The sequence below is a fragment of the Equus quagga genome, chromosome 3 (genome assembly GCF_021613505.1).
Source record: "Equus quagga isolate Etosha38 chromosome 3, UCLA_HA_Equagga_1.0, whole genome shotgun sequence".
Lineage (NCBI taxonomy): Eukaryota > Metazoa > Chordata > Mammalia > Perissodactyla > Equidae > Equus > Equus quagga.
This window is the reverse complement of record NC_060269.1, coordinates 105,527,826-105,599,914: the sequence shown is the minus strand read 5'-3', so window position 1 is coordinate 105,599,914 and position 72,089 is coordinate 105,527,826.

Genomic DNA, 72,089 nt, shown 5'->3' with positions numbered 1-72,089 from the left:
ACCTAAACCTAACTCAATGACTACATAGAGATACTAGGAATCCAAGGTTAAAAATTCAACTCAAACTAAACCTTGAAGCCAAGTCATGGAAAGTCTTTCAGTATATTATCTCTGCTCTGGTTTGATTTATTTTCTTTCTTCTTCATATGTTTTATATCCTTCTACTCTTCTTCCTACAGGGCAGGGCAGGCCAGATACTGGTCACTTTATAGTTACATGGAGATAGTGAATATCTCGGTACAAATTTTAAATTCTGAAGACATAGAATCTGCTAAGCCCACTTATGAGTCGAAATGTTTAAATCCAATCAGCTGTGGCTAGGGTCAAGAAGATATGCTAACATGGTGGTCAGGGCTACAAACCTGTTGGATTGGGGGTTATTTTCCTGTGTTTGGGTTTACTAGTAATAATTTTCCATACGCCTCTCCTCTAAGTTCAGAATCAATTGAGAAATCAAACAGTGAGTCAAAGAGAAGGATATCAGTGGCCAGCCTGGTGGTGCAGTGGTTAAGTGTGCACATTCCACTTCGGCAGCCCAGGGTTCGGTAGTTCAGATCCCAGGTGTGGATATGACACTGCTTGGCAAGCCATGCTGTGGCAGGCATCCCACATATAAAGTAGAGGAAGATGGGCACGGATGTTAGCTCTGGGCCAGTCTTCCTCAGAAAAAAAATAAAGAAAAAGAGAAGGATATCAAAGTATTAGTATTAATACCAACAAATTAATATGAATAAAGACTGGATTGGAAATTTTGACTTAGATATAGGCCATAGTATTCTTATAATCTCATAAATTATTAAATTATTGAACTTTGGACAATCCAAGCAAAGGAGATTTTGCATCTATAGACAAGACATACTCTACTTAGAATCATTATCTCCCGTGCTTCGAGTTCCAATACTCAGAACAAATAGAAAAATGGGCTTCCAGATTTACCTCTAGAAGGGGTCAAAATGTGAAGTACAAATCTTACAGAAGAAATAACAGCTGAACCACCAGTTTTTCAGGTGGAAAGATAGGAGACAGAAAAAGAGCAAGAGGGGAAAGAAAAGAAAGAGAGGGTGAGATTTTCTGAATCTTAATTGGATAAGTAATTCTTCTTTCCTGGGAGTGGAGTAAGAAAATGTAAAGAATTGTAAGGCATATTCTTTCCAGAACAAATGCTGGGCCAGACAAGACTGACTAACTTTACAAGAAAAAAAAAAGTTTTCCCTATAACCAAAGAAGATAAAATCAGGTAAGACCAAGTTTAGACTGGCTAAAGCCCATGAAGTTGATTGTCAAGAGTCTGTGAGTGGTACAACGAACAGATATGCAGAAAGTAACTGGTCAGCTTCAACAGTGTTGGCCAAGGGAGAAGCGCGTCCTCTGGAAACTCATAGGGTACCAGTCAACGCATTTGGCACATTTTTTCACTCGTGACAAGCTCAGAGATCATTTTTCTATTGAAGTAAAAGTTCTATAGCCCTATGAGTGACAAATTAAAAACAATAACATTTTTGGAAGACGATTAAAGTAATACGTGTTTGAAGTTAGGAAGTTGTGGTAACAATAAAACCAGAAATGAAAGAGTAGCTTTAAGAGACAGAAAGAAGAAATTTTAAGACAAACAAAATTAATATAGTTTTAAAACAAAAGCTAAATTAATCTTTCAGATTTGGAACAAAAAAATTTCAAGTTCACGTACAAAATCCTCCATAGAATATCTTCAAAATAACATTCCCCACTATTAATCATTTTTAGTTTGCTTCTTTCCCAAGGAGTTTGTCATGTAATTAAATTATCAAATTTCTCAGGACTTTTAGGTTTCTAGGAGTTGTACTTCATATATTAAAACTGGAAATTTGAACTTTAGGAGAGTGGAGATAATTTAAAAATAGAAGGAAGGAGGAGAAGAGGTTTTTTCTTGGAAATCATTTGGACATGAATGAATGAATAATTATTAGAACAAGAACTAGGATCAATCATGTCACATTCATCTAGTGACTGTCAATCTGCATTAAGAATGTCTCCAATATAGTTTGTTATCTGAATGTTGATTCAGCATTTATGTGTAGTCCTGATCCCACATTAATTCTGTTAAAGCAGAATTGATTTTTGGATTTGCCTTTATATAAAAGAAACATGAGATTAGTTTCACTGAATAATCCTGCTTTTCCACATGTTATCCTGAGCTCAAGGCAAGTCTCTTATTAAAACCATGACAAATCTTAGAGCAGTCAATTTTTCATTTTTAAGATTTTACTTTAATTAAAATTGAAAATGAGCCTTTTTTTCTTTAGATTTGTTTGTTTGTTTGATTGTTTATTACTTAACTACAACATAGAGTTAAGTATAAAATTTCTCAGGCAAAGATGAGATTCATTTCATCTTTTCTTACTTTCAACTTCTAAGGTTTAAATTCAGGACTATACCTGAAGAAATGCAAATTTACCTAGTAGCTAAATAAAGTGTGCATTCAGTCCTACTATCCCCGAAATACCCAAATCACACAGTATATGAAGTTAAAAGAAAATGGTAAACTGAAAAAAAATGTAACATATGTAACAAAGCTTAATGAGTTTAACATATATACAGAATTCATAAAGTAATAAAAAAGAATAAACACACTGATTGAAAATTGGAAAAAGGAACTAAACAGACAATTCACTAGAGAAATAGCAATTGCAGCTAAAGTATTGAGCTCTTTCTATGGAACAAGAGCTGTGCTAATCACTTAACCTGAATTGTCTCATAGAATCCTCAAATAATCTATTGTTACTACAGTGGTCCTCCCTTATCCACAGGGAATACATTCCAAGACCCTCAGGGAATGCCTGAAACTGAGGATAGTACCAAACTCTATATACACTATGTTTTTTTCTGTACACACATATCTATGATAAAGTTTAACTTATAAATTAAATACAATAGGAGATCAACAATAGTACTAAAATAGAACAATTATAACAACATACTGTAATAAAAGTTACATGACTGTGGTCTCTCTATCTCAAAATATCTTATTGTACTGTTTTCACCTTTCTTCTCGTCACCATGTCAGGTCACACAGCGCCCGCGTGATGAGATGAAGCAAGGTGAATGATGGAGGCATTGTGACATAGTGTTATTTTCTGGCTGCGGCTGACCATGGGTAACTGAAAACTCAAAAAGCAAAACTGTGGATAAGGGAGGGCTACTGTACAAATAATAATATATGATACATCATTATTGGCATTATGACCATCACTAATACTCATAATAGTATAATTCACAAAAATGCAAAGTCAATAAATTTTGGCAATTAAAAAAATTTTTTAAATAATTCTATTTTTTTCACACATCCAATTGGTAAAACAAACAAATAATCAAAGCTTATTTAGAGATAAATTCTTCTCATGAGGAAATATTCTTTTCATATTCATTGTTTTTGGAAATATACAAACTTCCTGGAGTCCAATTTGAACAAATAGTAGGAGATGGACCAGAGTGTGCATGTAACGCTCATAAAATAATTTGTCAAAGCAAGGGACTACGTTGGAGGCGAAAATACAGTACCTATGAAAATGTTAAAGCTGGGATATTCACATATTTTTAACACGGAAAATATGAGACAAGATTTCCTTGATTTAGCAGAATCTTTCCTGAGTTTATGAAATATGTCAGTATCTTGAAAATGTTTTACTGATTAAAACGTCATGATCAACAGAAAAGTCAATTAGCCGTAAAATGAAAGTTTGAGGAATATTGCTGCCAATTTTATAAAGAAATAATTAGACCATGAAATATAGAGAGACGAATGATAATAGACCATATTTGAAAAAAAAGCATTTTTTCAGAAAAATATCTGTAATATAGTTAGTATTAGAGAAATCTATGGCTAAGAAAATGATTAAAGTACATGACTATGTACCAAGAATAATCATTTTTCTTATATTTTTGAATGATCAGAAAATAAATATGAAGAATTATTATAAATTTTGCTTTCATATAAATAAGAATGTACGATAGTACCATTTTTGAAAAGATTTTAATGTTTTAGAAGTAATTTTGGGGGTTGGCTCTGTGGCTGAGTGGTTAAGTTCGTGCGCTCCGCTGCGGTGGCCCAGGGTTCGGATCCTGGGCGCAGACATGGCACTGCTCTTCAGGCCACGTTGAGGCAGTGTCCTACATCCCGCAACTAGAAGGACCTGCAACTGAGATATACAACTATGTACGGGGGGTTGGGAAGGTAAAGCAGAAAAACAAAAAAAGAAGATTGGCAATGGTTGTTAGCTCAGCTGCCAATCTTTAAAAAAAAAAAGTAATTTTGGATACAAGTGTTTTATAAGTATGCTGAAATAATAAAACAATCATTGATAACTAAAATAAATATTTTTAAAATAGCATTTTAATTATTTTAAATGCTATCTTTCACTATCAAAATTATCTTGGATTGGATGGTTAATGACATGGCATATCACTTCACCCAATAACAGTGACATGCTCCTGTCAGTCTGGGATGAATTAGACCGCAGGGTTGATGCATGCAGTGTGATATGAGGAATAAACAACGAAGATTTGTAAAATTATGTAAACAACTGTGATAGTTCTTTTACAAGTGTGTTTAAAAACATGTGAATATATAAACTAGATATTGGATAGCACACTTTATAAATAATTTATTCTTTTTGAGTCACCCTATTCTAGGAGAGTAATAAAAGTCCATTGGCCAAGAGAAAACATTAATTATTCAGGCCTATAAATTACAACAGATTATCCCAGAATGAGATTGAGGTCAGTTATATAACAATAATAACTTGCATCTATAGGACATTCTACAATTGACGCATTTTACCTACACCCTCCTCGATTTGACTCTCACAGCTCTGTAGAAGGCAGAGCATGTTTGACTCATCTTCTTTTACAGAAAAAGAAATTGAGGTGAAGTTTAAATGACTTGATCGCAATCAACTTAGAGCTGGATTTTAGCTTAGATCTTTTTTCCAAATTCACTATGACTTTGCAACACATAATTTCTCATTATTCCCTAACAGTTAATAGGAGAAGTTTTCAAAATTTCTAACACCTAAGTTATAGTTTTTGAACTTGTGATTGATGGTTTCATCACGCAGGCAGTAATTTCCCACTAAAACACGGATGAGTAACAACTGCAATTAAGTTTCTTTTTATGGTCTCTTGAGATTCCCTAGATGTCTCCTTTTATTAGTATATTTACAGCTGCTTAAAACACTTACAATAATGGGATCTTTTGAGAAATCTATGTCATTGGGATTGACGTAAGAAAAAATGTTTTCAAGCTTGACAATTATGATTTATGTGATGTCATTACCATTCTATGTAAAACTAAGTTAATAAATAACAAGACTATTGTTATCAAGACCAAGTATTGTTTACGAATGTCCTGTCCTTTATTTATCTTCTTTCCGTCTTTAGGGAAACTCAAGCTACACCTGCAGAGTCAGCTCAGTCGTGGTCTCCAGGACCAATCTGATCATCTGCAGAAAGGATTTAGCAACACCCAACATTCTGGGACTGGATTTTAAAGTATTATGTCTAACATCATATAGCCCTGCTTACAGTTTGCCTTGTGTGTGTGACTTATGTCTGATTTTGTAGTTTTCACTTCATTTGCCTGTTCTGGATCTACTCATTGTTTTTGTGGATTTTTCCCCTTTGCAACCTGTCTAGTTTTTCAGAATCCCCTTAACTGTTTTTTTTGGAGGAAGATTAGCCCTGAGCTAACATCTGCTACCAATCCTCTATTTTGGCTGAGGAAGACCGGCCCTGAGCTAACATCCGTGCCCATCTTCCTCTACTTTATATGTGAGACGCCTGCCACAGCACGGCATGCCAAATGGTGCCATGTCTGCACCTGGGATCTGCACCAGTGAACCCTGGGCTGCAAAGCAGAACGTGCACATTTAACCACTGTGCCACCCGGCTGGACCCCAGAATCCCCTTGACTTTTGAAGTTACCCTTCAAGAGGGTTATGTTTTAGTTCTGGGATATATATATGTAAAGGAATAAAGATGATATGTGCTCGTGTGAAGTATGTGTAATGTAAACCATCCAAATGATAGAGATAATAGTATAAGTCTACATTTCAATAATGAAAGCAGAAGAAATTGTTCATCATCTAACTTATTCTCTGTCTTTGCTGTTAAAATAATATAGTTACCTGCTGGGTATTGTTGTACGTGCTTCACAGAGAGTAGATATTTTAGTATTCACAATAACCTGACAAGGTAAGTGCTATTATTCTGAATTTACGGAAAAGAACTGAAGTGTAAAAGAGAAAGCATCCTAATAAGTTGAAGAGCTGTGATTCAGAGCCAAGAAGTCTGACTCCAGAGCCAACACATCTCTTAATCCCTATTCTATATAAATCCTAACCTGAAAGCACCTCCTTCTCTTCCATATGAAGTGTTTTCTATCAGTGAGTATCAAAATTAGTACTCATTGCCATGGAGTCTATTTGTGCCTACATATATTCTATAGGTCATCCTTCCTTCTCCTCAATCAGGAGATTATTAATTTATTCCTTAGTTTATTAATTTGTATTTTTCCCTGGCTGAAGCCTGCAATTAATCAGATCTATCTTCTTTTTTTTTATACTGGTAAATTTGCATTTATGATATGACCCTTCTTTTAAGAGCATCACAATCTTTTTAACAATATGACCTAAATTAAACATAACAAAACCACTTGATAAACAAATTAGAAACTTATCTGCATACAGCCTTATTCAGGTTTAAGTATAAATTATGATTATTTTCCCTTTATTGCTGTGTTTGGATAACATTGTTTTACAAATTATGGGTACATTCTATCCTATTATATATTAAATAACTTTTCTAATATCTTTTCATTTTTTTCCTGGCTTCTATCAAGACTACCTTGAATGATGATTTCTGAACATTGAAGAAATCTGCACCATGCATGCAGAAGTCATGTTCTATCCATAGCATATCATTGCAATCTATAATTACTCATTATGACACCTTCATTATCCAACGTGATTTCAGTGGAGAATGTTGTGTTGGGACACTTGACATCCCCTGTTGCTTCTGAAGGTCAGTCTACTTGGTTTTTGACAGAAGACCTTATGACATGTATTTGAAAGTTTACTGCACATAATTGTATCTTTCTTTGATAACTAAGAATCAGCAATAGTCATATCTGGTATTTTCCATGATGCTATGCTATGATGCCTTCAGCAGATACTGAGTGGCTCTGGGCTCAGCTTTTAATTTCATTCAAAATCAGGGCATTTGAGCTCCTTTAACATCAGTTTCTCCTCAGAATTTATTGAGATCTCTAGCCTTTTTTGCCTTTCCTCAGCATTGTGGTTTAGTCTCCTGTTCAAGAATCCTAACTGTTCTAATTTGCATCATCTTTTCCTATTTCCTCTCTCTTTTCTTTTCACTCTAATTTTCTATTCCCCTATTTACGAATTCACTTAGAATTTGATAGACAACCTTAGAGCTGGTGCCTGTCACTCAACATTTAATAAAGTAGGAATGACGACCAGGCTGTGAAGAAGTTCCAGGGGTAGGAACTCGACAAAATTACCAGGTCAGTGATTTAACTGTATTCTCTGCTTCTCTTAACTCTTCTCACCTTACTACAGATGACGCATAAGCCAACCGGCCACTGCCTTGATTTGGAAACTTTCTTGTTCATGACTCCAACCACTGGTTTTGCTCTATAGGTAGTGAGACTGCACAGTGTAGTGGTTGGATCTTTCAGCTCTGGAGAAAAGCTTCTTGAGTTTGAAGCTCAATTTTGCCACTCATTGTGTGACTTCAGAAAAATTTTCTTTGTCTCAGTTTCCCAAATCTATAAACTGGGGATGATGTTTAGGATAATGTTAGCTAACTTACAGTGTTCAGGATTAAATAATTTAACCACGGTAAGGAGTCAGAACTATCATTAGCACAGTAAGGATTATGTAAGTATCAGGAATTATTGATAGCTCCATATTTATTCCTCAGTCTCCTTTGCTGCATATTCTCTGTCCTCCATCTAAATATTAGCCATATTACACAGTTATATAGGTACACTGTTCCTCTTCTTTATCTATACGCTCTTACGTAGAGAAGTTCAAGTTCCCTGAGTTCAAATCACATCTATGTGTTTATGACTCTCAGTGCTGTTTTTAATGCTCTGTACCACAGTTTGTAAGAGATTATTATCTTTAATCTGTCCAAGGATCCTTCTCCTTCTCCAGCCTTTCCCCTTCCCCAACAAGAAGCAACTACATAATTGCATTTCCTATGCATTTTGTGTGTTTTACAAAATGCTTATGTACATGTATTTCTAAGTAAGCTGTATTGTGTTATACATCTCATTGTTTCTTACTTTTTTCCTGCTAAATACTATGCTTTAAGAGCTATGCTTATTGCTTTTTGTACAGCTGATTTGTTGCTTCTAGTTGCTCCAATGCTTGTATCTACCACTTGCATCCGCCACATTTTTACCTATTTCCTCTCCCAGTGAAGAACACCCATGTTACCTCCCACTCACTGATGCTCTGAGTAAAGCTGCAGTGAACACGTAGGCATATGTCTCTTTGTGGATCTCTGAAATAATTTATCTGGAATATTTAGCAGAAGAATTGCTGAGACACTGCTCCTCAAATATGACTATTATTTACATTTGCAAGAGCAATGCCTGTTGCAGACAGCATCTGACAATATCCAACTTTTCAACTTCTGGCAGTCTAGTAGTTATAAAGTGATTTTTAGTCTTAATTGACAATTTATGGTTGTTAAAGAATTTGAGAATATCTAGATATGATTCTATGTCTTTTTTAAGGCAGAATAAAAATCCTAAATATAAAACTATCATTAAAGAAAAGGACAATGCTCCGGCATAATGGGAATTTGAACTGTGGCACTAGATATTTAATAATACCTTAGGTGTACAGTGTAACATTGGTTGTGAAAAATTCTGCAAGTCTATTGTTCTCAAGAAGTATCACACACAGTTCCCATTGCCACAAGTCCCAGTTGCCAGTAGGAAAATGTGATTATTTCAGTGAAGATGGATGCATGTGTAGACATTCTCTGCAACTTAACTTATATTTCTTCATCTTCTGCACTTCAATAGTACAGATATAGAAGTATATATTCCATCCAACTCAACAAATTAGATAATATTTCAAACTTCTATAAAACACAATTCATTTCTCAGTAACTCTTTTCCTTCCTGTTGATTGCAAAAAGAGAAGAAAATCTTAAACACTGTTCATTTTCAAATAGAAATATGTCATGAGTTATTGTTTAAAGGAAAATATAATCTGAAAGAAACTAACTGCTTGAGATATTCACTTAAATTCAAATGGCAAAGATACTGCTGATCCTATAAATTCCTTTCTTTTTTTCCTTACTACAAGTTCTGCGCTAATTCTTATTTTTCTCCCCAAAATTGTTTTCCAGCTATTTGAAATAGTTTCCATCCTATGCCAGGAAGCTTAGCAATAAGAAAGATTTATAAAATAAAATTAGCTTTCAATTCAGACTCAAGCATATAAACAAATCAGTTTTTTCCTAAAACGTATTATCTATATAAATTCCTAACACATTCCTTGTTGTCTCAGCTTGCAGGATAATGTAAAATTTTTCTTTTCTCTGACAATTTTAACTCCCCAGGTTATTTCATTAAAGCCTCATGACTTTATATACCATCTATCTGCTAAATAATCTCAAATTTATATCTCCAGTTTCAATTGGTTCCCAAGCCTTCAGACTCATACATCCGACTGCTACTTCCACATATTCACTTTCACATATAACTGGCTTCTCAAATGTAAAACAAAAAAGAAAAGTCTTGATTTCCTCCTTGCAACTCTGAAAATCCTCCAGTCTTCCACATGTCAGAAATTGTCATTATCATCACCAATTTGCTCTGGCAAGAAATTCTAAGAGTCATCCTTGACTCTCCTCTTTCCCTCACCTGCTTCATCCTGTCTTCAGGGAGCTAATTCTGCAGTGCTGAATGAAGCATGGGAGCGAGTCATGCAAAGATTCTAGAAAGAGCAAGTCCACAGGCAATGATTTTTTTTTTTATGTTTTGTCTACGAACATTTGGTATTGTATTTGTCACGCAGTATGAAAATAATAAACAATTGTCAAGTGAACACATTAGTTGATCAATCAAACAAAATATGAAAATATTTTCTTAGCTTATTTCAAACTAAGCCTTTGAAACCATGAAACTTCTAGAAGAAACATAGGCAGTACGCTCTTTGACATTGGTCTGAGCAGCATTTTTTCAAATACCATGCCTTACCAGGCAAGAGAAACAATAGAAAAAATAAACAAATGGGACTCCATCAAACTAAAATCCTCTGCACAGCAAAGGAAACCATCAACCAAATGAAAAGACAACTTAACAATTGGGAGAAGATATTTGCAAACCATATATCTGATATGGAGTGAATATCCAAAATATGCAAAGAACTTGTACAATTCAACAACAAAAAAACTGAGAACCCAATTAAACAATTGATAAAAGATCTGAATAGAGATTTCTCCAAAGAGGATATACGGATGGCCAAGAGGCATATGAAAAGATGTTCAACGTCATTAACTATCAGGGAAATGTAAATCAAAACCACAGTGAGACATCATCTCACCTGGTCAGAATGGCTATAATTAACAAGACAGGAAACAACAAGTGTGGAGAGGATGTGGAGGGAAGGGAACCCTGCTACACTGCTCGTAGGAGTGTAAACGGTGTAGCCACTATGGAAAGCAGTATGGAGTTTCCTCAGAAAATTAAGAATAGAGCTACCATATGATTCAGCTATTCCACTGCTGGGTATTTATCCAAAGAACTTGAAAACACAAATGCATAAAGATATAGGCACCTCTATGTTCATTGCATCATTATTCACAACAGCCAAGACTTGGAAGCAACCTATGTGCCCATCAAGGGTGGAATGGATAAAGAAGATGTGGTATATATACACAATGGAATACTACTCAGCCATAAGAAATGATGAAATCCAGTCATTTATGACAACATGGATGGGCCTTGAGGGTATTTTGCTGAGTGAAGTAAGTTAGAGAGAGAAAGTCAAATTCCGTATGATCTCACTCATGAGTAGAAGATGACAGCAACAACAAACAGACACATAGCAACGGAGATTGGATTGGTGTTACCAGACGTATGGGAGGGAGGGTGGAGGGAGAAAGGGATGATAAGGCTTATGGATGAGGTGACGGATTCTAATAGGTCTTTGGGTGGTGAACATGATGTAATCTACATAGAACTAGAAATATATTACGATGTACACCTGAAAGTTATATAATGTTATAATCCACCATTACTGTAATAAAAGTAAATACATAGAAATAAAAAACAAAATAAAATAAATTTAAAAAATGCTTTGCTCTTGTTGGCTTAAAACATCATCAAGAAAACCTTTTTTTTAAATTAATTTGGTGATTAATTTATTTCTGGTTTAGTACCATAAAAGTGCTCTCTAGTTGCACTATGTAAATATATTCAGGCTTCTTTGTGACAGGAACTGTGTCACTCATTCTACTCTATACCCAGGAGGGAATATCTGCAATTAACATGTAACATGTAACATGTTCAACAGATGCTTATTGAATAAATTAACGGGCCAATGAATTACACTTAGGTTTATTTAAAGCCTTTGTTCACAATTATACTTTTGTTTAAATTATACTTTTATTTGGATAAATAATCATAATAAACAGAAAGAACATGAAATAAGAGAACAGAAAAGAATTTTAGGACTATATAATTCAACCTTCTCACATTAGAGACAAGAAAATAGAGTTTCATGGAATTTGTTTCTTTCCTAAGTCTTCATATTTAGTTATTTTCAGACCAGAAGCAAAGTCAGGCCTGCTAATTTCTAGATAAGAGTTCTTTCTAATATTTTCCCAAATAATTTTTTTTGCCAAAGTTAAAAACAAAGAAGTATTAATATTCAGGAATCTCTTCTGAATATTTGAAAATAAAGATCAACATGTAAACTGCAGTGGGGGTAATTTGTTTGAAGCTACTGAGATGCTAATTGTCTGAAATTATTATTGCCTATATTCGTTATATTGAAAATGAATGCAGAAGATAAAAATGGATATAAAATTGAGCATCTGGGAGGATAGTAATGAATGTTAGACAGCTGAAAATAAATGAGTGCTTCAATGACCAAACTGATGCATTTTCATAGTGTGTACTAAAAAATATCACATTAACAATTAAAGAACATGGTTGTAACCAATATATAACAAAAGAGTTAAATGGTTAAATGTGGGAAACAGAATGTAGGATGTAGCTTTTAGAATTTATCATTGTTTTTCACATCCATAGCTCTAGGACTGGGAACAGTAAGAAGACAAAGAAAGGGACCATAATGCACTCAAAAGAGTAATCTTCCTGTTAGACTTCTGCTTAGAATTTATTGCTTCCAGAACTGCATCTAATTTTTACCTCTCAAAACAATGGTGCCAACATATATAGCATGGACCTTAGTGCTGAGGAAAAACAAAATTATTCTCTGGAATGCAATAATTGGGACAGAGAGAAACCTATGATTGTCAAAATGGGAAAAGCTAATCAGAATTAGATGGGACTGTTGACCAACCATGGTGGTTCTGAATTTAAACCTAGAAAACTAAGATGTAATAAATAGTTACTTGCAAGTGGGGTAATATTTAGAGATACCTTGGCATAATTTCTCTTTTGCATTTTCCTGAATGTGACATTTTTCCTACTCCAAGAAAGATTTGGGGCTGGGGTTGAGATGATGGGGGATTTGGATCATCACAGAGATATAAAATGAAAAAATATTAATAGTCACACTCCAACATTCTATATATGATTTTGCTGTAAGGTAACATGGTTGAAAGATAGGTTTTGTAGAGAGCAAGAGAAAGCAAGATTTGTCTGAGTTCCTTTAAACAACACAAATCAGAGCAGAGGAACTCAAATAACAGCATTTGTGATAGATAGATAGATATGGAAATAGTTAAATAGATAGATGAATAAATGGATGGATGGATGGATGGTTGGATACATAGATGATAGGTGGGTAGATAGATAGATAGATTGATGAATAAGTAGATGGATAGACTTTCAAGTCTTCCTCTAATAGTATTGTTATTGTGTAGTTTAGTAAAAGTTTGTTGAAAGAACATGAGTTGGTACATCTGAGAGACCTGGATTCAAAGGTCAGTTCTGGACACTTAGTTGATTACTATTGGCAAATTGCTTGACCTCTTAGAGACTCACTTTTCTCATCTGAAAAATGGGTTAAATGATAGTATGTAGCTCACAGAGTTATTGTGAAAAGCAAACTGTTCAAGATAGCTACTTACTTGACTAGTAGCCTTAGAGATGTTCTTTAAAATAAGTTTGAGTTAAAAGTGAAATTATTTAAATTTTATTTATAAATTCTTAACTTTACAGTTAACTCAGCCACTGTTCTATTCTATGTACTAAATTAGAAGAGATAGTTTTCAATGTTATATCATTCATCTTCAAAATAATCCTATGAAGAAGGTGTTCTTAACTCCTATTTTACAGATCAGAAAATCAAGTCTCTAAGAGGTTAAATAACTTGTCAAATATTATTCAGTTAAGAATAGAAGGAGAGACAGAGAGAAACAGAAAGACAAAGACAGAAAGAGAAAAAAACAGGCTACCTTTAAAGGTACTGGAATGGAGCCTATATAACTGGACAAACTTTTTAGATATTCTGTACTTTGAGGTAATTAAATTTTAGCATTGGAAAAGAAGTTTAAAACAATCTTTTCCACTATTTTTTTCAATGAAAAAAGTCAAGTCCAGGTGCAATAAGAATTTGAAAGATATACATATTTATTTCCAAATTATTTAACTATATCACTCAGCTTCCTAGCTATGAAATAAAATTGTACTGTAATTGAATTTTATATAATTTCTGCAGATGGAAACATACATCCATATATAAATAAATTACATGGGTTCACCATAGCAAATGAAGTAAATGCAAAATTGAAAAACATGCAGGAAATCCATTTTCTTAGAAATAGATAATTCCTATTTGTTCAAGTTTTACTTAGCACTTACCCTATACAACACATACTTTGCTAGCCATTGGGAATAAAGAAAGAAATGATATATTACCTGACTTTTACCTCTTATTCCAGGAAGATAAAGAGCGTTCATTAAGAATAATAATCTTAAAAAGCAGTTCATCTTAAAAAAAGAAAAGAACAAAGCCTACCTTTCGGGGAAATTTTTTTTTAATTTTAATTTTTTTCGGATGTACATCATATTTCAAATTCTGGGTACATTACATCATGTTCACCACCCGAACACTGATTATAGTGCATCCCCTCACATGTGACCCTAATCACCCCTTTTGCTCTCCCCCCGCCCTCCTTCCCCAATGGTAACCACCAGTCCAATCTCCAATGCTATGTGGTTTTTTTTCGTCATTTTTATCTTCTACTTATGAGTGAGATCATATGGTATTTGACTTTCTCCCTCTGACTTATTTCACTCAGCATAGTACCCTCAAGGTCCATCCATGTTGTCACAAATGGCTGGATTTCGTCATTTCTTATGGCTGAGTAGTAGTCCATCGTGTATAAATACCACATCTTCTTTATCCATTCATCCCTTGATGGGCACCTAGGTTGCTTCCAATTCTTGGCTATTGCGTATAATGCCGCAATGAACATAGGGGTGCAAGTAGCTTTATGCCTTTGTGTTTTCAAGTTCTTTAGATAAATACCCAGCAGTGGAATAGCTGGATCATATGGTAGATCTATCCTTAATTTTCTGAGGATACTCCAAACTGCTTTCCATAGTGGCTGCACCAGTTTGCACTGCCACCAGCAGTGAACAAGGGTTCCCTTCTCTCCACACCCTCTCCAACATTTGTTGCTTCCTGTCTTGTTAATTATAGCCATTCTGATCGGAGTGAGGTGATACCTCATTATAGTTTTGATTTGCATTTCCCTGATAGCTAATGATGTTGAGCATCTTTTCATATGCCTGTTGGTCATCTGTATATGTTCTTTGGAGAAATCTCTGTTCAGATCTTTTGCCCATTTTCTAATTGGATTGTTGGTTTTTTTGTTGTTGAGCTGTATGAGTTCTTTGTATATTTTGGATATTAACCCCTTATCTGATATGTGGTTTGCAAATATCTTCTCCCAATTGTTAGGTTGTCTTTTCATTTAGTTGATGGTTTCCTTTGCTGTGCAGAAGCTTTTTAGTTTGATGTGGTCCCATTTGTTCATTTTTTCTTTTGTTTCCCTTGCCCTGGCAGACATGGGACTTGAAAATATGCTGCTCAGACCAATGTCATAGAGCGTACTGCCTATGTTTTCTTCTAGAAGTCTCATGGTTTTGGTCTTACATTCAAGTCTTTAATCCATTTTGTGTTGATTTTTGTGCATGGTGTAAGGGAATGGTCTACTTTCATTCTTTTGCATGTGGCTGTCCAGTTTTCCCAACACCATTTATTGAAGAGACTCTCCTTTCTCCATTGTATGCTCTTGGCTCCCTTGTCGACTATTAGCTGTCCATAAATGTGAGGGTTTACTTCTGGGCTCTCAATTTTGTTCCATTGATCTGTGTGTCTGTTTTTGTGCCAGTACCATGCTGTTTTGGTTACTATGGCTTTGTAGTATAATTTGAAATAGGGGAGTGTGATACCTCCAGCTTTCTTCTTTTTTCTCAGGAATCCTTTGGCTATTCGGGGTCTTTTGTTGTTCCATATAAATTTTAGGATTCTTTGTTCTATTTCTGTAAAAAATGTTGTTGGAACTTTGATAGGGATTGCGTTGAATCTATAGGTTGCTTTAGGAAGTATGGACATTTTAACAATGTTAATTCTTCCAATCCAAGAGCACGGAATATCTTTCCATTTCTTTGTGTCTTCTTCGATTTCTTTCAACAATGTTTTATAGGTTCGGTGTACAGATCTTTCACCTCTTTGGTTAAGTTTATTCCTAGGTATTTTATTCTTTTTGTTGCAATTGTAAATGGGATTGTATTCTTAATTTCTCTTTCTGCTACTTCATTGTTAGTGTATAGAAATGCAACGGATTTTTGTACATTGATTTTGTATCCCACAACTTGACTGTATTCCTTTATTATTTCTAAAAGTTTTTTAGTGGACTCTTTAGGGTTTTCTAGATATAAAATCATGTCATCTGCAAAGAGTGACAGTTTCATTTTCTTCTTTTCCAATGTGGATCCCTTTTATTTCTTTTTCTTGCCTGATTGCTCTGGCTAGGACTTCCAATACTACGTTAAATAAGAGTGGTGACAGTGGGCATCCTTGTCTGGTTGCTGTTCTTAGAGGGATAGCTTTCAGTTTTTCTCCATTGAGAATGATATTTGCTGTGGGTTTTTCATATATGGCCTTTATTATGTTGAGGTATTTTCCTTCTATACCCAATTTATTTAGAGTTTTTATCATAAATGGATGCTGCATCTTGTCAAATGCTTTCTCTGCATCTATTGAGATGATTATGTGATTTTTATTCTTCATTTTCTTAATGTGGTGTATCACGTTGATAGACTTGCAGATGTTGAACCATACCTGAATCCCCGGAATGAAACCCACTTGATCATGATGTATGATCTTTTTAATGTATTGTTGTATTCGATTTGCTAGTATTTTGTTGAGGATTTTTGCATCAATGTTCATCAGTGATATTAGCCTGTAATTTTCTTTTTTTGTGTTGTCCTTGTCTGGTTTTGGTATCCGGATAATGTTTGCTTCGTAGAAGGAGTTAGGAAGCCTCCCCTCCTCTTCAATTTTTTGGAAGAGTTTGACAAGGATAGGTATTAAGACTTCTTTGAATGTTTGGTAGAATTCACCAGGGAAGCCATCTTGTCCTGGACTTTTATTTTTTGGGAGGTTTTTAATTGCTGTTTCGATCTCCTTACTGGTGATCGGTCTATTCAAATTTTCTACATCTTCTTGGTCCAGTTTTGGAAGGTTGTATGTTTCTAAGAATTTATCCATTTCTTCCAGATTATCCAATTTGTTGGCGTATAGCTTTTCATAGTATTCTCTTATCTTTTGTATTTCTGAGGTGTCCGTTGTAATCTCTCCTCTTTCTTTTCTGATTTTATTTATTTGAGCCTTCTCTCTTTTTTTCTTGGTGAGTCTAGCTAAGGGTTTGTCAATTTTGTTTATCTTTTTGAAGAACCAGCTCTGGGTTTCATTAATTTTTTCTATTGTTTTTTTAGTCTCTATTTCGTTTATTTCTGCTCGGCTTTTTATTATTTCCTTCCTTCTGCTGATTTTGGGCTTTGTTTGTTGTTCTTTTTCCAATACCTTTAGGTGCACTTTTAGATTGTCTGTCTGGGATTTTTCTTCCTTGTTGAGGTATGCCTGAATTCCTATAAACTTCCCTTGTAGAACTGCTTTTGCCATATCCCACAGATTTTGGCATCGTGTTTTCATTTGTCTCCAGGAATTTTTTTTTCTTCTTTGATTTCTTCATTGACCCAATCATTGTTGAGTAGCATTTTGTTCAATCTCCACATTTTTGTGGCTTTTCTGGTTTTCTTTCTGTAGTTGATTTCCAGTTTCATACCTTTGTGGTCAGAAAAGATGCATGGTATTATTTCAATCTTCTTAAATTTATTGAGTCTTACTTTGTGGCCTAATATGTGATCAATCCTGGAGAATGTTCCATAGGCATTTGAAAAGAATGTGTATTTTGTGGTTTTTGGATGGAGTGTTCTGTATATATCTACTAAGTCCATCTGGTCTAATGTGTCCTTTAAGGTGAGTTTTTCCTTATTTATCTTCTGTTTGGATGACCTATCCATTGGTGTAAGTGGAGTGTTAAAGTCCCCTACTATTATTGTGTTACTGTCTATTTCTACTCTTATGTCTGTTAATAATTGCTTTATATATTTAGGTGCTCCTATATTGGGTGCGTAGATATTTACAAGTGTTATATTTTCTTGTTGGATTGTTCCCTTTATCATTATGTAGTGCCCGTCTTTGTCTCTTATTACAGTTTTTGATTTAAAGTCTATTTTGTCTTATATAAGTATTGCTACCCCCACTTTCTTTTCTTTGCCATTTGCGTGGAATATCTTCTTCCATCCTTTCACTTTAAGTTTGTGAATGTCTGTAGGTCTGAAGTGTGTCTCTTTTATGCAGCATATAGGTGGATCTTGTTTTTTTATCCAGTTGGCCACCCTATGTCATTTGATTGGAACATTTAATTAGGGGAATTTTTAAAATCAATCTCCAAAGTTATGAGGTTCTTCTCTCCACATATAAACCAAATCAAATGTTCCTAATCCGTGTTAAAAAACAGAACAAATATTTTGATAATGATTTCCTACATTCAGTAGAATCCTTGAAGGGCAAGGTGTTTTGCTATAAATTAATTTATTGAGACTTTTATTACGGCAGATGTTACATGAAATTATTCCCAGGCTGTTAGCGTTTAGAGGTAACTAGCCATCACAGCCTCAAGTTTTGAGGCTAAGGACAGGCCATGTCAGGAGAACAATAGAACAAGAGATGCTAGTTAGGTGAAGGGCACCAGCTTCTACAGGCTATTGTAAGAGTAATAGAAAAATCATTCAACATAGCTGTGGCTTTTGATTTCTCTTTCCAGGGATTTAGACCAAAAGAAAGAGTTGGGAAACTTTCACATTAAACATGTTCCTTATTGTCATAATTATTTATATTTTATACAGATAAGCATTTTGGTTTTACATTGTAATAAACGTTAGTATGTTCCATCATTTTTAATCATTTACAACTGTCTTTTGTGACAATTATCAATATAGTATCATTTATACATTAATACAGATGATCAATCTTAGAAAACACACTGATGTAAAGTTTCATTTCAATCAGAGATTATAGATTAAAAATTGTAATAAACTGAAACCCCCAATTCATTACAACTCACTCTAGAGTAGAGCTTATTACAAGTTTGCAAGATCATGTCCATGACTCAACAGATGAAATATTTAAATAATTTTACCCTATGAAATTTTTACTATGAGGTATTTCTCAAAAATACTTTGTTTAGCAGATATTTAAAGAGTACATTTTATATGTCAGGCACTTTTGTAGGAATTTTAGCAGTAAGACTGATAAAATATCCCCAAAATAAACCGATAATTATATAATACACCAGGGAGTGAGAAGTCCAACAGAGAAAAGTAAGGCCAAGAAGGGGTGTAGTGTCACTGTCTTATATAATAAAATCAGGAAGGCCCAGATGGTCAGATAACATCTGAGCAGAGGCCTGAAAGAAGTATGGGGAAAATCACGTGGAATCGGAGGCAGAGCATTTCAGGCAAAAGAGCCCTAAGGCTGGAGGCCAAAGTAGCTTGGGAAGAGAAAGTAAGGAAAAATGTTTGGAAGGAGAACAGAGAGGGAGTAGGGGGAGGTGATGACGTTTACATCATTGTAGGCCAAATAAGGATTTGGATTTTGTTCTGAGTGAAGTGGGTTTTTAGTAAAGAAATGATATGCTCAGACACATATTTTAGAAGGACCACCTTAGCTGTGTTGTGGAGCAGTCTATGAAGAGAAGGACTAGATTCCGGGAAGGCAATCAGAGGCTTTTGCAGCACTTCTGTTGAGATGTGGTGCTTTTTTGAACTAAGATGATAACTTCATAACTGAAGCCAGTAAAGTTACTGGTTGATTTCCTGTGGGGCATTGTGAGTACAGACAACAATTTAAGGAATTTATGATAAAGGTGGGGATATAAATGGAACAATAGTTGGAGTGGGATGTTTTTTCTTTTCTTTCTTAAAAAAAGAGATATAAGAGACTATCTCTATGCTCTTGGGAAATGATTCTATAGAGAGAGGGGAAAAACGATGATTCAGGGGTAGTGGTGATGGTGCAAATATCCTTGTGGAGAGAAGATAGGATAGAATCCAGGGCAGGAAGGAAAGACTGATCTCATACAGGAACAAGGACAGTACACTCACTGAAGTAAGAGTGAAGAATATGGATTCAGAGGCAGGTAGCATGATAGTTTTAGTATGTCTTTATGCATGATTTCTTTTTTAATACTTTCTGTTTTCTGGAAGAAATAAGAAGCAACATCATTAGCTGAGAGTAAAGGATAGATGTGTTGGAAATGTGATGAGAAGAAAAGTGTGACATAGTCATATAAAGAGAAGGAAATTTAACAACTAGGGAGATGAGATCAACTTGCTAGGCACCACTAACATTCTATTTATGATTACTGATTATGATTAAAGTGAGATGAGTTGGCATCATTGTGAGTTTTTCTCCAGTCACATTTAGCTTTAGAATTCAGGAGAAAAGCACATAGAGATGGTTTTGGCCAGTCAGAGATTAGTCTCGTAAGTATGAGAGAAGGAGAGAGGAAATAGGAATAAAATTATCTGCAAGGAAGTAATTATACTAATGGGTCATGGAATTTAAGCCAAGTAAACATGAACATGAACACAAGGGAGTGTGGGATATTAAAATGTTGTTAGGTCAATGGATAGAAGGTCCCAGTAGAGTCAAAGAAAATTTGGAGTTGAAGTTCAAGGAGAGAGGTAGAAAAATAGCAAGGGTGTTCAAGAATGAAATGCTTGCACATGAGATTACAAACAGGATGTAGTTATTTTTAATTACAAAGTTATAGTGGAAATTGAAGTTATTAATAATTATGACAAGAATAGCATTCTAGAGAGTTAGAGTAAACTAGATTTTGAAATAGTCAAAGACAGAGACCAAGTGCCTTTGGGAGCCTGTGGTTGTTGCTATAAGGAGCAATAGTAGATAATATGATCTCATGGCCTACGCTTCAAGGCTGGGATTTTTAAAGACAAGAGACAGTAATATTCTAGAAGCAACAATGATGCATATTGGAAACTACCACATCATCTCCAGGCCCAGTGACACGAAGGAAGTGGGATAGCAACCACATTTGAAAGGACCAAAGAGAAATTAGTGTCTCCAAGAGAGAAGCAGATTTCAGTTAGATCAAGAAGTGGAAATGGAAGACAATGTTTAGAAAGGAAGGTGGAGATAAAGGAAATTTTATTTATGTCAGATGATAAGTTCCACAGGACAGAGAAAAAGGTTTTATAGACTTAGGTATGAGTTGGGGATGGGGTTAGATTGGGCGTATCAGTCTGGTGGAGCTGAGAGCCCAACTAGTAAGAGTTGACCACGTAGATGGCCCAAGTCTTCTTGTGAGGAGTGACGGATGAAGAATGTGGGGTATGATGAAATTCATTTGCAGGTGTCTGGGGAAAATCACGATGTTGAAGATGTGTGTGTTCAGGAAAAAGAATAAGTGGGAAGGTTTCCAGCAACCTGGAGCACTCCAAGGCCAGTTTTTCACTCCTGCCCAATAGCAATATTTATATTTCTTTATAGATTCATTGTTGTCTTGCAAGCATTGACCTGTTCTGTCAAACTAGACAACTCCTTGAAGAAAGAACTTAGTCTTACATTTCTTTAATATGTTCTCACTGTGCCAACTGCAAAGTGCTCAGTACATAATAACTTGGTAGACGCAAGCACATGACATGGTAGATTATTTCAGTGGCAATACATTTTCTTTATCCTAAAACAAAAATGCTTTTGGACTCATACATATACTTTACCAAACAGAATATTGATGACCTACATAAACTGGAAAGGAAGCCATCATGTAATATCAGAGGAGCCACATCATTTGCACATGCTATGTTGGTATAAGACCACATAACTTCCCCAAAGTGAAAAAATAAGCCTAAGGTATTGTATGTAAGTAAAATATCATCAATCTCTTCCAGGAATGACCTACCTTTTCGATTATAGAGAAAACAAGGAAAGAAAACTTGTTTTTTGCCCATGGTGGGGACAATCTTCTCATTCCAAACGAAAAGACTTTCAGTCCCTACCTTCCTGTCTTGTAATCACACATCTTCCACAGCCTTTCCCTAAACAGACATGAGAAAGATACAAAAGAACTGTAATATGATTCTTTGAAAGGGGAAGGGCAGGACTTGAGTGTTGTCCTTAAAGGGACTAGGAAAAAGGAGAAAAGAGAAATGCACATCTATATAAAATTAAAGCAAGATTGACAGTAGCCAATTGATTTTCAAGTCCATTAACACTCATGCTTATAAAGAATAGAAGAAATGTCTGTTAACTCAACATTGCCCTAACCCATCTGGCCATGAAAGTTCTTTCTCACTCAACATAGTTTGAAGGGTGATATACAAAAAATAATGGAAGAGAGTACTCTTCCATAGAAAGCAAATATTGAGCACCTTATTATATTTATCAGATGCAACTGCTTCTCTCATAGGAACACATGGCAAGAAAACCCAAAGGTAAATAAAGGGAAGAGGACTCTCCACATGACTGTATGTCAACTGTTGCTCACTTGTCTCTGTCTCTTTTAAACAATGTTCCCCACTGAGGCACCAGCGAGGAGCCTCCCAGCATTACTAATTTGCCAACCTCCCTTCTAATTCACTTCTAATTGACCTCTAATTGCTGACCTCCCTCTATTTGACTTTCTGTCCATAGGACCTCACTGACAATGAAGTCACAGATTTGCACAATGTATAAATGTTTATTTTTCTTGTTTTTTACACAGAGTAAACAAACACATGTGTGAATTATTCTAAATCAATTAAACTTTCCACTTGCCAGTGAAGGTAGAAAAGGTCATACTCAAATAAGGTCCAATTGACATTTTCTTGCTGGATAAAGGGGTTATCAAAGATTAAAATTAATTTCCCTAAACAGTGGGGTGAGTAACTATAAACAATATCAACTGTTTTACTCAAGAAATTACAATGACATTTCAATAAATATCTTTTCTCTCCTATTAGTGGAGGAGGTAGGGGAAGGGAGAATCAGTAGTCACATTTTTGGAGTGCTAAAGCAAAGACATTTTAAACTGCATGAAACTAAACAATCAAAAATGATCAAAGCCTTTTGTAATATCCATTCCCAATATAGGACAACTATAGCTACATCAGGTATTAACCTTGTGAAGATAAATTTTAGATGACATGATTTGATATACACAAGATTATGTAAAAGTAAGTGTTGTTAAAATTAGATTCTCTGAATAGAAAAATAAGCGTTGATCTAATTGGTGAAATTAGTGATTTGAATTAGTTATGAGTCTTAATCAAGGAAATGTAAAAGTGTCTCTTTCAAGTAATTAGTAATCTAAACTTCTAATTCATTATTATCTAATAAAAGTTTTAATCAGTCAATAGAAAAATTCTGTTGATTAGAACAATTGCCTTCGTAAATAGGTGGCTCTAAAATGCTTGAAAATTCTCAACCATTTTTAATCCCAGTCCTACTCTTATAATGTTTAAAATATACCTTTTTTCAGCCAATTCCATTACTCAATATTTTCCTTAAAAACACGTTCTCAATCACTTCAAGTAAGCTAGGCTATCTTTCTTTGTTTCATGACTCTTGGGCCCCCGTTGCTGTTGTTAATGTAAAGCATCCAAAAACATGCCCTTTTATCTTCTATGATCTCTTTCTGTGCTCCCCTCTTCCACTCTTTCTGGACATTCCCTTTCCTTTGCATCTTGTGTTTCTGTATAGTTAAATATAGATTCTGGTCAGCAGATCTTCCTCAGAGCAGGACATTGTCTTAGAAGAAGGCTTGAGCTATTTGATTTTTGAGTGTTCAGAGGACCATTTCTACAGTTTTCTTCCATCCACCATTTCTGCAGTTTTCTTGCACTTATGCAATTGCAGTCTGAGGAACTCTGCATCCCATTTTCAGCTTTTCCTGAATTTTTTTGCCAATTGGAGAATCCTTCAATTTGTGATTGAGTGACTTTGGAAACTTGATTTATTGTTTCTCCAGGTCTCAGGCTCATCAGAACTCTACCCATTCTCTGCTTCCTCACACACAGTTGGCCATGCCACAGGGATGTTTTCAGTGTTAGTAAACATGCCTGCTCATGGTTGGGGGCTCATGGAGACATATTATCATTTAGTCTTGCTGTAGATGTCTTTTTTTTTTTTTTTGGTCTTTATTTTCTGTCCTAGTTGCTAGGTATGGCAGATTATATATTATCAAAAGTGGTCACAACAATATCTACTATCCCACATGTACTTCCAGAACCTTGTCATTTACCATCAGATGTAGAATCTATTATATTCACTTCCTTCCTAATGAACTTTAGTGAGATGTTGTGACTGCCTTAATTAATAACATATGATCTAAATGATGCTATATGACTTCTACGTCAAGATCATAAAAGACAATATGAGGGAATGACCATGTGGATGAGTGGTCAAGTTCACATGCTCCACTTCGGTGGCCCAAGGTTTCTCTGGTTCAAATCCTGGGTGTAGACCTAGCTCCTCAAGCCATGCTGAGGCGGCATCCCACATAGCAGAACCAGAAGGACCTGCAACTAGAATATACGACTATGTACTGGGCGGGGGGGGCTTTGGGGAGAAGAAGGAAAACAAAGAAGAGATTGGCAACAGATGTTAGCTCAGGTGCCAATCTTTAAAAAAATAAAAACAAAATAAAACAAAGGTAATATGAATTCTTCCTTGCTCATGTTTTCTCTCTTTCTCTAAATACTTCTCTCTCTCTCTCTCTCCCTCAGTGTTTGTCCTTGGAAAATGATCAGCATGCTGTGGGAAATCCCACACTTGAGAAGACATCTTTAGGTGTTACAACTGACACCCCAGTTGAAGGCTCAGCTGATAGCCAACCTCAACTGCTAAACACGTAAGTGAAGTGAGCAAACTTTCCGATGATTCCAGCTCCCAGTGTTTCAGCTTCCCCAGCAGACACTGAGTGAAACAGAAATGAAATTTTCCTGCCAATTCCTGCCTAAATTGCAGATTCAAGAGAGGGAAAAAAATAATATTGTTGTTTTAAGTCACTAAGTCCTGGAGAAGCTTGTTACATAGCACTAAATAACTGAAATACGTTTTTTGCTGTTGTAGGAGGTAGACTTGGGAAGATTAAAAATTACCCAGTAACCTCAGAAGTGCTTAAAGTTAATGTAGTCCAATGTATAAATCTTATTTAATAGCTAGTACTTTTTGTGCTCTGTTTAACTTTCAATCTGGTTAATGATTTAATACTAGAAAGGTGATTTCATTTGTTTATGAAGTCTGTGAACAATTTATTAGTTTAAACAGAAGCACAGGGTACAAAATATCAACAACTTATATCTATTCTGAACTGGTAAAATAAAATAAAATAGGATGACATCAGCAACATGGTGGAGTGAGCTGTTCCCTTTATATTTCCCCCTTTGAACTACAACTAAATGGACATTCATTGACCTTTGGAGGAAACCCACACAGCACAACAGGAGGTCTGAGAGACCCACAAAGCTATACATCTGAAAGTGGATTGGTTGGCCCTCTGAGGAGTGGTGGAGACAGGTGAGTACTCCCTGCCCTTTCTTGGAAGCCCTGTGTATGTGCATAAACACTTTCCATCCTGGCACAAGCTCCCACAGTACCACTGCACCCAGAAAGTAGGAATGAGCCCCTGGCTGACTGTAGGAAGAGGTGGCAGCAGCCCTTAGCCCACTCGTGATCACTTTCCCAGTGGTGGGGGAGCCAATGGTCCCTCTGAGGCCCCGAGAAGTGGCCCTGGATTGTCCCTGTGAGGAAGCCCTGACCACAAAGCACAGCAGCTGGCAGGACCACAAGAAGAGGCAGGGGCAGATCTATGCACCAGGGCAAGTGCACTCATGGCCTGTGCAAGTGCCCAAAGTAGTGCTGAGCCCTGAAAGTTGGAAGGCACCCCAGGGCAACTGTAGTGAGAGGCAGCAGCAGCCCTTAACCTGCTCAAGATCAATTTCCCAGTGGTCAGGGAGCCCACAGTGCCCCTGTGGCCCCAAAGAGTGGCCCTGGCTTGGACCCTGCAAAGAAGCCTCGTCCAGCAAGCACTGTCTACACACATGCCCAAATGCTCTCCAAGCCAGTGAAAGCACCCATACTACCTCCACAACTTTCAGCAGATGGGGTGGGATCAGAAACTCTATTCCTGCTTCCTCCTAACAGTAGCAGGTGGAATCTGTGACCTAATACTACCACAAATGTGCTGACAAAATAAGATTAGTTCTTCAAACACCATGAAGCAACAATTCAGAGCAGAGGAAAATAACAATTCTCCAGAGGCTAATCCTGAAGGCATAGAAATTTACAATCTAAACAACAGAGAATTAAATATAGTTGTCATAAAGAAACTTAATGAGCTACAAGAAAACTCAGAAAGGCAGTTAAATGAGCTCTGCAATAAAATTAAAGAGAAGAAGGAATGCTTCACCAAAGAGATTGAAACTATTAAAAAAAGCCAAGTAGAAATTCTGGATATGAAGAACACAGTTAATGAAGTAAAAAATAATCTAGAATCCTTAAAAAATAGAGCTTATGTTATGGAGGAAAGAATTAGTGAGTTAGAGGATAGAAATATAGAAATGTTACAGACAGAGGAGGAAAGGGAGCTAAGATTTTTAAAAAACGAAGGAATTCTTCAAGAAATATCCAACTCAATTAGGAAAAGCAACATAAAGATTATAGGTATTCCAGAGAGAGAAGAGAGGGAGAAAGGAGCAGACAACTTGTTCAAAAAAATAATTGCTGGGAACTTCTCAAACCTGGAAATGGGTCCAGATTTACAGATAAATAAAGCTAATAGAACACCCAACTTCATCAGTGCTAAAAGACCTTCTCCAAGGCATATAATAGTAAAAATGGCAAAAGTTAATGATAAATATTAGGAGCAGCAAGGCAGGAGTAAATAACCTACAAAGGAAACTTCATCAGGCTTTCACTGGATTTCTTGGCAGAAACCCTACAGGTTAGGAGAGAATGGAATGATATATTCAAAACACTGAATGGCAAAAACTTTCAGCCAAGAATACTCTATCCAGTGAAACTTTCCTTCACAATACAATGGAGACAAAAGCTTTCCCAGATAAACAAAAGCTGAGGGAGTATGTCACCACTACACCTCCCCTACAAGAAATGATCAGGGAGGCTTTCATAGCAGAAAAAAAAGGAAAAGGTCTACAAAGTTTTGATCAAGAGATAAATAGACAGACAAAATCAGAAAACTTCAGCTCTATATCAGAACAGGGAAGCAAATACTCAATTATAACTTAAAAGTGAAAAGGAAGGAAAGCATCAAAAGTAACTATAAACACTTCAATTTAGTCACACACTCACAACACTGAACAGAATAATTTGTGACAATAATAACTCAGAAGGGGAAGAGGAAAGGGATAGAACCTGCTTAAACCAATGGAGATAAGAGGATATGAGAAAATGCACTATTTCATCTATGAGATCTTTCATACAAACCTCACAGTAACCACTCAACAAAAACTCAGAGCAGAGCCACAGTTCATAAAAAGAGAGAAAACCTCCTCAGAAAACCACCAAAATAAAATGGCAGTCAGAAATACAAAGGAAGAGAAACAATGGAAACATACAAAAACAAGAGATAAAATAGTAGTATGAAGCCTTAATATATCAATGAACAGTTTAAGTGTAAATGAATTGAATTCTCCAATCAAAAGACACAGAGTAGATGGATGGATTAAAATACAAGATGTAACAATATGCTGCCTCCAGTAAACACATCTCAGCTATAAAGACAAACATAGGCTCAGAGTGAAGGGATGGAAGATGATACTCCAAGCTAATGGCAAACAGAAGAAAGCAAGTGTTGTCATACTTACCTCAGACAAAGAAGATCTTAAGTTAAAAAAGACAATGAGAGACAAAGAGGGACAGTGCATAATGATAAAAGGGACATTCTACCAAGAGGACATAAACTTATAAATATATATACACCTAACATAGGAGCATCAACACACATAGGGCAGACCTGAAAGGAGACCTAAAGGGAGAAATTAAAAGCAACACAATAATGTGGGGGACCTCGATACCCCACTTACATCAAGGGACAGATCATCCAGACAGAAAGTCAACCAGAAAATAGTGGATTTAAGTAAAACACTTGATCAGATGGACTTAATAGATATATATACAGCATTCCATCCAAAAACAGCAGAAAACACCTTCTTCTCTACTGCATGCAGATAATTCTCAAAGATAGACCATATGGTGGGAAATATGGAAAGCCTCCATAAATTTGAGAAGATTGAAATCATATCAAGCATTTTTTCTAACCACAATTCTATGAAGCTAGAAATCAACTACAAGATAAAAACTGGGAAAGTCAGAAATATGTGGAGATTAAACAACATATTACTGAACAACCATTGGATCAATGAAGAAATCAAAGGAGAAATTAAAAAATACCTGGAGACAAGTGAAAATGAAAATACAACATACCAACTCTTATGGGATGCAGCAAAATTGGTCAGAAGAGACAAATTTATAGCAATACAGGTCCACCTCAACAAGCAAGAAAAATCTCAAATAAGTAATCTTAAAATACACCTAAGATAACTAGAAAAAGAACAAACAAAGTCCAAATTCAGCAGAATGAGGAAAATAATAAAAATCAGAGTAGCGGGGCTGGCCTGGTGGTGCAGCGGTTAAGTTCACATGTTCTGCTTCAGTGGCCCAGAGTTCGCAGGTTCAGATCCCGGGTGCGGACATGGCACCACTTGGCAAGCCATGCTGTGGGAGGTATCCCACATATAAAGTAGAGGAAGATGGGCACAGATGTTAGCTCAGGGCCAGTCTTCCTCATCAAAAAAAAGAGGAAGATTGGTGGCAGATGTCAGCTCATGGCTAATCTTCCTCAAAAAAAAAAAAAATCAGAGCAGAAATAAATGAAGTAAAGAGTAAAAAAAGTAGAAAGGATGAATGAAACTAAGAGCTGGTTCTTTAAGAAGATAAACAAAATTGACAAACTCTTAGCCAGACTCACCAAGAAAAAAGGAGAAGAACCTCAAATAAATAAAATTAGAAATGAAAGAGGGGAAATTACAACAGATACTGTAGAAATATAAAGGATTATAAGAGAATACTATGAAAAACTATATGCCCACAAATTGGATAACCTAGAAGAAGTGGATAAATTCTTAGACTCATACAACCTCCCAAAACTGAATCAAGAAGAAATAGAGAATCTGAATAAACCAATCACAAGTAAAGAGTTTGAAATAGTAATCAAAAACTCCCAAAAAACAAAAGTCCAGGACCAGATGGCTTCTCTGGACAATTCTACCAAACTTTCAAAGAAAATTTAATACCTATCCTTCTCAAACTATTACAAAAAATTAAAGAAGATGGAACACTTCTTAACTCATTCTATATGGCCAACATTACCCAGATACCAAACCAAATAAGGACACCACAAAGAAGGAAAATGATGGGCCAATAAAGCTGATGAACATAGATGTAAAAATCCTCAACAAAATATTGGCAAACCCAATACAGTAATACATTAAAAGGATCATATTCCATGATCAAGTGGATTTATTCCAGGGACACAGGGATGGATCAACATCCACAAATCAATCGATGTGATACACCAAATTAACAAAATGAGGAAAAAGCATGGCGTGATCATCTCAAGAGATGCAGAGAAAGCATTTGACAAGATTCAACATCCATTTATGATTAACACAAAAAACCTCTCAATAAAATGAGTATAAAAGGAAAGTACCTCAACGTAATGAAGGCCATAAATGACAAATCCACAGCCGACATCCTACTCAATGGGGAAAAACTAAAAGCCATTCCTCTGAGAACAGAAACAAGACAAGGGGGCCCACTCTCACCACTCCTATTCAACATAATACTGGAAGTTTGGGCCAGAACAATTAGATAAGAAAAATAAATAAAAGGAATCTAAATTGCAAAGGAAGAAGTGAAACTCTTGCTGTTTACAGAAGACATGATTCTACATATAAAAGACCCTAAAGAATCCATCAGAAAACTATTAGAAATAATCAACAACTACAGCAAAGTGGCAGGGTACAAAATCAACTTACAAAAATCAGCTGCATTTCTATACACTAACAATGAGCTAACAGAAAGAGAAGTCAAGAATACAATTCCGGGGGCCAGCTTGGTGGTACAGTGGTTAAGTTCGCTACCCTGTGGTAGCATCCCACATAAAAAAGAGGAAGATTGGCACAGATGATAGCTCAGGGCCAATCTTCCTCACCAAAAAAGAATAAAATCCCATTTACAATCACAACAAAAAGAATAAAATATCTAGGAACAAACTTAACCAAAGAGGTGAAAGACGTATACACTGAAAACTATAAGACATGATTGAAAGAAATTGAAGAAGAAATAAAGGAATGGAAATATATTCCATGCTCATGGGCTGGAAGCATAAACATAGTTAAAATGTCCATACTACCTGCAATCCTAATGATATTCTTCATGGAAATAGAATAAAGAATCCTAAAATTTAGATGGAACAAAAGACCTCGAATAGCCAAAGCAATCCTGAGAAAAAAGAACAAAGCTGGCAGCATCAAAATATATGACTTTAAAATATACTACAAACAGCATGATACTGGCATGAAAACAGACACACAGATCAATGGAACAGAATTCGAAGCCAAGAAATAAAACCACACTTATATGGACAGTTAATCTTTGACAAAAGAGCCAAGAATATAAAATGGAGAAAGGAAAGTCTCTTCAATAAATGGTGTTGGAAAAACTGCATATGGACAGCCATATGGAAAATAGTGAAAGAAGATTATTATCTTGTACCATACACAAAAATTAACTCAAGATGGATTAAAGACTCAAATGTAAGTCAGTCCTGAACCATAAAAATCCTAGGAGAAAATATAGGCAGTACACTATTTGGCAGTGGTCTTAGCAGCATCTTTTCAAATACCATGGCTACTCAGGCAAGGAAAACAAAAGAAAAAATTAACAAATGGGACTACATCAGACTAAAAAGCTTCTGCAAGGCAAATGAAACCATGAACAAAATGAAAAGACTACCCACCAACTGAGAGAAAATATTTGCAAATCATATATCCAACCAGTGATTAATTTCCAAAATACATAAAGAACTTATAAAGCTCAACAACAACAAAAAAAACAACCCAGTCTAAAAGTGGGCAGAGGATGTGAACAGAAATTTTCCCAAAGATGATATATAAATGGCCAACAGGCACGTGAAAAGAAGTCCAACATCACTAATCATTAGTGAGATGCAAATCAAAACTGCAACGAGATATCACATTACACTGATCAGCATGGCTACAATTAGCAAGACATAAAATAACAAATATTGGAGAAGATGTGGAGAAAAGGGAGCCCTCATACACTGCTGGTAGGAACACCAAGTGGTGTAGCCAATATGGAAAACAGTATGGAGATTTCTCAAAAATTAAAAATAGAAATGCCATATGACACAGCTTTTCCACTACCAGGTATTTATCCAAAGAACTTGAAATCAATGATCCAAAGAGATTTATGCACCCTTATGTTCATTGCAGCATTATTCACAATAGCCAAGATGTGGTAGCAACCCAAGTGCCCTTCTATGGATGAATGGATAAAAAAGAGTTGGTATATATATATGGTTGTATATATATATATATATATATACAATGGAATACTACTCAGCCATAAAAAAGACAAAATTGTCCCATTTACAACAACATGGATGGTCCTTGTGGTTATGATGTTAAGCAAACTAAGACAGACAAAGACAAATACTGCATGATTTAACTCATATGTGGAAGATAAACAAATACATGGATAAAGAGAAGAGATTAGTGGTTACCAGAGGGGCAGAGGGCTGGGAGTGGGAGAAAGGGGTAAAGCGACATATATATACAGTGACAGACAAAAATTAGACCACTGATGGTGAGCACGATGAAGTCTTTTCAGAAATTGATAAATAATAATTTATACCTGAAATTATACAATGTTATAAACCATTATGATCTCAACCAAAATTATTGAAAAAAGAAAACTAATTGGAATGTGAATAATAAACATTATAATAATATATATGAAAAAATATGAAGATTACTTTCATTTAAATGGCAAATGTAATTTTATCCATTAAACTATTTAGGAATATTTGAAATATTTTGCTTTATTTAAGATTATTGCAAACAGAAAATATAAAAACATTTTTCTGGAACATTCTGGAAGTTTACCAATTGATCAATTCAATATTTGCTGAGTTCCAAATATCTATGTTTCAGTTACAGAGATTCATCTTTGTACAAATTCTTGTGGATTTATTATGCTAGAACTGCCATTCCTGAGGCTGAAAAAACAATAGAATTAAAATAAAATAGTTAAGATTAAAAATAAACAAATAAAATAAGTAGGTACACAGTAACAAAATTTGCAGAATTAGATCATAGTGAGATGTTCTTAGATATATATGGTTATATCACTAGTAAATATGCAAGTTTTATATTTGCATATTTATAAAATAGAAAATACATTTTATATTTATATTTGACTCAAAGTTTCAATCAAATGATTTAGAAATTCGGATTTGAGACATGGTATAAATTGATATTGAATGGGTTTATTTGCAAAATTCCACATACATATTGGTCCAGATGAGACTGAGAATATAAAAAGAATAAGATAATTTTATACTAGTATGTCCATTGTGGCAATAATATAACTAAAAAGAAAGACATTTTTGTAAAATTCATGTGTTAAGAGTGTGATACATTTGATATGAGACTATTGACATTTATATTATATTTATCTTAAAAATTCAAGTTTTTAAAAACATATTTTGAGAAATTAAAAAATATTTCTTCAATTGGAAATGAATGTAATAAAGGATAGCATGGTTTGGAATTTAATAAAAATGTTACTTAATTTAGTTTCCAAAGTTGACAAGTAAAAAGCACTTTCTATTAGATTTTTCAGAGTGTGTTCTGATTTTTCAGTTTTATTACATAGAACAATTCATTAAAAGAAAATAACTGAGAAATATTAAGAATTGGGTGATATAGTGTTTGTGGTAGGTCAAATGTCTTTTTACTAATACCTCTAATGTTCTTAAAGAAAAGATGTAATTAAATGTAAGAGGAGAGAAAGAGAGAGTGAGAGACTGAAAGATGAAAAAAAATTTTATTTTGAATAGGCCAAAACAAATGTAAACAGTATCACAGTAACATAGCAAAACAAAGAAAGCAATTGCTTTCTGCTGAAAAAAGTTTGAACTTTTAGATATAAAGAAGAAATTTTTATGAGGAAAATATGTAAGGACAATATAAGCATCAAGAAACCAAAAAGTTGGCTGTGTCAGAGAGCCCTGAAGAAAAAGATCTTGTGAGTGACAACGGAGCTTATAAAGTCATTGTTTTGTTTTAGCTGTGGATAAACTGATCCAAGTGACTTTAACGATGTTCCTTCCTGCTTATTGTTTGTACATAATATATATATATTTTTCTTATTAAGAATTAGGAGCAGGGATTGTGAATATTGTTTTCAGGTCCATGTGGGACTCTCATAAATTTGAAGAAATATAAACCCAAGTTTGTATTTATCATATTCTATGTTATGGAAACTTTCAAAAAAAGCAACTTCTACATATCTAATATCAGAAAGTAAAATCCATTGAAAAGTTTAAGTTGAAATTTTAAATATCTTCTAACTTTTGACATTTGTCTTAGCCAAACTTTCTTACAAAAGAAAGCCTGATTCAAAGGCTTCCATGTGGATATTTCTTTGCAATGCAATTGGCAATGCTATACCAAAGAAGCAGGAAGAAGGGCAAAAGTGATGTGAGGCAGAGAAAGAGGACAAAAAAATAGAGAGGAGTACATTAATGAGCTAGTCACAGCTTTTTATCAAGTGCTATTGTTTATTCCATCACTGTCTTCTGAGAAAACAGAGTTTTCTGCTGGAGGGAAGAAGAAGAAATGATCAATTGGCTCCCTCCCACCCCTTTCTTATTACTGGTCAAAATCTACCCCATCAGTCATAGTTGCCCACACTTGTGCGTTATCTTACTATGACAGTGTTTAGGCACAGTAGATGATCTTGCCTTTTCAGTTGGTACCACCTGCAGGGCTCCTTGATCTGTAGGAACTTGGCACTACAAACACAGGAAGAGCATTAGCTGTTCCTAGGATGACACTTGATGTTGATCCAATATCCTTATCTTACCAAGTGAAACAAGTTTGGTACACACACACACACACACACACACACATACACACACACGGGAAATTAAAAAAAAAAAAGTAAGCATCTGTTGATGAAAGTAAAATGCTTTATCTATTTCCTTCACTTAAAGGAGTACATTCCAAATCTAACTATTTTCAACTTTCACATTGTTCTCACTTTCTCTTCTCCCAAATAAGTTCATCATGAATGTTTTTGAAGAATTCCTCTTTGGTAACAAAGTAATCCATAGCCAAAACATATAATTTGGATTATGATGTTATGTGGCAAAAAAACAAAATTGAAATAGATTTGGCATGAGACAGACATCACATTCTGCTTCCTAGTGATTTCAAACTCTACCTCTTGGAAAATAACATGCAAGCACTTTAAGCCACCATAATTAGTAAAACGGGCTTCCAATGTGCTATTGGCAGATGTCACGTCATTTTTTAAAAGTAACAATTCATGCCTTTCTCCACAAATATCAAAATGTTTCAAAGTTCTTTATTTATAAAGCCAAATTCTTAGTTTTTGAATGAAAAAACTTAAGTTCAGCTTCTGATTATAAGGAATACTCTCACAATAGCTCATAATACTATTCATTATATGTAACTAAATGAAATAAGAGCCATCAACCCCTAGAAACTAATTGTATTCAAATATATATAAGGTTTTCGTTTGTTGAATTTTGTTTTTGAGTTTGTAAAGTATTTTCTCATGGAAACAATGTTATTAATGGTCATCAGTCCTCAAACTAGCTAACTAAACTCTAAAGAAGACTTAAATGGAGAAGCGTACTATGTTCATGGACCAAAGAGTCAACATTGGTAAGATGTCAGTTCTTCCCAAACTGACGTGTGAATTCAAAACAAACTCAATAAAAATCACACCAAGCTCATTTTGTAGAGATGGACAAGCTCATTCTAAAATTCGCATGCAAAGGAAAATGACCTCAGTGGCCAAAAATATTTTGAATGGTAGAAAAATCTGAATGAGAGATTACAAGGCTCACAATAACACTACAGTAATCAAACCAATAAAGATAGACAAACAGATCCTGTAGACATATAGAACCAAATAGGAGGTCCAGACACAGAGCCACTCACATATGATCAATTGTTTTTTAACAAAAGCACCAAAGTAATTCAATGGACAATGGATAGTTTTCTTAACACTTTTGTTTTTCCTGGAACAATTAGAAATCCATATCCAAGAAATGTATCGTCTTCATATCATACAAAAAATTACTCAAAATGGATCATAGACATAAAATGTAATAGCTAAAATTATTTTTAAAAGCCTAGAAGAAAATATAGGAAAAAACATTTATGACCTTGTATTAAACAAACATTTTTAAGATATTACAAAAAAACCTGAACCAAAAAACATAAAATAATAGATAATTGTAATTTTGCAAGACTTAAATCTTCTGCTCTACAAAAGACAATGTTAAGGAATGAAAAGTCAATCCAAAAACTGAGAGAGATATTTGCAAAATTTGTATGTGATAAACAGCATGCATAAAGATTTATTTCAATTCTATAACAAAATGACAAGCAACCTAATTAAAAATGTGCTAAAGTATTGAGCAGAAATTTCACCAAAGAAGATATAAGAATGCTCAATAAGCCCATGAAACTTTGCACATCATTATCTATCAGGGATATGTAAATTGAAACCACCACGTAGCACCACTGTGTATTCATCGTAATGGCTAAAATTAGAAAGACTGACAATAACAAATGTTGATGAGGATATTAAGGAAACTAAACTCTCCTATTTTGGGGGTGGGAATGCAGAATGGCACAGCCACTTTGAAACAATGTGTCAGTTTATTATCAAGTTAAACATGTGCTTAACATATGACATAGCAATCCCATTACTAGATGTTTATCTTTGCAAAATGAAAACATTGGTCCATATTAAGATTTGTATGTGAATGTTCTTAGCAACTTCATCCATTATAGCCCCAAACAGAAAACAACTCAAAAGCCCGTCAACTGGTGAAAGGATACATGTATTGAGGATTGCTCAGCAATAAAAAATAACTACCTATAGTCACAATACCGTGGATGAATCTCAAAGTGAAATGCTAAATGAAAGAACCCAAATACAAAAGATTATTTACTATATTAGCTCACTTGTGGAAAATTCTACAAAAGGCAAAACCACAGTGACAGCAACCAATAGTTACAACAACATGGATGAATTTCAAAAGCATCATACTAAGTGAGAGAAGTCAGATATAAAGACTGCATACCCTCTGAGCCCGCTTATGAGAAATTCTAGAAAAGGCAAAACCGTAGTAACAGAAAGCAAATATGTCATTGCTAGGTGGCAAGGGTAGGGAAAGAGTTTGAAAAAAAAGATACGTGTGGGGACACTTTTGGATAATGGAAATGTGCTATATCATGATTTTGGTGATAATTAACATAGCTACACACATTTGCTGTAATATGTCAAATTAGTGATTTTGTTATATGTAAATTTTACCTCAATAAAACTGACTTTACAAAATCAACAATAGTAGCCAACTCTAGAGAGAGAGCATAATTTGGGCCAAGAATCTACAACAAACTGAAATTATTTTTTTTTTTTACTAAATTTAAGCATTTTAATTAATCATATGTTTAACGTCTCTTTCCATCTTCCATATCTAAATTCTATATCTATATCTAAATAAGACTATTGCCCCAAATATAGTTTTTATACTTCAGTTGGTATAGAAGTAATTTTACATGGAATGTAAATTCTTAAAGGTTAATAGTTATGTATTTTTCTTAATTAATTATAACAAGTGACAGTTTCCCATTTATGATAATTACAAAATTGCCCTTTGTTTAAATAGAATCAGAGGAGTCGGGCTCCAGGCTGAAATTACTATGGTTGATTACAAAGTCTCTCCCTGGCAGAACACATGGGGGAGAGTTGTCCTCCCCGCGGCAGACTTGGTGTGCACAGCGCCTTGCAGCCTCTGAAGAGAGTTGTAGTCAAAGACTCAGCCCCTCCTCCCCGGGGAAGCCACGAATTTACTGCCATCTGCACTCTTACTTTAGGTGCCTCCATTTGATGCTCACTTCTTGGGAGCTCTCGGTCAAGGCCTCTGCTGAGACATCCTTATCAGATGTCCATGAATACAATTTTCTCCACTACAAAGTACTTTTCCACTCCTTACTTTTTCCTTCTCTCCCTTTTCCTGGCTCTTGAGTCCGTAAAACGTTGGGAGTCTTTTGTTCCAGTTTCTCTCTGCAGTCAGTTGACTCCTGGAGGAGGGGGCACAAAACGTTGGAGGAGCTGACATATTTTTTCTAGCCTCTTGGTTACTGATTGCAGTAAGTGAATAAAGGCTTGACTTATTTCGGTTAGCTTGTTGCCCTAATTCACCAACTTGATATCTGGCAGCTGAGCTGCCTCACTCCTTATCTCCCTCACTTTCTCCCCACCCCACCCTCTTTCTCTTGCTGTCTCTGTTTCAGCTCTTGACAAAACCTAATTTAATATAATTAAAAAATAAATACTATTAAAGGATATATGCAGATTCATAAACATTATAGACGTATAAACCAAATGGTTAAATTTGGGAACAATGCTTTATTTTCCATCACAAAAATTCCCATTGTACTTCTGGTGGTATCATGTAATAAAACGGGAGTAATAGTCATCTAAACACTTCTTAAAGTGTATTTTTTAATGTTTGGAGTTACCTCCAATCTAAAGCAATTATAGAATAGAAAATGAGAGTTTCTTTTTTAATAAAAAGTACCATTATAAAAAGTAAATGTGCATAGAGTAAACTGCCCCTCCCCAAACCATATTTGTAAGAAAGTGCAAATATATTTCTGTTCCTACTTTTATTAATCCTGCTGTAGTTTTCTAAACCTTTACCCCAAACGACGTCAAAGTTTATTATAGCCCTTTTTAAAGTTCCTCCCAATGATATCACAGAAAAAGCAGTTAGCAGATATGTATTTTATCCATTCCCCTTTTATAGATAACTTAGATATTTTGAAAGAAACCATTACTGTTAATTGTAAGAACATTCTAACCCCATTTAGAAATATGCGAATAAGAAAAGTATTAAAACATAGCTATTAGAATGATTCTCTTTAACTGAAAGGTCACAAAAATTCTTGCTGATACTGAAACAGCTGCTGAATGGTCAGCAAGTTTTTTTAAATTGCCAAATATAAGTAATTCATGCTGTGGCAATTATTTTGTGTTAACAAGATCTTTAGAGAAAACAAGAAAATAGAGTGTAAATTCACATTGATTTCTGTTCTTCCAGCCAGTCAATTGCTTAAAAAAACAAACTGGAATAACAGATTAAGTAGTTAAATATCTAATAAATTTGAGACAAGGAGTTATCTTGTAAGTTATGGTTATTGCATATTTTCACGTAGGACACCTCTAAAGGATTCAGCACTACTTTAATTTCTTTCAGAATCATTATGAAAAAAGTTTCTAATACTTGAAAATGTGGGATGAAAACTCTCTCTCATCAATATAGTTCCATATTTTTTAATGGATTTGTTGTTCCCTAGCTGTTTGACTTCTAGCAGCAATTGTAATATTTGTTTTCTAATTAAATTCTGACTTTTGAAATGATTTAAACAGATTTAATGTTAGAAAGCACTCTAGGGTTTTGCAAATGTTCAAAATCTTCCCATTCATTGGAAGATTTGTCCATTAACACCTAAAGCAAAATTTTACGAATTGTATAATTGGAAAAATTCTGATTACCCCATGAAATAATGCTACCAAATTGTTAGAATTTTTGAAAGCTATATTTATTAAAAGAGCATAGAAAAATATATTGGTTTGCATTGAGAATCTTTAAAATGTTCCTTAAGTTTAGCTGTATGGGCGTATTCCATAGACACATTCCTGGAATGATTTTTAAAAGTATCGATCTTGCCTGACAACTCTGAGGAAGCTGAAAAGATTTAGAACCAAGCTGCTATTATCTAATAGTTAAAGCCATAAGATAACACCAAACAACTGGAAGGATAAGAGTACTAGATAATAGCAAAGGCTCTGTGGATCATGTCTAGATGGTAGCTGGGAAAGTAGACATGATTCTGCCTTCTCTTTTGATTAGAGGGAAGCATTTCGACAGACTTTGAGAGGAGACTTGCTTTCCTGCTGCTTGAGTATAAATACTCAAGTAATTTATACTCAAGTAATACTTGAGTGAATTTATACTCAAGTAACGCTTGAGTAATAAAGGTTTAATTGCAATCAACCAGATTTAAGGCTTAGACTATAGTGGTGAATTTGACTCTTCGTTCACAGTTTGCATGCTTTTAAAAAAAATCATTTATATGTTTTTGTAAAATCTATTTATTAACAGACTGTCAAACAATTTGTATTGTGGGCTGTATATCAACAAATATCTAAGGGAGAAAACTTTGAATCAGCAGAAGTAGCCAAATATAAACAAGAAAATATGAGCACTTGTGTCCAGTAACTTTATCTTCTGTACATGATTCAACGGAGGCCTAGATTCAAAGACCTAGAGTTTTCCTGCTTCTTTGTTTATATTAATCCTTTTATTTATTTATTTATTTTTACCAAGTGAGTTCTTTCTTTACATAACTATTCCTCAGGCGTTTTTTGTATATTTTTTTTTTTTCCATAAGTAACTAGTCAAGAGAATATAATTATCTTACAAGTTACTCTATTTATCCCTCCAAAAAATGTCTAGGCACCAAACAAATGGTATGAGGAAAAAAGAAATTTTTCTGTTAACTCTGTTAATCCCATCACTTAATTTCTATAACAAAAGGGGCTTTAATAGTAACACTCATTATTGAGCATCTTTTAAATTCAATAAACACATCAATGTGCATACTTGCATTGTAGAATAGGGAGTTTTTCATCTATGGACCTGTTCGCTAATTCCAGTTGTTCTAAATTTGTTATTAGGGCATTGTGATTGAATTTCTTATTAAATGAGAGTCTTTATCTTGACTTTCAAGTTTTATTCTAGATCTAAAATCCTGAGTGGTCTGACACCAGTTTCTTCAATGACCTTAAAAATCCCCTGTAAAATGTGATTAAGCTAATTTGCTTATCTAAAGGCAATTCTTTGGATTCACATGGACAACAAATATACCTTTGTTTACATTAACAAACTTATAAAATGTACGTTAAATAATCTTTCTGCAAGTAGATTTTAAGCCTACATCTCAACATTATCCTATAAACTCTCAAACGTTCTTAAATATTATACTATCAAAGACTTGACTGCTTCTTTGTTGAGAAGATTGTACTTAACTTCAAACACTTTTCTTTAGTTTTATTTAAATATTTTATGAGAGAAAAAGAGAGAGAGAGAACACTGCTAGCTGAATCTCAGCTGAGATTCCCAATATGCCCTTGGTTTTCCTGACAGCCTCAAGCAAGGTTCAAATCTATTCAATGAGCTAAACTAGTGTGAAAAATGAATGGCATCAACTCCAGCTATGGGTTAAAAGCTCACAGGAAAAGACAGACATTATCAAAAATGATAGTCATGTTCCTCTGCCAAGTGGATAGTAAAATTTGACAAAAACCAGTTAGTAAAATAATAGTTCATAACAGGGCATGCTTAGTAGACTATAAAACTACCAAAGGATCTTTAGAAATTGAACTTTCAGTTTGACAAAAGAGAGTATTGCCTCAATACCTACTGGCTTACAGGCTATCAAAATAACAAATATAATAGCAGCGTTTAAATCGATATCTAGGATTCGAAACCCAGCAAGAAGTCACCTGGATAACAAATATATAACATTTAAGTCAAAGAAGCCTTTATTTTATGCAAATATACTGCAGAAGGCATTTCACTTGCTAAAAAATATAGCACAGTCTTATATAATAGTAAATTATTTCAGATTTTATTTACAATGACTTTTACTTTAAGCATAGACACTTGACTAACTTGGCAAATAGTTCGTAAACACTTGAGAATAAAGTTTTTACAAAAATAATCTGTCAAGGTGAAAACATTTTTTGCATTGAGTGATATAAACATATCAGCGCGTAACTAAATCATGAGAAGGATCAGAATGTAAGATCTGTGTGCCCAGTGTTGCTTCAAGCCCATGCACGCTCTGCTCCCTCAAAGTAGAACATAATTTTTCTTCCTGACTTAACACACACATAAACACATATGCATACACAGACTTGTCTTGATCCAAGAGCCAGTAACGCTTTGGAGGTTAAAAGTTTTAGGCATAGTCTAGCAAAACTGTGGTAGAGAAAAGGGACAACCTAGTCAATACAGGAAACAGGAATAAGGATAGTGATATCAGCAGACGCAGGAACGCAGAGGCAGAGGGGACTAGGGCTCGCTGACTGTTGGCAGGTTGCTGTTTCTACCATATGATGTGAGTGCGCACCAAAAGGAGCGAGTCCAGCTGAGAATTGGATTACATAAGCCATTTGCAAGTGGAGAAGAGTACCATATATGGACCACACACATATACCTTTACACACACTCGATGATATATACTTTTCTATATCAAAAGAGATACAAACCATTGTGCCAGTGGTGTTCTAGATCTGACTCACATCAGCTTGTGAGAGACAATTTTAAAGTTTTAGGAATTTTGCCATCTGGTTGTTAAATTCAGTCATTTTTAAAAGTTAAATTACGTAAACTGCCAACAAAATAAATTGTAGTGAAAACAAAGTTAATAAAATATCAAAAGTCATAATTCCTTAATTATATTACTACATTTTACTATTATCTATGTCTTTAAGTTAATTGTATGTATTATATTTGTATGATTGGAGACTATAAAAATGTATGTTATTGTGCGTCTCTTCTGAATTCTTTGTAAGGTAGTGTCACATTTGTAGCTTCAAATTGACCAAAGTAGGATTATTCACACAACATAAATGAGTAAACATTAAAAATTAGGGGATTTTTTTAACAGCCAGTAATTAAACATTCCTAGTACATCACTGTGTGATGCCCTAAAATTAAATTTCAAAAGGGGTAATTTTCAACACAAGAATATAGTAGTTTTTTTAAATTCAGTTAACGTTTAATTTTATAGTGAAAGTTGAGTCAAATTTTAATCTTATTTCCTTATTTTTGATAGAACATACATCTCTGATAATATTAGAAATCAATTTCTAAGCCAATATGATAATCTTTACTTTATACCTAATGACAACCTCACTCAATTGATTTGTATCCACCTGATCCATGTATGTGACTGTAGATGCTCAATTTCTGTCCTGTAGTAGAAAAGTCATAATTTAATGACACGTTAGAGTGATAGGAATCCACACTGTATTTGTATATTCCTATAACAGAAACTGCTACCATACGCAGAATAAATGAACCATATTCACAACTATCTGAGAGCTTATGAGTGTAATGTTGAATCGTGAAAAAGAGGAACACCTCAAATTTCCTACCAGCTAAACCTTCCCAGGATATTTGTTCTTAAACTTTGGTATGAAGAAGAATCATCTACTAATTTTACTAAAATAGTAATGGCTAGGGCTTACCTCTAAGACTATACTGCAGTAGGTATATGTGAAGCCGGCACCCTAAGTAATATAGGTGGTCCATGGACCTCATGTTTAGAAACACTTCTCTAGGAGGTAGTAATATTTAATTTCTGTTCAGAAAAATAAATGTGATGGGAATCACATTTCACAAATACTAGTTAGGAATTGTCTCCAGTAAGCATCTCCAAATTGTTTAATATCTTTAGCCAGAAATTAAAATAAAATTTGATTTAAGTAAGTATTAAGCAATTTGAAATGTTTATGTTTACATTCTGATGTGGTTTGCACGTAACTTTTCTGAAAGTCTCTTTCGAAATTTTGCCTACTTAAGAAGACCGTCCCGTAAGTGAACGACATAAAAAATCCCAGTAAAGATTGTTTCCATATTAAAGCTGTCAGGGAAACATAAGGGCAGTCAGAGAGCTTGATTAATTAATACTTGCAACTGGGATCAAATCGTATAGGTCAGCTTCTCCAAATATTTCAGGGTTGATGAGAAATTAGGACGACTAATAAATGAAGAGTGAGTGACATTACATTAATGATGACTTTAAAGCTGCTGGGGTATTGAACTCATCAGTAGAGTTTATCCTTAATAAGAAAAACAGCAAAAAGGAATCCATGCAATTAGAAGTGGCAGGCTTGTAATAAAAACAACTTTTGATTAAAAACAGGCATAGGATATTTTATTTGAACTTAGGTACCTTGCTTGACAAATTAAAAGTACCATTATTAAAAAGTAGAGATAATTAGTATAGAAAAGTTATAAAAAAGACATGTTAAATATTTTAGTAATCCTTATGATAGTTCTTAAGTACTAGAAAAGCACTAGAAATCATTTGGAAACAAAGTACACATGAAATAAAAGGAGATGTTTAATACTAATTTGATTAACGAAAACATCGGATGAAATAAAAGCTAACAATAAGAGTTGTTAAAGAATTATTGAATCTAAACCGTGTGACATGGCTTAAGAGTCATTTCATGATCTGATGAAATCTTCCCAAATCAGTCACATTTCTCACCATCATCTCTCCTTGGATCCCCTCCGCGCCCCCCCATAGACATTGTGCTCACGGATGTCTAACCATTCAGTTCCCCAAACTGGCTTATACTGTAAATCATTTTCCCCTCCTCTTTTTCTTTTATCTAACCAAATCTTAGTAATCGTTGGCTCTTAGTTTAGATGACGCTTCCTCTGAGAAGGCTTCCCTGAATTTCTTTCTGGGTTAAGAATATTTCTCTGTGCTTCCGTAGCACTGTGCATGTCCCATTGTAGTCTTTATCATCTTGCCTGAGCTGGCTAGTGCACTAGATTCTTGGAGGAAAACAATCTGTCTCTCTTGGGTACCATTTCTTCAGCATCCAGCAGAGTTCTCAGAAAACATTTACTGAGTGCATGAATGGACTCAATAGTCTATTAAGCTTCCTCGCTTGGAATATTAAGATATTTTATTTAGGAACTGATGCTGGAGCCATTCATAGGAGATTTACCTACACGCACTCTTATTTCCTAAAATCTGTTGCAGAGCAGTCTCATAAAACAAAGCCCGTAGGCTGCCTACATCAAAATCTTCTGAGACGTTGTTAAAATACCTAAGTCCTTGGATCCCACCCAATAACTTCTGAAATAGAATTTCTGGAAATACAATCATGATATTCCTACACACACTAAAATCAAGGAACCCTGCTGAGGGGAAAACATGGCAAGGTTGCATTTTTGTTGATTCTTGGATACAGAATTTTTTCTATACCATTACCTCACAAAAGTTTGGGGCATAAAATACTTCACTCATAGACACAAGCAGAGTTGTCTGCATAAAATATGTAAATATAAATATTTTGCATATAATATGTAAATATAATGTGAAGATACCTAATAAAATTAATTGACCAGCAAATTCCGTCAAGTTGCGTAAAGTAATATTTCAGAAGGCAACAGAACAACAGCATAGAGACAATGGGCAGAGACACTAATTCATATACATCCTGACTGCATTGCCAGGTATGATTTGCCCACTTTTATACCAATCTGAAAGTTAGTAGAATGAGATAGTCTGCTAGTGAGCTAATCAGAATGGTTCACTTATATTAGCTTCAGACCCAATTATTGCAGGAAACTATGATGAGAGATTGTCACGTGTGAAACAACATCAGGATCAAGGCTCAGGGCCAGGTTTGACACCTTCAACAATACCTTTCTACTTGGTGAGAGAGGAAAACCACCCTCCCTGTCATCTTCACTTTAAAATACCACTGACTTTTCTCTGTTTCTTTGCAATTTTCCTTTAAATAACATCTCATTTAAACAGTGTCATATAAAAGCAATTCTTAGAATTATTTCACAAGTCTTAACTGTTGACTAGAGTAAGTTATTTGAGAAAGTGAATAGGTAGTAAATATCCATATAATGCCCTTACACCCTAGTTTGCCTGCAATGGTCTAATTTAATCCTATATTCCTAGTGTAATAATTAATCCTACCTCTTTCATTCTCAAAAGCACCCCAGTGAACAATAAATTCTATGACACTCAAATTTTAAACAGCCTTGGTAAGTGGCATGAACCCTGTAAAAGTTTTTGGAAAGAAAATGCAATCTTTCATTGGTAAGTTTCTTAGTTTGTATTACCTTTCGAAACAAAATCATCATATTACTAAATTACCAACAAAAAATTATTTTTGAACTATAGTCTCTGAGGATATCTGGAAACAATCATAAAAGAAAGTAACAGAAAATATCTGATATCCTATCTTGGGCTGGCTGTCAACCACATTTGAAATCACGTGCCCTTTGTCAGCTCCCTGTCTTACTCGCCTCGGCAGTGGAGATTGTATCCGGAGCAGTATATAGACTATTAGGTTAAGTAGCAAATTTCTAACTTGTGCCCATGTTGAAATAAAATTACTTTTCACCTCAGGTTTTAATATTAAGGCAACTTTCATAGTGGGAAACAGAAAACAAAATAAAGAAAAAATAATTCCAAGTATTGAAAGAAATTTCCAGGTAACACTCAGTCCAGTGGTCTTTTCCTGGCTAAGGCTAAAGAGAACTGTGTAGTCTCTGTCATGGTAACCTAAGAAGATAGTTTTTAGAAGTCATTTGCTAATATGTTGAATGTTTCACTTGTAGCCTTTGCCAGCATTCAAGGGAAGTCACTCCTTAAACGTTTGTACAGATATATAGACTGGATGGCAACTTCAATCATCTCTTCCAAAAGTTAGATTCCAGATTCTGCCAGGCGAAGTTGAAATTTAAGTGCTTTATTTGAAATACATTTCTTTTTGTTTAGATAATAAAACACAAGTAACTTGCTCTTAAATGTAACTGTGTATAAATATTGAAAATTAATCATCCATCAATCTGCAATGATTGGCATTAGCTTAATAAAAATTAAACACTTGTCATCTGGTTTATGTATTGTGAAAATGTACTACTTCAAATTTTATCTTTTTAATACTTTTGCTAGGAAGAATTGATACTAAAATATAACACTGAGTATTATCTATCAATTTCCTTCTTGTACATATATACATATATACAAATAACTAATATTTATTGAGTTCTTTTGATGTGCCTGCAATTTTCCTAAGTACTCTATGGGAACTATCTCATTTAATCCTCAAACACTAAGAAGTAAGCATTATTAATTCACCATTTTAGAGACATGTAAACTGGGACATGGAGAGCTTTATTAATCATTCCAGATCCGTCTAGCTATATCTGTGCTAGAACTTTGACACCAGAGCCTATACACTTAACGACTTTATTTTATTGGTTTCCATTGACATTTCTTTAACAAATGGTCAGCCAGCTTGTACTCTCCATTGATTATACCACTATTTGAATGAATCCATTTTGGCATCTAGTAGTCTAAGAATTATAGATTAGCTAATGGTATTTGTGTTAGGAATGGGATATATATGATCATTTACATTGTGTGAGCATACTCGTGAAATAAAGATGTTCATCTTCATAAATAAAAGGCATTGCTGTAAGCCTTTATCCACTGCACACTACTCCTACCCCATCACTAAAAACTTCCTGATATTTTTCTTCTAAAGAGTATAAATACTGACCAGAGAGAAGGCGTGTGGGATATATCTGCTTATTATATCAGAAAGCTAAGCAACAGATTTCATCTTAAGAAGAAATATCTGCAGCAGGAAGTCCAAACCCAAATGATGAACAGAATCAAGAACATAATGGACATTATGTTCCTGGTTATAGGCTGATAAATGTAAACCAGTATTTTATCTTTAATGATCAGGAGACAATAATGAATTGTGGAAAGTGTAGCAAATCAAAAATATATGTCCAGTCTAAAAGGTCAGATCAGACATGAAATGCAAAAACAATGATTTGACTGTTTCTAAAGGGAAATCAAATATCCAGATTACATGAAATATGATTTTTAAATGTTAGCCATAGATGTAGTTTAAGAACATTTGCAAGCCAAGTAAACAAATAAGCAAACAAAACAGTTCGTGATCCAAATTCAGTATATCCTGTCAGTTTAGCCTCTGGCCTACAGCATACATCATGTACCATAAGTAGATGGGCCGGCGAATCATTGCAGTTGCCATGATACTTGGTTCTTTTTCTGCCCTTGGCATATACCATTCCATATGTGTATGAGGTAAAAGACTAATGTTCACTAAAGAAATACATAGCGAATACATTTTGGTGAATGCCTACTAAAATGGCTGTTTCTTAGGTTAGGCAAGATATTGGGGCTTCAAAAATTATAGATACATTTTCTGACCAAGGATACTCAAAATCTAAGTAGAAAAACAGAAACATAAGCAAATAATTACAGTGCAGTGTACATACTTCTTTTATAGCACTTACTATAGCACTAGGGGAACAGAAAGGAAAAAGTGACCATGTCTGACTGATTATCAGAAGGCTATGTTTTGGCTCTTGATTGAATCAGTAGGAGTTTTTAAGACAGAGAGATGGATCGGAATAGAATTATTGGCTAAGAGAATTAATGTGCTGTGATATTATGGTTCTAAGTGCCTGGAATCTTCAAACCAAGCCTTTTTTTTTTGCACAAGATTGTGAAACAATCAGAGAGAAATATCCACATACAACACTAAATAATATTAGAACCAACCTAGCTCAGAGAATCCTAACTACTAATTTACTTTGAAATGTTAGACATAAACACTACTTTCTCTTGCCATTAAACTTGGGTAATTACCACAAACTCTTATAAAGGTTATCATGATAAAGTTTAGGATAGGATTATTATAATTTTCTGGTCAGAAGGAACCTTATTGTTCATCTAGTTCGAATTCCACCCAGTGCAGAAATTGTTTCTGGAGTCGCTAAGAGCTTTTACACCTGCTTACACAATTTTAATGAAGAGAAGTTGTCTGCCTGTCTAGAGTTGGGTTTTCTTGTTGGATAACTCTAATTTCCAGAAAGCTTCACATTGCACTGAGTTCAAATCTGCCTCCATATAAGCACTACTTATTGATTTTAAGGTCTTTTTTCTAGAATAATAGAAAATAAGTTTTAAAATTTTCACATGGCGACTCTTAAAATATTTGAAAAGAGCTATCATTTTTTCCTCCTCATAGTCTATGTATAGCCAGTTCCTTCAAATATTACTTATTTATTGTGGTTTCCAGAACTCCATGGATCAGTTATCTTTACTCAACAACATTAGTCTAAGGAGATTCTCTATCTCTTATAAATATTTGTGACATGATCATGAATGGAAAAGGATAAGAGAATCTGAATGCATCAATGTGCAATTGTCCCCAAGATTCCAAACAAAATACAAACCATATGCTTTCTATATTAGACGTCTAGAGTGTCATCTAGGCAGAAGTATGTACTTCTGCATATTTCGTTTAGATTAATGTGCACCTAGAAAACTCCAGTCATTTACATTGCCCTTGTGTTTTCTATGTGTTACAAAGCTCTATCTTCATGAAAATTTGTATGAAAATTAAAAAAGTCTTTCTTAAAATCTTAGCTATTTACCGTAGTCCATACCTACGAGGGCCAACCAATTTGTGGGATCCAATATTGTTACCCTGTTTGTCATAACACTTGCTTTATTACGGTTACCTCCCCACCTTTTTCTGCAAGTTTTTCTTTAATTTTTTTTCATTACAAGCCATTCCTCTGAATCCAAACAAAATAGTAGTTCTCAGTACTGTATTACTTATGTTCTTATAAGTGACTCATGAAAAGCAGTGTGCCAGAGGGATTACATAGAACCTGATAGATTATACTTGAATAAAATTATGAAGCATTTTGTTAAATCACTCACATGTAATCACAGGATGGAATTAGCAGGTTAAATCATGAAAACTACAGAAATCATAAAGAAACATCTCCATAAATATTTGGTGAAAAAAGGGACTCCTTAACAAGATAGAACTTTTGCTTATTGCGGAAAGGATAGCCACCATAAAAGTAAAAATAAATAATTACCCATGATTTGGATATAATTTGTTTATATCAGAGAGACTGGGCTAAATGCTGAAATATATGAGATGTGTTGAAACTGGGGGCAGATATAGCAAGGACACCATAGATAAAGTTCAAATAATTGATAGAATTGCAACAAAATATTGCTGAAAAATAGAGAATATTCAAGGAAAAAATAGCATCAATGAAAGAAAGAAGTTTAGAAAGAAAGAGGGTGCTTCAGGACTCTAATAAATGGTAACTCTATTCACCTTCCAAGTTCAAAACCAATTGAGAGGTAGACATTGGGATCAAGTAGATTGTAGTAGACTGTTACATGGTAGTTCCCAGTGAATGACACATCTTAGTATTCACACCTGTATATGATCCCCTCCTGCATTGACCTCATACTTGGTAATGACTTGCTTTGAATGCAGCTTACATGAGTGACCTTTACTGAACCATATGCAGCAGAAGTACCAAACTAAGCCCAGTCAATCCACAGAATTATGTGAAAACATAAATTTGTTCAAGCCACTAAATTTTGGGACTGCTTATTATATAGCAATAAGCAATTGAAACAGTGATGTAGGTCAACAACAAGGCTGTTGGAGAAGATGGTTTAGGTATGCAGCCTAATGGGCTTCCTAAAACTGAAACCCAGAATCAGATAGTCTTAGACCCACCCATTCATGGAAGATGCCTGGTAACTGAAAATCCCTCCCCATAGGTGTTGAATTTGTGCCATAGACAATTTTGCAGCATGAAGGAGCAGAACTGAATATGCCCCGTGCAGGCAGACACATTTTAAGAGGAAAAGAAGAGGGGCTTGGCCATGCAAACTCAATTTTCTCTCTCTACCCTAATCAGATCACACTCCTTTTTCCCAGGGGATTCAGGAAACAGAGCGTAATGGAGGAAATAGAGACAAGAATGTCATCTTTATTGTTTCTGCACTTGGAAACAAGAGTAGGTGGAAAGGACATTCTCAGTCCCCATCCACACCATTACCACCAACAGAGCCTATGTTTTCTCCTGTATACAGACTCCCTATGAGAAGGCCTCATCTTACAACCTGAATTTCTGATGAAATTTTATGATTCTCCAAGGTTCAGGATGTGTCATATATAAGGTGTTTCTCCCTCAGGGTTCATTTCAATGCCTGACATGGGACAGACCTGTTGCATGGAATGAATGAATAAAATCCACAAGTTTTCTGGCATAACTATACTCATTGAATTCTCTCAGAATTATTTTAAGTATGGGGGAAATTCTCTATTGTGAATTTTAATGTACCTTATCTTGTATAGATAAATTAACAAAACAAAGATCCATATTAAGTGTTTATAGTTTCTGTTTAAGTCCTATATAAGTTTATTTTCAAAATCATCACCTCCAACCTCTGTGCTCTATGATGGGCTGTGCAGAATTTAATTACTATTAATTACTGTTATTATTTCCTGATGTTCCTTATCAGAATATTTCATTTTTATGCCAATTAGAGTGTAATTATTAGGATAATGGACTCTACAAAAACCAATTATGCAATGAGACTAGATGGGACTTATCTCTAGTAATTGAGTCTCACAGTTTAAGATCAAAATAAGTGAATCAAAATGAAAATGTAGAATCATTAATCCCCCAGGCATGAGCAATAAGGTTGAGTTTGCTCTTCCACCCCAAATTAAGCTGATATTTTACAGTGTCACATCAGCGGATATATGGGCCCAGTTCAGCAGGAGTGAAACTATGTTCCTCCACTTACATTTCAGCCCCAGGCCACACATCTTCCACAAAACTGTTTTTTTCTTATCAGAGCTTTACATTTGATTCAGAACAATGATGTAAATATGTGGCAAATTGTCAATCACAAAGTTTACTGGGAACTTATTTAGTCCCTTTGAGAGACCTATAATTCATAGCATGCATTTCCCTTTCAAGGAAGGCAGAATGGACAGTCAGTTGCTTGATATTAGAGGGTTGCTCTGGGAAGGTCCCACTGCCTAATCTACAGAAATGATGATAAAAATCTGAATCGTAGAGATGCATTACTTTAACTTAGTTCACGCTACATACCTGACATAGTAACACTTCAGACTGTGTATGTTCGAAAAGGACCTGATATTGAGTTCCATAACAGGGAGGAGAAGAGAAGTTGAGGACAAAGCATGCTGGGGACACAACAGAAATGAACAATACCAAAAGGGCACATTAATTTTATACACACACGTGCACACACATATATGTTTCCTTGGAGAACAAATTTTGATACTGAGAGTGGTTCTAGAGGAGTAGAATCTCAAGAATGTTTTTTCTAAATTGGTTCTGGGTTTTTTTGTAATTGGTTCTCTAATCAGTTTTAAAGGCATTGATGACTATTTCCAGTAGTAAAGAGAGCACAGATAGTTCATGGTGTGATGTGGAGTGGAGATAGGTAAAATATCACCTTTGGACACTCCTAATCAAATAGTTTTAAGAAGCCAGCTTCTGGGTGGCCATATATTTGTTAACTTAGAACGTTTTTGTCAAACTAACAAATATGATGAAATTGGCTGCTTGCTCCTAATCGCGCTTGACAAAGTGAGTAAAGATAAAGACAAATTCAAGGCTTCAAATTCCCTACTCAAGCATCATATAAATGACCTAAAAGTTTCCATGTGTTCTCGGAAAATAATCCTTCTCTCCTGTAAGTGCAGAGTTTGGATTGCTATAACCCAAAACTAGAGTCTTAAATAGCAAGTGGCTGACTTGCAGTGCAAATTGAATTACCAACCTTGCAGGGTGTCTACTGTTAAAATGAGGGACTTGATTGGGAAGGAATGAAAGCCTGCAAACTGGAATGGGAACATGTGGGAAGATTCTGACGAAGCTGGGGACAGTGAACCTCTAAATTCTGATGAGTCTTTTTGAACAATAGAAGTAGTCCTCCTACCTGAGGAGGTTAATCCTGCTTTACCTGAGAAACATGTAATGGCCTCCCCTGACGTAATTTTCCTGCAAGACCCTGCTGGTTCTCCTCAGAACCCACCTTAATTACCTTTCTCTGCGTCGAGACCTATAGCTACACTCAAGTCCTAGAAGACCCTGAAAAGAGAGAGAAATGTGTGAAACATGAAGAGATGTGCTACATTCTAAAAGAACTTCATGGTTTTTCCAATTTACATAGACAGAAATCTTCAGGATTTGTTTAGAAATGATTAATAAGAGTGTGGGATAATCATGGAAGGAGCATAAAGTTGGATCAGGTTGAAATCATTGATATTGGCCAATTAAGTGACATTCTGGAGTCAGTGTTTCAGATTGGGGGTAGAAGAAGGTATCCAAAGGCTTAAGGAGATTGGAATGTTAGAGTGGCTTCATCATACAAGACCTACTCACTCACCCTGCTAGAAGGCCAGGGAAGATACAGAGGGCACAGCATTTACCATGACTTTGAGGAATAAATTTGTGAGGGGAGCCTCAACATCCTTAAAGAGCTGCCTAGTCAATCTTCTCTTCAGGACAGAAATTACAACAGAAACTGCCATCACTGAACTGAGATCCTTAAATGCAATGGGGATAATTGGATCCTTGGGTGGCAGGGACCAAGTGGTGGCACTTAATCACCAAAGACAAGGTGACTGTGGTGACTGTAATGGAGCACAGCATCAAAGCAGTAATCAGAATAGTCTGACTCACAGAGACCTATGGCATTGGCTAGTTGATTACAGTGCCCCCAGAAGTGAAATAAATAAATAGTCTACTACGTTCTTATGTAGTCAGTGTAAGGGGAAGAGCTCTAGGTCAAGTGAACAGAAGTCTAACTAGAATCATAGAAACAGAAAGTCATAACCCCTCAATCAGTTCTCATACTTGAGCTGGTTTACAGACCCAGAGTTCCTTGAATAAAGGGGAAGCAGACAGGACGGACTCCACTACACTGTCAAAAATTTATGATGTTAATTTTTCTCCCAGCCTTCCCCAAAGGGCCCTGCATCCTTTTACCAGGGGGACTACATATTGAGGAAAAGGAAATAATAATACTTTTCAGGGATTATTGGACACTTGTTCTGAACTGACACTAATTCCAGGAGACACAAAATGCCGTTGTGGCCCATTAGTCAGACTAAGGGCTATGGTATGGAGGTCAGGTGATCAATGTAATTTTAGCTCAGGTCTGTCTCACGGTGGGTCCAATGGGTCCCCAAAGCCTGGACCCCACAGGGCCCCACTCCTATGGTTATGTCTCCAGTTCCAGAATATATAATTGGAATAGACATAATCAGCAACTGGCAGAATCTCCACATTGATTTCCTGACTTGTGAAGTGAGGGCTATTATGGTAGGAAAGGTCAAATAGAAGTCACTAGATCTGCCTCTACCTAGGAAAATAACAAACTAAAAGCAATACACATTCCTGGAGGGATTGCAGAGATAAAGTGCCACCATCAAAGGCTTGAAGGATGCAGAGTGGTGATTCCCACCACATTCTCATTCAACTTGCCTATTTGGTCTGTGCAGCAAATGAATAGGTCTTGCAGAATGACCATGAATTATTGTTAATGTAACCAAGTGATGCCTTTAATTGCAAATACTGTACCAGATGCCATTTCACTGCTTAAGAAAATTAACATGTAACATGGTACCTGGTATGTAGCAACTGATCTGACAAATGCTTTCCTCTTGATACTTATCATTGAAACCACCAGAAGCAGTTTGCTTTGAGTTGGCAAGACCAGCCATACACCTTTACTGTCGTGCCTCAGGGTTATATCAACTGTCCAGCCCTATGTCATAATTTAGTCCACAGGAACCTTAATAGCCTTTCCCTTCCACAAGAAATCACACTGACTCATTGCATTGCATTGCTGATTGGACCTAATGAACAAGAAGTAGCAATTAGTCTAGACTTATTGGCAAGGCATGTACATGCCAGAGGGTGGGAAATAAATCTGAGAAAAATTTAGGGGCCTTCCACCTCAGTGAAATTTCCGGGGTTCCAGGGATGTGAAGCATGTGGAGATATTCCTTCTAGGGTGAAGCATAAGCTGTTGCATCTGGTCCCCCTACCACCAAAAGAGAGGCACAGCGCCTAGGGCATCTCTTTGGGATTTTCAGGCCTTATATTCCTCATTTGGTTGTACTACTCCACATAGTAAGCGACTCAAACAGCCATTAGCTTTCAGTGGGGCCTAGAACAAGAGAAGGCTCTACAACAGGCCTGGTCTGCTGTGCAAGCTACTCTACCTCTTTGGCCGTGTTATTCAGTAGATTCAGTGATACTTGAAATGTCAGTGGCAGAGAGAGATGCTGTTTTTAGCCTTTGGCGGGCTCTTATACGTTAATCACAGCACAGACCCTTACGATTTTAGAGCAAAGCCCTGCCATCCCCTGTGGATAGCTACTCTTTTTTCAAAAAATAACTTTTTGCTTGGTAGTGGGCCTTGGAAGCACTAAATATTTAACCATGGGCCACCAAGTTACCATGCAACCTGAGCTGCCCACGATGAACTGGGTGTTGTCTGACCCACCAAGCCATAAAATCGGGTGTCCGTAGCAGTACCCGTCATCAAATGGAAGTGGTATATACATGATCCAGGCTCAGGCAAGCCCTGCAGAAACAGATTAGAGTACTGGGAGGATTTCTGTTCACCACTGTCCTTCATGGGTATCTCAGAGAGGAGCTGTAGTGCTATAGAGGTCCACTTATACGTGAAACATGTATACAGCATAGAACCGTCTGTAAACTAGACCTGTTTTCTCTTTCTCAGTCAATTGATTGTAGAAAACTCACTAATAAATCCAGAGATGCAGGCAGGGAGAGAGACGGGAATATAGCAGGAGTGAAACATGAGGAATGGTCCAACAGCCCATGGGCCTCACTCCTTCCATGAAGGATGGTGGTGAACAGAAATCCTCCCAGTGGGCAGAACTTTGAGCAGTGTGTCTGGTTATTTATTTTGCTTGGAATAAGAAATAGAGGCTTGATTGTATACTAATTCATGGGATGTGGCCGGAGATTTGGTTGGATGGTTAAGTCTTTGGCCTAAAGACTAGGCCAGCGCATGTATTCCAGCTGATAACTAAAAAGCAGTGGTGAACTGAAACAAGAGTCAAAAGAAAAAAAATCACTTAAACGAAAAAACAAAGTAAAACAAAAAACAGCAATAAAACATCTATAGTTGTTATTATAAACATGTATTACATACTTAACATATGCTAAACACCTCACTGGTTTTTTTTACTTGCCTTAACTCAATATATCTCTGAGTTAGCCCTTCATTGTGTCTTCTAAAACAGCAGAAGTTCTGTACATTGTTTTTAATTATAGGGAGTCAGGCCTCATAAATCATCTGCTTTCCTCACAGATGGGTAAAACTTGCTTACATATCAAAATGTTTTATGCTTTCTCCCCACCATCCTGTCTCCAAATCACCTATTACAAATGCTCACATGGTAGGAGGGCCAAGTAATTATGTTGTGGGGCCCACACTCCATCAAAAATCACTCACAAGCAAAAGGAAGGAGAACTGTGGTGACATCTACAGTGATTCTTGTTTCTTTCTTTCTCTGTTTGTAAATAAAGGACCATATTTGTAGCTCAGCTTTGACTACTGGTGATTACCGACTACCCACTTGCTTTCACACTAAATGATATTAATTGTTAGTAGAAAGTTTATGACTCCAGTGTACAAAACAAAAAAAAAGAGAGAGAGAGACTGATTTATAGAAATTTGGTCAAAATTTACAAAATGGATTTTCTTATGTCTTTTGGTAGAAATTGAAACCAACTCAATAATAATGGATCTCATTCAGAGATACACTCAACTTCCCAAAATTACATATTAATTGATTTTAAGATGTTTTGATTTGTTGTAGGTAATGAATTTTCTGTAGAATAAATAAATAGCCTAAATCTACTTAGCAATGGATTTATAGTCATCTTTAATAGAGACAATTGTGTAAATTTAAAGTTTCCAAATTAAAGTTTAGGAAGAGAGAAAAGAATAAAGATTCCTACAGCTAATATACTCTTCCATGACATTCTGGCATGAAGAAATGCCTGAAGCCACACACAGCTCTTCCGTCTATGGTACATCTTTCTTCTAAGGGAATACAGATTCAAATACCATAATCTTCATACATATTTAAGTTAGAAAGTGAGTTTTTGCTATTCTCCATAGGAAATAAAACTGCAATTTATAATAGTCATATTGCAGATAATCATCTCAGGATTTCATTTTCAGTTGCTTCCAAAGATTACCATATGAAGTGATAAGGATGTACTGAATTTCATTAGCTATAGTACCCAACTATACTTAAAAAAAGTTTGTACTTTCGAGGTTTTGAATAACCCATTCAATAATTTGTATTTTTTATTTACTATGTGCCAGATCTGAAAAAATATGACAATATTTCTCTCCTCAAGAAGCTCACAAATGTAAAGACGCCATTATAAGATATATTTTTATTGTAATTCTCAAGTCTCAGGTCAGAGGCTAAAACTTTATGAAGTCAAAGAGGGAAGCAATTGGAGTGTCCAACCTGAAAATGTACTAGAATTAGTGTGGAACACTCAAAGACCAATGCAGGTTTGAAAATCCTCATTGGAACAAAATTGTTGCAAGAAAGCTTCAGCGAAATCTCTCAGGTGACTTGCATTATGCATTATTGTCCACTTAAGACCAGAAAGGAAAAAACATAGCCTTATTTCTGTTTAATGATGTTGGATTTTACTAAGGCAGCTTCCTAGGGATATACATGAGATTGAAATGACCCATGTGGGTGACAATTAGAAGTGAAGAGCTAATAGGACATTTTGCTCAATAAAGATGACATACCTATGGATACATCATCTGCTTCAATGACTTAACAACAATGATGTAATTTGATTTATCAGCAGTAATTAGTCTGTTATTTCATGAAGAATGTGCAATTATTTCATATGCCATTGACAATACAAATGAGAATTTGAACTACCATTTACTAAACACCTAGAGTATGACAGATTCTGGACTAAGCACCATACATGGATGAGCTCCTGTAAGTGTTGCAACACCACTATGAGGTGGGCATATGCTATCATTATCCTCTTTGTTGGAATCAGGAAATCTATGTTTAGCAAAGTTAAGTAACTTGGTCAAAGTCTCAGGGTTGCAAAATGCTGGGCTAAATACCAGAGTCTGTGGTGTGTTCCTATAATGTATTTGTTTTATAAATACAGGAACGTATGTAGCAGCGTTTAAATAGGAATATCTTACCTTTAATTCTCTGTCCATTTTTCTATCAGTGAACACTGAGCTGATAGAATTTAGATCATGAGATCTACTGTTAGTCTTAAACACTTCAGTTTAGGCATTCATCTATAATTTTAGCAGTGGAATCTGTTAAGATTTCAGGCTCAGGAGACAGACTCTGGATTCAAACGCCAGCTCCTATAATTACCAGCGTTATTTTGGTCAAATTACTACAATATTTTGCACTTCAGTTTCTCCTCTAATAAATGAGAATAATATAGTATCTACCTCATAAATTTGAGGTGATGATTTATTAAGTAGAGTATTGGACATAAGAATTAAGGAAATTTTTGCTATTACAATTCTGTGTAAGAAAGGAGAAATAGGAAAATATATTTGCTTGTATATTCATAAAGAAACAGTAAAAGAATGAAAATAAAAACTAATAAAAATATCTATCTATGGGGAAGGTAAAAGTGAGACTTTTGATTATAAATTTTTGTATACTTTTTAAAAAAACTAATACAGCATTTTTCTTCTGCTTTTTTTGGTGAGGAAGATTGGCCTTGAGCTAACATCTGTTGCCAATCTTCTTCTTTCTTTTTTTCTTTGCTCCCCAAAGCCCCAGTACACAGTTGTATATCCTAGTTGTAAGTCATTCTAGTTCTTCTATGTGGGGTGCCACCTCAGCATGGCCTGCTGAGCAGTCTATAGGTCTGTGCCCAGGATCCAAACCTGTGAACTCCGGGCCACTGAAGCAGAGCATGCAAACTTAACCACTTGGCCGTGGAACTGGCTCGCTATATAGTTTTGACTGTTCATCATTATTGGAGTCTTTGGTGAATGTATTTCTCTGATGCTATCAAACCTAATTTTTCTCTTTCCTACACTATGCTGTATTGTTCTCAGTCTAGACAAATTTTTACATAAACTGTTAAGTTTTATGTGTAACATTTATTAGAATAAAAAGTATTTAATAGAAACATAAATGGTAAGGTCATGTGATGCATATAGTTTGAAACCACAAATAATAAACAAAGAATGGAGAAAAAAATGAGTTTAATACAACAAAACTGGGAAAGGATATGAGATTTATAGTTCATTAAAAGTTCAGTGAGAGCTCATAGAATCATATCAAAAAAAGTCAGTGGAAGATATTGAAAAGGAATTTTGCAAGTAGGATCAGGGAAAACAAAGCTATTGTACTCTGGTATTAAAGATTCATATCTACTTTGCTGTTATAATGTTTTATCCAGTCCTTCCCATTAGGTTGCTTTATTCAAAGACTGTGGAAAGAATCTTCAATGGCATTGAGAAATGGCAAACTTACTTAAGGCGCAGCTAAATTCTTCTGTGAAGTAGGATCTTGAATTTCGTGAGAAGCAAGGAACATGAATTAGGTGGCTAAATATTAACAAAAAAGAACAATACGGTAAATGCCATTGAAAAAGAGATAGGTGAAGAGTGAGGAGGCGGCTAAAACCAAGCTCAAGTGCACTGATGTGCGTCTGCACATTTGTGGAAAACAACTGCTGCCAAGTTCTCCCTCCCCTCAAAGGAACAAGCCAAAGTAAACCAACCTAAAGGAAGAGAGATTTTAGCTAGACGTAGACATAACAAAATAAAACATCTTTTTGATTATCATCATAATAAGACGTCGTTCCTGCAAGAGTTTGAGAAGGCAGCATGCAGCCACAAGTTTATTCAAGATAGCTCAGTCACCAACTAGCTTCAGGCTACAGATTAGGTCATATGATCTCCTAGGTTTCTACTGACTCTTATTCTATGACCCAGGAAATCAGTAGCAAATAGCAAATCTCTCCAGTATTCCAACAGTTTATCTTGTTTCACATACACACACCCCTGTCATATAAGACTATGTGTTTTTTGTTTGTTTGTTTTGTACTTTTTTTGAGGAAGATTAGCCCGGAGCTAACATCTGCTGCCAATCCTACTCTTTTTGCTGAGGAAGACTGGCCCTGAGCTAACATTTGTGCCCATCTTCCTCTACTTTGTATGTGGGATGCCTGCCATAGCATGGCTTGCCAAGCAGTGTGTAGGTCCACACCCTGGATCCAAACCCACAAACCCTGGACCGCCAAAGCGGAACGTGCAAACTTAATCGCTGCACCATTGGGCCGGTCCAAGGCTGTGTTTTAGTCAGACTTCACTATACAACTTTCCTACTAAACCATCTTTCCAATTAATTTGGAAATGTTAATCAAAATTAACACATGAATTTTATTCTCTAATCAAATAAAATATTATAATAATGAATCCCTAGTCACTCTCATAGACATAAAAATCATCTAAGTTTTCTTTCTTCACCCTCAACAAACCCAGACAGAGCTCCGAAAGTCAAATGACTGTCTTACTCTTATATTGAGTTTTCTTCTGTTTCTGCCATACCTCTGCTAGCCAGTAGCAATTACTGGAAAAAATTAAAACTATTAAAATGATATTCTTGTCAAAGCAGTTTCAGAAAATTGCTACAGAACAATGCAGTGATCTTTCAAATTTACCCACTTTCTCTGCCCTCCCCTTCTCCAAGTGATCTGCCAACAATTATACTTTAATAAATACATCATAAGATCAACCATGAGCCTCTTAGGGTATGTGACATACAATGTGGACTGTTTCCTTCTGAAATGATATTTGATATCCTAATTTTGCTTCAGAGAGAAGAAAATAAGAAATAGAAACCAAAAGTAAAGGCAATGCTGATTAAAAAGTCTCGTTTTTCCCTCCAAGCTAGAATACAATATTTGCTCTGATTTATTCTAATCTACTTGATCACAGATAAGCTGATTTTACGACATATTCACGTTTTAGGAGTATTTCTGCTTTACTAATAGCTGTTTTCATTGTCTACCATACTGACACATTTTACAGCTCCAGGAGGCACATTTTCCATTGTGTTCTATACTGTGTAGTGCATATTTTGCTTAAAAGGATAATGGCTAATTTTGATAGATAATTGATTTTATTCTAAATGGCACGCTATTGTTGTACTGACAGTACCATATGTTCTCATTAGTCAAAATTCTCAACTGCCAACTCTATAAATGCATTAAATTTTGGAAAGCAATGCTTGGACAAGTTTTAGCAACATGGCACACACAGGTGACACACACAGTGCCCATATTCCATTACGACAAACAGAAATGCTAGATAAATTACAACAATTAAGGAAAAAGCCTAATTCAAAAGAAATGGATAACCTCAAGTACTAACTTAAGAGACCAAATAAAGCCAGAGCTTTAAGACAAAGGTGACTTTGTGGTCCCCTATGAGGGATTCAGATCAAGACAAGATCTAGGAGTAGGCATCTGGATTTCCAATACTCACTGTAAGATATAAAACCTGTTAGTGAGCCCACATGAGGTCCACCATCCAAAACCAAGCAATGTAATGCTCTCCTAATTCAGGATCCAAAATGAAGAGCATCTCTTTCCATCAACATGAACCAACTTTAAGGAAGCTTGCAGTGTGACTGTGATTTCAGACAAAAAGTGATTTTTAGGAAATCAAGGCCCCCGTTATGCCCATATATGTGATGGTTTCTGAACTCACATAGTGTGCATTGTGATAATATTTCTAGTAAAAGAGAGTTGGAGAGAAATTGAAACTTCATCTCTAGGAGAATAGCTAAATAACAATGTTACATGTGTGCTTTGGGGTGCTAGCTTAGAAAGAAAAACTAGTTTGTGTAGAGCACCTTGGGTAGATACTAAAATATACTTTAAATGAAAAAGTCAAGAAACAAAGTGAGATTTATAACATGATGCAATTTACAAAAATAAAATTTCATTCAAAATGTCACAGATAGATTTTATAAGGATGAGTTCATAGCACGGGACAAATATCAAATCTATTAACATCGATGCTTATGGTGGAGAAGAAATGTGAGTTTGGATCTGGAATATAAGGGAGAATAAAGAAATATAAATGGTCCCAAAATAAATGAGGGGCCAATTACAACATTATGCTATGATGGAGAGCAACAAATAACACAAGTCTGTAAAACTAGTGCCCACTAAATAATACAATAAAACAAAACATAGACTTCTAAACAGTTCATGGGGTATGAATGAAATGTGGCAATTATAAATATATATAGAATTAAGCAACAACTAAAGCATTATATATGAGCCTTGTGGGATTCTACCTAAGAGCTAATAGGGCAGGAGGCCCACTTCTAGTATGACAGCATGAGGAGCTCTGCAGACCCACCCACTCAGCAAAACTGGTGAAACTGATTTTTAAAATACACATTTAAAGTTTCTGGAAATGGTCCTAAGGGCATACAGCAAATGAAGAACCATTTATTCAAGGAAACCTAATAAAATTCTTTAATAAAATAAAATATCTGTGGCCTTTGAACCAAGAGCTGCTCGCTCCTTCCCTGTTCCAACTCACTGAGATGGAAACTCCACTCCAGGTGGGTGCAGCCAAGAACACAAGCTCCTTCTCCCCCTAGCTCTGAGTTGGAGGGCTATCTTCCTGGGAAGAGCAGGGTGTCAGCATTTCTCAGACAGCTCCTAGCTACACATTGCTGAAACTAGGTTCTAAACAAGAGTGACCAAGAGGTGAGGGCTCCCTTTCACCCAGACACCACACATGGGATGCAATGCTGCTAAAAATACTGAGGCCCTGACCATCTCTGCCCCAGCTCATAGGGCGGAATGTTCTAAACCAGGAGAGGCAAGCCAAAGAAACCTTAAGCTGCTGTCCCTCTCTACCAAGTAAACCAAGGACATCATTCAGAAGCAATCTCGCTGTTGTTCCTGCCTCCAACATCAGAGCCATTGTTCAAAGATTTTGCCCCAGGGAGATGTAGGCCATAAAAAAGAGAGCTCCAAATCTCTCTCCTTAAGAAATCATTTCATTTGCAAATGAGTGTGAAATTAAAGACTAAGAGTTCTCTCAAAAACTGAAGGGGCTGCTCCGGTGCTGTAGTGGTTAAGTTCACACACTCCTCTTTGGCAGCCCGGGGTTCATGGGTTTGGATCCCAGGCATAGACCTAAATACCACTCCTCAAGCCATACTGTGGTGGCATCCCACATACAATAAAAAAAAAAAAAGAGGAAGATCGGCACAGATGTTAGCTCAGGGACAACATTTCTTACAAAAATAAAAACAATAAAACAGTGGAGATCATAGTGAAAGGCAATTGGGAGGAGACTAGTACATTCATGGGAGAAATACAGTCTGAATAGTTTGCCAGAGACAACTGGGGGAAGAGACAACTGGAAAGAGGCCTTCTGGGACCAGAACATATCTCAAACACTAACCTAGGAAACTAAACTTTCGAAAAGAGGCCAAATTTGATTGGATTAGTCTGTGGAAAAATTTATGCCCCAGGGTATTTTTGAATAAAAATAAAGCAATTAGTGAAGCTCAACAGCTAGGTGTGGTCAGGGAAAGAGATAAAGAGCCCTGCTAAGAACTACTGCCATGCTAGAGGGAATGTAGGCACATCTATCACTGTGCACCCTGAGGAGACTCACACTCATCAGGAAAGGAATGGATAAGCTAATGTTAATACACACACACAAGGAAATAATATTTGATAGTTAAAATTAATGAACTGGCAATGCAAATCAATCTCAGAAGTATAATGTTGAGTGAAAAAGAAGGATATGCGCATAAAGAAAGAGTATAAAAAATGTCAACTCTATGAGTAAACTTCTATTTCCTTAAAAAATGACATGAAGAAAATATGAAACTAATTTTTTTATAGAATGTCTTATTTCTATTTAAATGTTAATAACTGTTAATTTAAATTATCAATAAATAGTTTTCCATTATTTTCTGTGCTTCTCTTCAGCTTTGAAATGTTGCACAATGATTTAATGCTTAAATCATTTTAGCATTGTGGGGACCTGGAATTGGCCACCCCAAGATATGTCTCTTTGGCATCAGGATTATTTGAGGCTGATTGCTTTTGATAAACTGGGACAGGGAAGGAGGCTCTGAGGAATGGAACTCGCCCTTTGTTAGGACATGTTTACATTTGTAAGGTAAATCTCTATCTGTAAAAGGTGCCTCCCTCTCTGTACCAGGAAGAAGAAAGGAGATGACCTTCTCTCTAGAAACTCTTAATCAATACCAAAGGCAAGGACTTAAAATCTGCATTTTATTGTGCTTGTCTGGTAACCTCCCGTAACTGACTTCCCTCCCCCTCCCAACTTTGGCATTTCTTTAAGGATTAAGCATCTTTCCTTAGGCTAAGAACTGATTGCTGAGCTCACCTGTGACCACCCGGCTCAAGACAATAGACTTGCCTCCGGCTACGCCCTCTGAGACAGCAGACCACTACCTGCTGTGTCCATCAAGCGCTGTGCAGACAGGGCAATCTTGTGACTATTGTGGGAGGGACATTTCAATCATATGTGAAACACCCTGTCTGGGGGTATATAACCACTCTGTGCACCCCACTTCTTTGGTGCCCTTTCTTCCTTCGGGAAGAAAGGCCCCGGGCCATGGTTCCTCATAAAGCTTTGTTTAATTTTCTCTTGCTATTCTGTCTCATGTGAATTTAATTCGTTCTCCAGCCAGAAGAATCCACATTTGGGAAGAGGAAATGTCTTCCTCCCCTACAGGTTATATGCATATGAATATTTCTATCTGTTTATTTCAACTTCCCACCATTCCATTTAACATACACTTATATTCCTCTTGCTCTCTCTCTCTCTCTCTCCCTCTCTCCCTCTTTCTCAATCTTTTGGGGGTAGGGTATTCTATTACACTTTAGTTTTCTGGTTTACTCTTGTCTCTCTGGCACTAAATTTTAATGCTCTCTATGAGGCCTTCTTCATACTCCCACTTGGGCAATTGTAGCCACTCCTGTAACTTAATTTATTATCTACATGATCCTTCTTAAGCATACACATTTATTACAAAAATAAAACAACATACATAGAGAGAGATAGAGCATAGATGTATTTTGTATTTCTAACTGCTAAGCTGTTATATTTCTTGGATATATCAAACACCCAACATGTCCAAAACTGAGCTAACTTATGCTCTTCTCCTATCCCCATCTAACTCCACAAACCTGCTCCTCTCACAATTTCTAGTTCTGCTAAGTACACCACTACCTGTCCAAACAAAGAACCAGCTACTTTCCTCTATCTCCACCATCATCACCTGGGTCCAGGCCACCACAATCTCTTACCTAGACTATCTGCTATCTCTCTACTTGGTTTTCCTCCTCCTAGTTTTCACTTATTCAATATAATCTCCTTTAATTAGAGTGCATGCCTCTTCTAATGTGAAAAGTGAATCATGTCACTGCCTCTTTACATTTCAATGCTTTCAAGTTTCCTTGGGAATAATATTCAAATTCTTCACTATAAATTTGCAGGACTCTTTTTGATTGTGCCTATGTCTTTAGACCCACCTCTTGTCACTTCACTTCTCCACTTTAATCTCCAGCAATACTTGCCTTTTAATTTTTGAATCTAACTAATTCTTTTTGGCCTCACAGACTTTATGTATGCTGGCAGCTTTACTTGGAATACTTTCCCATTTCTCTTCTTAGGAACAACTCTGCTAGATAGCTCCTAAGCATCCTTCAGGCACAAGTGAATGACCATTTTTTTCTAGGATGCTTTCCTTGTCCTTCCAGGCTAGAGGAGGTCCTATTGTGTTCACTCCTCTTGTCTATCCCATATTTCCCCAATCACAGCACTTAACGGTTTTTAATTTGCCTTCTTGAATGCACTTTAATCTCCATAAAAGCAGGTGCTATATTTATCCTGCTCACCATTATACATCTAGTACCTAAAACCTTATGTGGTCCATAGATCATACCTAGTAACCACTTTTTTGGATGAACAAATGCATGATTTAAGTAAAGGAATACACTGTGGTGTATGCTTCTGGATAGTTAAGCACGAGTGAAACAATATTCGTCTATTAAAAAATCATGAATGATCAAAAGAGTTGGATATATATATAGTTACATTTTACTTTATTCACATATTTTCTATAAATTTATTGACAGATAAATGAGATGTTTTTTACCTAAGGCACTCCATGCATCTAGAATCTAGAATCTTCTCTCTATGCTTTTTTGGTTTAGTATTTCCCATCTTTGTATTTTTTCACAGTTTCTTTTGCTCAGTTATGTTTCATTTGGTAAAGCAATGACATTCTGAAGTATGAAAATACATTTAGATAAATATAGAGTGACAAAAATAATTCTTTAATATGTAGTACCCTTCCAATAAATATAAGTGAGATGGACTAATGAAATTGACTTCTCAATGTCTAGTACAATTATTGGAGATAGCAAATGAGTTTTAATTTGCATGCCACTTTTGATAGATTGTTAGAAGCTGTCTTATACTCATTTGGGAGAAGGAGAAGTGAAATAACATGTGATAATTAGAAAGGAAAATATCATGATTAATTATCGATGTCAATGAGGAGGGTGGGAAAGGGGAGTGACCCCACGTCTGCCACATATGGCCATCATGATATTGTACAATTATTCGGTAGAGAAATAAAAATGTAGCCAAAAGACCTAGGTAGCATGCATACAAGGGGTAGAAATTTGGTCTAATGGTAGTTTTAAAAACTTATATGCAACAAACACAAGTTATATACACACACTCACACACATGCACACACTCACACACAGACACATAAAAGCCAATCATTAATCTACGATATTATAATATTATTGAGGTAACTTATTAAGATTTAATTGGAAAAATTTTAGTAATTTTTCCAAATCTGATGTTTATAAATGGGTTAAAAACATGATCATTATATATTTTAGAGTATGTTCCATTTATAAAAGCTTAAATAGAAATATTTTATGAATTTAAATATAAATATTATATTAATTATATTTGAATAATTTAAAATTCAGAAAGAGTCTAAATATAGTTCAGCATTTGACTTTGCTAAGCAATCTAAAGGCATATTGTATTGTATTTTAGTAAAAATTTGATTGTAGAGATTTGAATTTATTAAAATCCATTTTACTTCTTTTTACTTATAGTAGTTACATAACTTCAACTGTATTCTCCTTTTATGAAAACAAACAGAAATATTTATAGAATTTATTAAAATAAATCCTCTACTAATACTTTACCTAATCATCTTTCATGATTAGTAATTGAATGTAATACAATTGGATTTTGAAATATATATAATTCATACTTTTGATTGAGAGGATTAAGCTTTTCCCAGTTAGTGATCTTTTCCTGTAATTAAAGTTGACTGACATTTTACTAGATGGTAGGCATCATAAACAGATAATATCATGTTGGTTGATTTTTTCCTCATCACTAATTTCTCATTTCTCAGCATAAAGTATATTGCCTGGCAAATAGTTTGTAAAAAATTTCAAAGGATATTTTACAGAATGTATATATAACAAAATTAATAAATGTGGACTTATGCTCACAATGAATGATAGTCTTGATGTTTTTTAGAGAACAAAAACATGACTTCTTCATTTTAATAACTAGGAAACTGAGGTCAGAGGAGATTAATACAAACGGTTAGGAATGGCAGATGCAGTGCTGTAATTCTGATATTTTCTGTTCTCCAAGTAAAAGGTACTTCACAGTATATAATAATGTTTTTAAATAAGTGTCTCTATAAAGAAATTACTTATATTTGGCTAATTGTTTATAAGGAATTCACTCATAAATGATATAGTCTGTTACCACAATGTACCCACTTACGTAGCTATAACTTACGTACATAACAGCTCTTACCTGAATTCTCAAGAGATTTGGTTGAGCCCCAGGGGTGGCAACTGGCCCGTGACGTTTGTTTGACTGGTTTTCATCCAGTCACTCCACAAGGTGGCAGTGTAACATTATTACAAATAATACCCCTCATGAGTACTTGTAAAAAATAAATAAATATTTTTTTCACACACATTGTGAGTTGTGTGTTTTTTTTTCCATATAAGATATGTTTAGGTTAAGCAAATTCTGAGTGAATATTGGATTTCACAAATTGTGCAAACAAGACAAAACAAGCTAGTTTGAGATGCCTGGATGATGCAGACGGATAAGGCTTATTAAATATTGTGTCAATGTCTTAGAGAGAAATCTAACTTTACTGAAATAGGAAGGAAACATCAAGTATATATAATCAGGGAACTTAATGGATTTTATTTCTTGTCTTACAGAAACACACTATGCTGAAGGTGATGATTCAGCAGAATATATACTTGCCCAAACCAAAGTAGTGATCTGATTTTAAATTTTAATTCCAGATATGTCCAAGTATTTTTGTTTATTAAAAATAGGAAAAATCACTTAAAAAGATTGCAAATATAAATTGATATCACTAGTAGATGCTTCTTTTTTGAACTATAATCTTTTAAATAAGGATCACTAGAGTTGTATCAAATCAGTAAATGGAAGGGTTTTTTTGGTTTATTTGCTTTGTCTGTTTTATTTTCCAAGCTAAGTCTCAAATAGAATTCAATATGGTAAGTGAATTTTCATAAGTGTGGAAAGTGTTATCTCATCAACAGGTGATTTGTAGTAGTTTTCATAAAGTGACTGTGGCCATGCTCCAGAATCCATAATATTCAAAAGATTCACTATTAAGTAGAAATGGGAATAGAGAAACGCAAGCTGTGAAGCTTGCAACACTGAAAGGTCATGATTTTGGCAAAGAATTTGTGATGTTTTATTTTTTCTTCTTATTTCTGATAAGTTGAAATACGTTTGAATTCATATGTGCTATAGGCAAGAAAATGTCTAGAGAGAAGCATGTTTATTTTCATATCTTCACAGAGTAATCTCCAACCTAATGAATATATAAGGTAAGAACAATTCTGTTGGGCATCTTCTTTCTTTGCTTCCTCCTTTTTCTAAATCTTATTTTTGTCTTAATCAGTTGTTGCCTACTGAAAAAATAAAGTTCATAAAATGTGAAATACTAAAGTCTCCTGAATTCAGTCTCTTTCTACAATTATTTTTACTTTTTATGGTAATAAATACCTCTCCTTTCTTTGGAGAAACTGTTTCTCTCCATTTAAATCACATTTTTCTGAAGGACTTCCAGACATAATGTTCTGACAACCTAGCTACAGGTTTGAGCCAGTAGTACAGACCTGGTCAACAATATTACCCCATGCTTATGATCAGAAGAATGAATTTACAGGTAGACTCGTGACCCAACCCAGGCCAATCACAGTCCTTCCCTCTGATGTGGTTTATTAGAGCTTGGAAAGAGAGAGAGAGAAAGAGAGAGAGAGGGAAAGTCCAACCGCAGTAGGAAAGAATTTAGCCAGGCAGAGAAAAGAAGATGATACTGACCCTGATATCAGTTTTCCCACATTAAACCCAGTATATATGGGGTTAAAACCAAAAGACTCATTCCCTGCTTACTCTCTGGCTTCCTGGCTCCAGAATCCACTATCCTCCACGGAGACAGACACCGTCAAGGACAAGCACCTGGATTATCTCGCCCCACAAAGAGATACAGGCTGGTGGAAAAGCTGCTGACCAGCAAGGTCATGAGCTCCCTCCTCTCTGCAAGTCATCTCAAGGCCAAAGACAGGCTGGTGGGAAAGCTCCGACCAGCAAGGCCATATGCTCCCCCTCCCCTACCTAAAACCCCAAATAAAAACCCTTCCTTTTAGCTTTTCAGGGAGTTTGGGATTTCAGCGTTAGCTGCCCTCTCTCCTTGCTCAGCGCTGTGCAAAAATAAAATTCCTACTTTCTTCCACCACACCCCGTGTCAGAGATTGCCGTGCTGCGCAACGGGCGAGCAAACTCACTTCAGGTTCAGTAACAAAGAGAAAGACTGGGGAGGGGTGGAGAATCTTGACAGTACTTTATAATTTCTGCTTACCTTCTGTTAATTTTGAGTCACCACAGGATCTTTCCAATAAATACCATTTTCTACTTCATTTAGTCTATTTGGATTTCTGTCACTTGCAACCAAAATAATTTTGACTGGAGCAGCTATTTTTCAAGGTATTTCTTTTCAACACATAGCATCTTTCAAATATTTGCAGACGATATTTAAAAAAAACACTTTCCTTGATCATCTAGAGAAATATAGTAGATAAATCACAAGAAATAGAACATAGTCTAAAATATATAATGATCATGTTTTAGGCCCTTTATAAATATCAGATTTGGAAGGAAAATTACAAGTCAAAGAAAAATATACTATAAAATAAATAAATACATTGAGTTGTAATTTAGACATGATTTTAACTTAATAAAGGGTTGTGTTTTTCTTAATTCAATTTTCAACATCACATCCACCTTTCCCACACCCTGTATTATTATCCCATCTCAAACATGCAGGGGGAAAAAAATCAGTGAGTGAGGAAGGAAAGAGGTGGAAAGGTGGAGACTTGTAAAATAAAAATCAGAAGCCTAGTGGGGATGATCATGAGAGAAACCTCAAGGAAATGTCGGATTTTGTTTGTACATGGAGTTGAGGAGAATAATCAAATCAATGACTGTGGATCAAACCAAAATGCATGAAGAGCTCAATGTGGAACATAAGAAATGGCATCGTAGAAAGGATTAAAAGCTAGGAACTAGTAGAGATAAACAAATTAAAGAAATATGAGAGTTTACTAAGGAAAATTGGGTATTTTTTACTTCATTATTATAGACGACATCTTCTTTGGCTAAGGCACATTTTGGTTTATCATTCTTCAGTTTTGCTTTTACTCTGTTGCATTCTTTGTTTTGTTTGTTCTGACATACTTTTAAGTATCAAAGTGCATCTACTTGATTACATTTGAGGATTTTCCTAAGTGTCACCAATTAAATGAGCAAACAAAAAAAGATGAAAAACAAGATTTAGATCTAGATAATTTTGTGGAACAAAAAAACTATACGTTGTCTCTTACATCTAAAATTCTGATAGCAGTGTATAAAGTTGCTTTAAAGCAACATCTTTATCTTATAACAAAGAATGTGGCAAAAATAATTAAATGACTTTTAAATAATGGAGAGCAGTGAAGGGTACTTGTATATTTTGAATTACAAAGTTGGGGCTATTGATAAGAAACAAAATCAATGACAGTGCCATGGTTATTAATTTTTCAAGAGAAACTTTGGTTCAGAAAAATAATGTCAGAGTAAAAGGACGAAAACTTCATCAAAAGTCTGCATTGTACTAGTGTTCAGTTCTACATTTCCAGCGCCTCACTGCCAATTAAGAAAAGGCAATGAGATAAAAATTCCATCAAACTATGGAAGATTAGTTTTGCCACCTGTGTGAAAGATAAATATTTTTAGGCCATATTGATGGGCATTCATAATGAGAGAAAAACAATTCTTGAACTTTCTCCCCAAATTTATTCTCCCTAGTTTCATTAAACAAACTTACTGAGTCAGAAAACCTAGTTGATTTCTGCCTGATACATGTCCTACATAATGAATTTCTATTGTAATTATTCAGAAAACCTCAATTCTCTGTTAGTGTTTCTTTTTTACTTTCAGTTCAAGCCACTATCATGTATCCTATTCTTTATATTATTCTCTTTAGTAAGTATGAATGTTGATGATATTTCTTGATTCAATAGTATATATTTTGAACACATTTAATCTGGAAAAGTTAAAAAACAAATAAATCCAAGTTTTTGTTGTGTTTTGTTTTGCTAATGTGATAATTTGACTAAAAGAATGTAGTATTATTTTTCTGGAATAGAATATATTACTCATACTTTACTTTCATAAAAAATAGAAAATAGTGAAGCTATTCACAGGAAGACCTAGAATATTATATTCGGGTCACCATGCTAAAATAAAAAAAAGTCCTTCAGGAAGAGTTGCTATTGCCCAATGCATGTTTAACAATGGGGGTACACTTGTGGCAGAAAACCAAACATCATAGAAATGTTTTTGAGTAATGGGAGGCTGGGAGTGGAGATGATAGAAAAGATTGTCATTCAGGCATCAATTAGCACAAATTTCTTTCTCCCAGTCACGGCCAGAGAGAAGAACTATAAAGTAGTCTCAGAAAGAATTTCGTACAACTTACTCACTCGCACAGCATTTCAACAGATCCCATTGAGGAAAACTATAACTTTAGCAGTATTTTTATTTTTTATGCAGATTGTGTAATGGTTATTAGAATTCAGAATTACTTATGATTAGTTAAGGAAAAATATTAAAGACAATTTTATTTTTAGAGAGACTGAAATCTGTACAGCATCATGGACCCCAGAAAGGAGCCATATTTGTTAATATATTTCACCATGAAATATTATAGGCTATTTCAGGGAAAGTAAGCCTGAACCATTTCCCTAAAGACTTCCAGTTAGAATTTAGGGGGCCGACCCATGGCTGAGCAGTTAAATTCACATGCTCCGCTTCAGTGGCCCAGGGTTTCACTGGTTCGGATCCTGGGCACGGACATGGCACCGCTTATCAGGCCACACTGAGGCAGTGTCCCACATGGCACAACTAGAAGGACCCACAAGTAAAATGTGCAACTATGTACTGAGGGGGTTTGGGGAGAAAAAGCAGAAAGCAAAAAAAAAAGATTGGCAAAAGTCGTTAGCTCAGGTGCCAAACTTTAAAAAAAAAAATTTAAGACTCCCAATTAAGAACTATATAATCCCTTATTAAAGATCGATAGTGGTCATATAAGCATGCAATAATTATAAATGTATATTCTCTGAAGTCATTTTAATAATATAAAACTATGATATATCTATTAAATATAAAAATTATTATGTAGGAAAGAATATGTAGTAAATTCTTTCTTTTCTTTAAACTATATTTTTCTCAACAAATTATGTTATTGTAAAGCTATACCTTATTAAATCTTCCATGCAGATATTATTAATAAATGGCACCTAAATCTAGTAGATTCAATGATCATAGATAGTGACTTAAACGTGACCTTAAATTTTGTAAAGACTTAAGC